The sequence below is a fragment of the Hyperolius riggenbachi genome, chromosome 5 (assembly GCF_040937935.1).
Source record: "Hyperolius riggenbachi isolate aHypRig1 chromosome 5, aHypRig1.pri, whole genome shotgun sequence".
Classification (NCBI taxonomy): Eukaryota; Metazoa; Chordata; class Amphibia; order Anura; family Hyperoliidae; genus Hyperolius; species Hyperolius riggenbachi.
This window is the reverse complement of record NC_090650.1, coordinates 210727182-210799270: the sequence shown is the minus strand read 5'-3', so window position 1 is coordinate 210799270 and position 72089 is coordinate 210727182. Positions and strand designations below refer to the sequence as shown.

Sequence of the window (72089 nt, the reverse complement as noted above, 5' to 3'; positions counted from 1 at the left end):
TGTAAATTACAAAATCCGTTATGTAATTTACATAATGCAAGTTATAATGCACCACAACCACATATGTTTCCTGTTACACAAGCGACATAGAGGCTGAAACAGGTAAAATGGGCACATGCTGCTCCTGGTAGTATGGCACCGTCATAGGCCGCAATGCATTCAATTGCTATTATTTTGGTGCAGGAGTGCACCATTGTAGTCAAACTCTGGCTGATTTAAGCGTCTTTACAGCCACTCAAGTGAATTGTGGCTTTATAGCTGCTGCTGGCTTTACAGCCCCTTGGGTAAATTGTGGCTTTACTGCTTCTATAATAAGTGCCTCCGCTGCCAGTCAGATACATTGCGCCTTTATAGCTGCTGTAATTAGTGGCTTTATAGCTGCCCAGGTAAGTTGCGGCTTTATAAAGGCTGTAATTACACACACACACACGCACGCACGCACGCACACACGCACGCACGCACATACGCACGCACACACACACACACACACACGCACGCACGCACGCACGCATGCACACACACACACACACACACACATGCACGCACACACACATACACACACACACACACACGCATGCACGCACGCACGCACACACGCACGCACGCACGCACACACACACACACACACACACACTGAACGCAGTCCTCAAATAAAAATATATAGGATATTATTAATTCACATAAATAATATGCCAAAATAATATTATATACTTTTACATTTTTACGGATCTGTCTAGCCTTCAAGGGAACCTAAAGTGAGAGGGATATGGGGGCTGCCATATTTATTTCATTTTAAACAATATCAGTTGTTCTGTCCTGCTGATCATTATGGCATCAGTAGTAGGGTCTGATAACACACCTGAAACAAATATGCAGCTAATCCAGTCAGACTAGTCAGAAACATCTGATTTGCCTGCTTGTTCGGGGTCTAAGGCTACAAGTATTAGAGGCAGAGGATCAGCAGGACAGCCAGGCAATCTGCATTGTTTAAATGGAAATAAATATGGCAGCCTCCATAGCTCTCTCACTTCAGGTGCCCTTACATGCTTGACAGGAATGGTTGAGGATAAATGGGCCAGAGAGCGCTCCCTCTGTAAGGCAGCACCAGCACCTGTAGAAGTACATATGAGGAGGGAAGAGGGGACACAGTGCAGCCTTTGACAAGAGAGGGATGTTCAGAGGGGCCCTCTGAACAAGCTTCAGCTTCTGTAAGGATGGGGTAGAGATCTGCAGGATGGAGGCGTGCTTACCAGCAAACAAAAGTAGGAGTTGGGATGACTCCCTGGGTGCGATCAGGCCAATCCAAAGTCAGGCAGCTCCACAGATCCACTGAAAAGAGTACAACAACAACTCTGAGAATCATAAAATACAATATGGCACTGTCCTATCCAGAACAGGTCTCACCATAACTGGTGCGGCTGCCAGATATGCCCAGCCAGTAATCGTAGTCCGTCTTGGGCGGCAGCGTGCACCTTGGAGCTGGACTGCCTGCTTGCCACTGTCATGCAGTTAGCGGTAGAGCGGCGTCCGTGTGTCATGATCGCCGCTGTTGGTTCTGAGTCACGCTGTTGCTAGGCAACGCAAAGGCATATAGAAGGAAGACAGCGAGGGGGCTTAGAAGTAAAATAAAGGGTGTTTATTGGGCAATATGACAATGTCATATTGCCCAACTGTATGACAGCGGCCATGGTCTTGTTTCCATGGATGATGTACAGCCTGTGAGAGTCAGAAATCCGGATTTTTATCCACTTACTGCCAATATATCCCCTGTTGAAAATTTTCAGGATTTGGTGGAAAAATAATTTGTTAAGTTGGCAGATGAAAAGCATGCTAAACATAGACTCCTCAATTTCAACAAAGGTGAATTTTTAGCCATTAGGAATATGCAAGTAAATGACAACTTTGTAGTACATAATGCAGATAAAGGAGGGGCAGTAGTGATCCTTAACAAGCTATATTATAAGGCTGAAGCCTTGAGACAAATTGAGGAGCCCGAAATGTACACACAATTGTCTGGGGACCCAACTAGAGAGTACCACGGACAGCTTTTCAGCTTACTGAGTTATGGTGAGAACCTGGGGGTCTTCGACTGCAAACTTGTGGAATATTTGTGTGTTAAAGGGAAGGTTCAGGGTGAGGCAAAAAAAAAAAATCAAAATCAAAATCCACTTACCTGGGGCTTCCTCCAGCCCGTGGCAGGCAGGATGTGCCCTCGGCACCGCTCTGCAGGCCTGTGCAGTACAGCCCGGAGGACGTCCGATGATGTCAGCACGCCCGCGTGAAATGCAGATTGGAGCGCAGAAGAAGCCCGACTAGGCAGCCAGCCTGGCCAGGTCGGGTCGGCCACCAGAGACCACCAGGAGCCTGCGGAGCGGCGCCGAGGGCACTTCCTGCCTGCCACGGGCTGGAGGAAGCCCCAGGTAAGTGGATTTAGATTTTTTTTTTTTTGCCTCACCCTGAACCTTCCCTTTAAGTGTCCTACCCTTCCGTTTTTTCAACACTTTCCTAAAATCCACAACCCAGGTACTCACCCAGAGAGCAAACACATTGTTGCCGGTATTGGCTCTCTGGGTGAGCGCCTAAGCGATTGGGTTGATTCCATGTTACAACTCTTAGTAAAAAGGTTGCCTGGCTATCTTAAGGATTCAAAACATATGTTGGCCAGCATGGAAGGGTTGTCATGGGAATACGACTGGAGTTGGCTCACAGTCGATAGTAAGTCTTTGTATTCCTGTATTCCACATCACTTGGCCTTGACGGCATTGCAATACCATCTAGAAACATATTCAGATTTTTCTTTCGATCTTCAGGTGTTTTTGTGCACTGCTGTAGAATATCTCCTGACCTGCAACTATTTCATTTTTGATGGCGTCTTTTACCTTTAGAGGTGTGGAGCCTCAATTGGAGCAAATTTTTGTTCTGTCCCTAGCCAACCTCTATATGGGGTGGTGGGAGGAGTTCCACATCTTTGGGGATGGGGGCGCCTTTCTGATCATATTGCATAGTACGGGAGATGTATTGATGATATATTGATCATCTGGTAGGGTGACTCAGCCCAGGTTAGCTCATTTATGGATTGTTTAAATAACAATAACGGCAATCTTAAATTTACTCATGTCTGGCAACAAAATTCCATTGACTATCTTGATTTAACCTTGGTGGGTAATGTGATTACAAAGTTGATTTGTATTAGAACATTTAGAATTAGAAAATCTTGTGCTGGTAACTCTAATTGTGGGCTAACAGCTGCCATCCCACTCATACCATCCAAGCAATTCCAGTAGGTGAGTTTATTAGGGTGCGGCAGAATTGTTCGGATGAAGCAATCCTGGAACAAGAGTTTTGCATAGTAGAGAAACGATTGCTAGAGAGGGAAAATCCCAGGTGGATTATTGAAGAGGGCAGGCGACGGGCGTGTTCCATCCCTAGAAACCGGCTATTGAGGAAACCTGCGTCTAAGTGCAATTCCAGTGAAAGTCCTGTTTTTGTCACCACCAGTAGCTCTGAATTTCATCAAGTCATGCACATTATCAAGAAATATTTACCTATTTTAGAAGGGGATAGTGATTTGCAGCCCTTTGTCTGGGATGGGGTGAGGTTTGCTAGCAGGCATGCCCCTACTCTAAGAAATACTTACCTAAACCTTTTAAAAAAAAGTTCCCATGCCAATATACTCGGAAAAGGGTCCATGCCAATATCCTCTATCTTGCGATCTTGTTACATTGATAGAAGATCTCCGCGCACACGACACCACACACCGACGCACAGCTTTGCTATACTATGTATACGATCTTACCAATTTTCAAAATGTCACTGCGCTCCTATGGTAACAAATAAAAGTTCACTTCACCTTTAAACAGTCAATGGTCAGAGATTACTGCGCTTCAATAACCCACAGCAGAGGTTAAAAACCCTGTAAATAATCATAAAAGAATGCACACAATGCCAAGTATTGCTAAAAGCAGGCTACAACTTGCACCCCGTGCTGCACTCCGCCCAGCAGAGTTAGAGGAATGTGATGACATCACTGACTGGCTATTTGTTTATATGCAGTGAGACACAAGACGCGCTGCTGGTGAGTGGGGCCACATAGGGGGAGTCTGAACTATACCCTTCCCGAGGTGGTGGCACTACCCCCAGAAGTGCAGCACGGGGTGCAAGTTGTAGATTGCTTTGAGCAATACTTGGCACTATGTGCATTCTTTTATGATTATTTACAGGGTTTTTAACCTCTGCTGTGGGTTATTGAAGTGCAGTAATCTCTGACCATATACTATGTACAGCAGAACTGCATCTCCATTCATATCCCTTTGCAGCTTTCTGTTCTCCTCCTCGCACACTGCACCTATCACCCCCACCTACACTGGCACCTTGGAGCACCCATAGCACCTATAAGGGTGCTCCGGGGAGCCAATGTAGGTAAGGGGGATATGTGCAGTGTGCGGGAAGAGAGCGGAAAGCCACGGAGGGAGACAGATGGAGATGCAGCTTTAGTATATTTCATATAACAGAGCCCAAAGCATCTTTTTAACAGACCAATAGCCTTGGAGCCAAATTCAAAGATACTTTGAGCTCTGCTATACATAGTATAGCAGAGCTGTGTGCAGTGAGCGGCAGTGTGTGGTGGCGTGTGCGCAGAGATCTTCAATCAGTGTAACAAGAAGAAGGTCGGAAGATAGAGAATATTGGTGTGGGACCTTCTTAAAGGTTCCCTTTCTTCAAGGAGACTCACAGATGCCACCATGAACACCCCCCCCCCCAGGGAGGCGGGAACCCCCCCCCCTCCTCCTGAGGCACTGGAGGTGGGGAAGAAAAACGTTAAACTCGATTTTACTAAAACTATAAGGTCTTTTTGATTTTTTCTTCCACTAGTTCCCACTGTTCCTCTTTTTTTTTGTTGATCAATCCCACTGTTCTTCTTAACATATCTGGCAAATTTGGCGTCACTAGCATGTATGGGGGCTTTGCTATTAACCTCTAAAATTGGCGAGTTTTTAATCACGAATACTGACTAGTGATCATGAGTAACTTGTGATCACGAGTCGGGTAACGAGTGCCATCACGAGTGCATTCGTGATCGACATGCTTTTAAACGTATTCTCAATCAATATTGTAGTATGTATATCCCATATGGAAACAAAATGTCTAGGAATAAAAAAGGCCTCTATGGATGAATAGAAAGGTTAGGGATAAAATGAAGAGGAAAAAGAATGCCTATAAGGTCCTAAAACAGGAGGGGACTGAGGCTGCACTAAGCAATTATAAGGAGTGCAATAAAAATTGTAAAAAAGAAATTAGGCTGGCAAAGATCGAAGCTGAAAATCAAATCGCTAGGGATATCAAATCTAACCCAAAAAAGTTTTACAAGTACATCAACTCTAAAAATAGAAAGGTTGACTGTATAGGAATCCTAAAGGATGAGGGTGGGAACTCAATGGTGGACGACCAAGGTAAGGCAGAGTTATTAAATGCTTTCTTTGCTTCTGTCTTCACAAAGGAAACAGCACTGTTGCAAATTACAGAGGCAGAAGAGTCTCAATCTTCTAACTGTAATATTAAATACTTAACGCAGGAAGAAGTAAAGGCAAGACTAAATAAATTAAAAATAGACAAGGCACCTGGCCCGGATGGCATGCATCCTCGGGTCCTAAGAGAATTAAGTTCAGTTATAGCTAAGCCCCTTTATCTTATCTTTTGTGACTCTCTTGCAACTAGCAGAGTCCCAGTGGATTGGCGTACAGCCCACGTTTTCCCATTATTTAAGAAGGCCAAAAAATCTGATCCAGGAAATTATAGACCTGTAAGCTTAACATCAGTTGTATGCAAACTATTTGAGGGGTTACTAAGAGATACTATACATGACTTCATAGTAGAAAATAATCTTATTTCTCAGCATCAACATGGGTTTACTAAAGACAGGTCCTGTTTGACTAACATGCTCAGCTTTTATGAGGTAGTGAATGCTAATATGGATATTGGGAATGCTGTAGATGTGATATACTTGGACTTTGCAAAGGCCTTCGACACTGTTCCCCACAGAAGTCTGGTGCAAAAGTTGAGGATGCAAGGACTGGGGAAGAGTTTGTGTGCATGGATAGGGAACTGGCTAATGGACAGAAAACAAAGAGTTGTGGTCAATGGATCGTACTCAAAATGGGAGACTGTTAGCAGTGGGGTCCCACAGGGGTCTGTACTGGGTCCAGTGCTCTTCAATTTATTTATTAATGACCTAGTAGATGCAGTAGTGAGCAATGTTGCTATTTTTGCAGATGATACAAAATTGTGCAGAATCATCAACTCTCAGGAAGATAGTGTCATATTGCAACAGGATCTGGATAGGATGGCTATATGGGCACATACATGGCAGATGAAATTCAATGTTGACAAATGTAAAGTCATGCATTTTGGTCGTACCAATGGTCTAGCACCATATAAAATAAATGGGATACAGTTGGGAACATCAAACTTGGAGAAGGACTTAGGAGTACTCATCGACAACAAGTTAAATAATCGTACTCAATGCCAAGCCGCTGCAGCTAAAGCGAACAAAATTTTGGGATGCATTAAAAGGGAAATAAAAACTCGAGATGCTAGCATAATATTGCCCCTGTTTAACTCTCTAGTAAGGCCACATTTGGAATATGGAATTCAGTTCTGGGCACCACATTACAAAAAAGATATTGCAGTTTTAGAGCAGGTGCAGAGACGAGCTACAAAATTGATACGTGGGATGGAAGGTCTCGCTTACCAAGAAAGGTTAGATAAACTGAGTTTATTTAGTCTAGAGAAAAGACGCCTTAGAGGAGATCTAATTAACATGTATAAATACATTAGAGGGCAATATAATAGCTTGGCGGATGAGCTTTTTGTCCCTAGGCCTTCTCAAAGGACTAGAGGACATGAGCTGTGCATGGAGGAAAAACGTTTTAGCCATTTATTTAGGAAAGGGTTCTTTACAGTAAGAGTGGTTAAGATGTGGAATGCATTGCCACAGGAAGTCGTTATGGCAAACTCTATACCTGCATTTAAAGGGGGCTTAGATGCTTTCCTTGCGTTGAAAGACATCCATGGCTACAATTACTAGGTTATGCCTAATGATGTTGATCCAGGGATTTTATCTGATTGCCATCTGGAGTCAGGAAGGAATTTTTCCCATTTGGGGCTAATTGGACCATGCCTGGTGGGGTTTTTTTCGCCTTCCTCTGGTTTAACAGGGGTATGTGGGGGACGGGCTGGAGTTGTACTTTGTACTGGTTGAACTCGATGGACGTATGTCTTTTTTCAGCCAAAATAACTATGTAACTATGTAACTATGTGATCGAGCGCCAATCACTAATGCTGATTTTGACCTCGTGATCACAAAAAAAATGGCTCCTAATCACGAGTTATTCGTGATCACAAGCTCGTGATGAGCACCACTGCTGGTTACAGGATAGTGCTCCATCTATTTCCTTTCCATCTCTTCTGTTTATACAAGCTTTGTGGTAAGTCATGTACATGCATATTTGTTAGATCTATTTGTTTATATATTTGCTTCAATTGTTTTTTTTTTAACAAATCAATTTATAGATTTTTTTAACAAGGCCAAGGGCCAACTCAAAAGAAGATAACAAGTTAGTGATAGATACAGTGAATGCAGTCAATCCAGTTAACATCTTGAATAGATAGTTATAGCATATTGATAAGTCAATTGGTAAATATACATTTAACACAGCCAGAAAAAAAAAATCCATTCAAATCAGTATAGAATACCAAATCTTGGGATGTTTTTCTAGTTGACTTCGGAAAGCTGTATTCTAGATAGTAAGTGAAGAGGAATAGAAGAGAAGAAGGAAAACAATTGAGTAAATTCTATAAAAAGGAAGATAAAGCCAAGAGAGAAAAAAAGAAAGGGAAGAAGAAGAGTGTCCGGATCGCCACCCCCACCCACCACTCGTAGTGCATATTATGGATTGCTCAAATGGGATTTAGGATATAGTTCCTTGTTGTTTTAAGATTAAAGAGAAACTCCAACCAAGAATTGAACTTTATCCCAATCAGTAGCTGATACCCCCTTTTACATGAGAAATAGAATGATTTTCACAAACAGACCATCAGGGGGCGCTGTGTGACTAATTTTGTGCTGAAACCCCTCCCACAAGAGGCTCTGAATACCGCGGTACTCTGGGCAAACTGCCACAATGTAACAATGTTCACAGACAGGAAATGGCTGTTTAAAGCTGTCTGTAACAGCCAGAGCAGCTAGAAACAGCTGCATAACTTGCCCACAGTAACAATGTCACCATGTAATACATGTCAGAATGTGAATCTGGGAGAGGAAAGATTTTACAATGAGCAAACACTGACTAAATCATTTATACATAATTATTGTAAAAATGAAGCACTTTTTTTATTAAATTATTTTCACTGGAGTTCCTCTTTAAGAGGGAGTCTCTGAAGTTAAGTCTGGATGATCAAGCCAAGGGGACCAAATTTTATCACATTTTGTTGGACAGTTTCTACTTAGATATATCATTTTATAAAGCATAAGTATTTTATTTACGTTTTTTTTCCAGTAATTAATCGATGGGCTCATATTGCCCTTCCAGACTCTAAGAATTTCTTTACGAGCATATAGGCAAAGTATCACAATTAAATACTGGGAGTTTTTTCAATTGTTAGTTGCTTCTTTATTTTTATCACAATAGGTTTTTAATTGTGTCAATGTATTGATTTGTATGAAGAGGTGGTGACTTAGGTGGGTGTGGTACCTTTTTTCTTTTTCCCTCCCATTTTGGGTGATTTGGTCCAAAACCCCCTAGTTTTGCCTTCCTCCCCTTTTTAAACCTCATGCTGTGAGCTGTAAAATTGCTAGGATTGAGGACCGGGACGGGTCCAAAACATGTAAGCTGTATGCTCATTTTACTGTGTTGGGATATGTCCTGATTAAAACTATTCTGATGAGACAGTGCCCTATATTCACTAAGCTTATCTCCTGTCTTTAATAATGTTTCTAGAGTTATCACCATGGTGATGAGGCATGTAGTATTCAGGAAACATTTTACCTCAGGCGAACCTAAAGTTAACTCTTCTGTCTATAAGTTAACTCTTCAATATTTAAAATAACTTCAGAATTCTAAAGTTAAAGACAGGCTGTTAATTAACTGCATGTGAAAATAACTACAGAGGGGGTAACTTAACTACAGAGGAGGTAACTTAACTACAGAGGAGGTAACTTAACTACAGAGAAAGTAACTTAAAGGAGTTGTCAGGCAAAAATTAAGAAAATAAGCTCTACTTACCGGGGGCTTCCTCCAGCCCCAAGTTCCCAGCACGTCCCTCGCCGCAGCTCTCCCCGCAGCCGTTCGTGGAGCTCCGACCCGGTCCCCGGCGATGATGTCAGAGCAACCTGGAGGTCGCTCTGTACTGTGCCTGCGCGATCAGCGCTGTCAATCACCGCCACGTGGGCCGGAGTGGACTGTGCAGGCGCAGAACTACTACCAGGTCACTCTGACGTCATCGCCGGGGACCGGGTCGGAGCACCGGCGAACGGCTGCAGGGAGAGCTGTGGCGAGGGACGTGCTGGGAGCTTGGGGCTGGAGGAAGCCCCCGGTATGTAGTGCTTATTTTCTTAATTTTTGCCTGACAACTCCGTTAAGGAATGAAGAAATAAGATAACTGTAACGATTGTGGAATTCTCTCTGTGATCAGCGCACAAGACGTGTGCTGACACTGCGGAAATCCTCCACAAGCGTATAATTTGCGAGAACCCAGCAAAAGGTGCAATGCACCTGTTGAGGAAAATTCCTGTCGGCAGGTGGAGCTGTGGAGTGCAGAGGAACAGCTTCTCTGCCCTGCCACACATGCCATTAGATCTTTAGAACAGTATTTACAAATCATCATTCGCCCAGCGGACAAGGGAGGAGCAGTGGTCATACTTGATAGGTATTATATCCAGGAAATTGAGAAACAATTATCTGATGTTAGAGTGTATTGCAGGTTGGATGGTAATCCGATTGTTTCCATCATGGGCAAAATTGATGTTTTAGTTAAACAAGCCCATGATAGTGGATTAATTGGTGATGATTTATCTAAGTTTCTTATCAATCGGTGCCCATCCACTCCATTGCTATACACTTTACCAAAAATACATAAGAATACTCTTTTTCCCCCAGGACGACCTATTGTTGCTGCTACTAATTCTGTTTTTTCTCCCTTAGCCTCTTTTCTTGATCGAATTCTCCAACCATTTGTTTGTAGCCTGCCATCATTTATTAAAGACACTGGGGCCTTTTTGGAAGAGATCGGTAAGTTTACTGATGTTGAAGATCATTGGTTGTTGGTGACCCTGGATGTTGAGAGCCTCTACACCTCCATCCCACACGATGGGGGTGTGGAGGCTGTCGAGTATTATTTGTTCACATCGTCTGATTTTGACGACTCTCAAAGGGCTTTCCTGCTGGCGCTCTTGAATATTATTTTGAGAGAAAATTATTTTCTTTTTGATGGGTCTTTTTATCTTCAATGCAGGGGAACAGCGATGGGGTCAAGTGTGGCCCCTGTCTATGCTAACCTTTTTATGGGTCTTTATGAAGAAGCCTTTGTCTATACCAATTCTTTTTTTCAGAAATATGCCAGATGTTGGCTTCGTTACATAGACGATGTTTTTTGTCTGTGGGCGGGGCCACACTCGGCCCTAGTTGATTTTGTCAGTTCCCTGCATTTGAAGTGTCCCTTCATTAAATTGACCATCAATTATCATCAGTTGATGATTTCTTATTTAGACACCATGGTTATCAAGGAAGATGGACACTTGGTGACCGATCTTTTTCGTAAAGAGACCGACAGGAATGCTATTTTACATTTCAGGAGTTTTCACCCGCAGCACATGATCCATAATATCCCTGGTGGACAGTTCCAACGGGTTGACAGAATTGTCAGCCAGGAGGGCAAACAAGACTTGAGGTTGTCCGAAATGGTGGTACGCTTTAAGCAAAGGGGATACCCTACCAAATTACTTCTTAACCAACTTGATAATAGACCAGGTGGGGGTAGGAGAAGGAGAGGCTCTGGTAGACAAGACAAACAAGATAGGGTTGCATTTGTTTCCACTTATAATGTAGTCAGTAGTCAAGTGGAACGTTGTATTAAACGACATTGGAATATTCTTAGGGATTCATTACCTTATATTAAGGAATTTAATCGCCCCCCTATGTTCTGTTACAAAAGAGCACCCTCCCTTAGGAGTAAATTGGTTCATTCTGATATCAGTATTAATAAACAAAGAAAAGCAATGTGGCATTTTTCCCTGTTTACAATGTCATATTTGTAATAGCCTCATTAAGGGTGATACCTTTTTTCACCCTATGAGTGGTAAACGATATGCCATACGAGATAGGTACACTTGTGATTCTCGTTGGGTGGTTTATATGCTTAAATGCCCATGTGGTAAGTGCTATGTTGGCCAAACGACACAGAGATTGAAAGATCGTTTGGCCTCGCACAAATCTACCATTCGCAAAAAGAATATGGATCAGGCCGTTTCAGAGCATTTTACTACCTTTGGACACAATGTTAGTCAGCTTAGGGTTTGTGTCATCGATGGGGTTAAACAGGATAATAAAGGGGGTGATAGATTGTCTAGATTGTTGAAGTTAGAATCTAAATGGATCAGAGAACTTGACACTGTGAATAGTGGGTTAAATAAAGAGTATGATTTGAGACTAGATTGGTGATACTGATAGACTCATAGATATTTATAGGCCTTATTAGCTTTCTTTTATTGGATATTTTTTATTATACTACCAATCATCTGATATACCATTGGTGGAAAGTGCTGAATTGATTTTTTTCATATATGGCATGATTTTTTCATATATGGCATTTTTATGTTTTTGGCATTTTTTCAGCATTTTCTTGGCATTTTTTTGGCATTTATTTGACATTTTTTCGGCTTTTTTTGACATTTTTTCTGCATTTTTTTGGCATTTTTCGGCATTTTTTCGGCATTTTGTGGTGTTTGGTTAATTTTACGCGTATTTTTAGTCGCAAAGATTGCGTATAGTTAGGACGCGTTCATGTGGCATTTTCTAGGCGATTGTTTTATTGATACGTAATTTTTTATACGTTTATGCGTCATTTTTTTGAGCGCTTGTCTCATGTGTATATACGTCCGGCATAGATGCGTATTTTTGATCGTCAGTAGTCTAGATAGAGGATATGCATTATTACGTCATCTATACGCGTATGCGGGTATGGCGTCGCGTCGTATTGATGCGTTTATGTGTCATTTCCATGCGGATTTTGATGTTTTGTTTTCTTTAATAAAATGTTACTTTTTGGATTTTTTCCTTTATTTTTTCTTTTTTCTGCTATTCAGCATATTCCACCATGGCGTTTTGGCTGATATCTTGCCAATACATCTTAGAGGCATGCCTGATTTTGATATTTTTTTATTCAGCCATTATTGACAGTTATTTTTTGAATGTTTGGATCTTGCTCAGATCCACCAATGGGGGAGTTGGAGGTGTGACTAGATATGTAAATAGGCTGTTTCCCATCAGGTCCTCTAATTAGTATATACTCAGTGATTGGTTGTTTCTCTGTATATATGTTGGTGTTTTTGTATGTTACTTCAGAACTAGGCAGCATGAAGATGGGCAGGAGCCCGAAACAGTGGACTGTCCTGCCTTAAAGTTCTTTTTAAATTTGTATGTTTTTTTCCAATAAAACAGACTAAGCTTTTCTGAAGGTGGTGCGGATCTTTCTCTTCATCTGCCACACACGCCAGACAGGAATTGCACGAAGGGAAGAAATGCAGGGCAAGATAGCCCTGAAAGAGAGAGATCAAAGCGATAGAGGGTATGTGTGTTCACCAAACTAGTCACCACCCTGCGACGATGAACAGACAACCATGAAGACAAAGTGAGAAGGCAATCGCCAGAGATGGCGATTGCTAACAGAGACACAAGACCGAATAAGCACAGATGAGGAATGTATGTATGTCCACCAATCTAGCCGCCAACCTGTGACGGCAGACACACAACAGAAGAAACCAAGTGAGAACGCAATCTCAAGAGAAGCGATTGTGGAAGAGAATAAGCACAGAGACAGATTGTATGTGTGTGCACCAAACTAGTCGCCAACCCGCGACGGTGCATACACAACAGCAGATATGAAGTAGGAACGCAATCGCGAGAGAGACGATTGCCAGAGGTGACACAAGGCTACAGCAAGGCAGAGCACGAGAGTAGCAAAGGCACAGCAAATCATACAATGAGAAGATACGGAAAATAACAAACGCTAGCTAAACGCGAACACCGCACTCATTCGCAACAGTGCACGCGTTTATGCGCGGTCTCCGCGTGATAAGCACAACAGAGACAAGCACGCCTAACTAACCACCGACAGACAAACATGAAACAGAGGACGCGAGCACTTGCTTAACGGTTACCTCACCGAGCCTCCAGCAAGCGTTCGTAGCCGACAAGACAGATACACGAAAACAGAAATAAGAGAGAGAGACGGATCCACAGCACTAGCGCAAGGCGAGTGCAATCCAGGCAAGACAGGTAGAGGAGATAGCTGGTAGCAACCGCTGCTCCGGCTATACTCCAAGAACAAAGATCAGAACGACTTCCTGTCGACCACCACAGGGACAGAACAATCGCAACAAACAAACAAAACAGATATGCAATCCTAACTGCACTAGGGGAACCTGCCTAGTGCAGTCCCAGGAATTACACTAAGCTAATCTTCAAACAAAGAGCAAGGCTGATACTCCAGGAGTGTTACACAGGACTGAATCCTTATGACCAGCCCAGGTCTGTGATATCACATGGTATATATAGAGCAAGCCTACAAAGGATATGGCTAGGCAATCTGCATGACAAACATATGCAAATTCCTCAGCAGCAAGCTGCACAACTGTCAAAAGGTCTCTCTTCCAGAGACCTGCAGAATGCAGACCTGAACTGTGGTCAAAAGGCTGCCTGCCTGTGCAGGCAGCCGAGCGGATCCTCACAATAACTCTCCCACTGTGTGGTGGCAAGTTATCTCTTGCCTTATTATCTCCAGCATGATCTTAGTGAATTGAGGCCATTGGCCTCAATTCACTAAGCTTATCTCCTGTCTTTAATAACGTTTCTAGAGTTATCACCATGGTGATAAGGCATGTAGTATTCAGGAAACATTTTACCTCAGGCAAACCTAAAGTTAACTGTTCAGTCCTTAAAATAACTCCAGAATTCTAAAGTTAAAGACAGGCTGTTAATTAACTGGGTGTGAAAATAACAACAGAGGAGGTAACTTAACTACAGAGGAGGTAACTTAACTACAGAGGAGATCACTTAAGGAATGAAGAGATAAGATAACTCTCTCACTGTGTCGCGGCAAGTTTTCTCTTGCCTTATTATCTCCAGCATGATCTTAGAGAATTGAGGCCAATGTGTGGACCTTCTTGTCTACATTTGTCCTATTTGGGCCAGGCTGCCCTTGTTCCAGCACTGTCTCACCTGTGGAATGTAGCAGTATTACCCTATATTTTTGTACTTCAACATGAAAGACCATAGACTTTCATGTTACCATTCACAATACCGCTGTGCATTTCTATGCATTATGATGTAACGTTATCGCACGACGTACACATTTCCCGATCCTTCTACTGTGTACGTCTGCTTTAGCGCACCACTACGTGCATTCCATGTGATAGCAACGCATGCACAAAATTGCATTCTTGCTTGCATTGTGTAGTGTGAATGAGCCTTAATTAAATTCAGCCTAGCTTCTTACATTGCAGAAAAGGTTTTTACCTCCCTGAATATTTGTGTCTGCCTGACCTGTATATCTTCAGAGAATGTTAGCAAGTAGCAAGTGATACAGGGCAGCATGTGATCTGGTATTCTATATGGATGAATGGACACATCTACAGAAATGTGTGCGTATCTCAGGGGAGGCCTTCATCCTTGCTGATAAGCTAACGGGAAAATCAGGATGCTAAGCATGCAAAGGATTCTGGGATGGCTCAAGCAATGTATTTCGTGTGAAAATGTATAGCTCAAAACAATATAGGGAAATTAAGTTTAAAATAAAATACTTCCTATGCTAATTCTGCATCACACATAACTAACACCACCACTACACAGAATAAAGTGGCTGCAGGGCCTTTATCATTGCCTGTAGCAAGCTGTTCATTTGCAAACATAGTTGTTTTTCTGCTATTAGCAGATATGGAGTTTCTCTAAGGGTTCACTAGAATCATGTTACAATCAACCTTTGACAAATGTTTCAAAAGTGCACTTATTAAAGTAGTCATAATATTGTATTTAGCAAGGAGACATAAGGAATGCAAAACAATAGGCATGAACTTGGAAGAAAAAGATCAAAGTGACATGTTGTAGACTTCGCTCTTCTCTGCTCAATTTAGTCTGTCTTACCATAAGATCTAATTGACTACTCATGTAGCAAGCAAGTGTCAAATTGTTCTTCTTTAAGCTTAAAAACACTATACTTTGTCAAACCTGAAAAATGGGCACATTGCAGACATCCTGTATTATGGCAATATTTTCTTGCAAAATTCGAACACAATCAGGTTATGCACACTTTGACGGTGTGAGGAGTTAGAGTAACAGTGTAACAATACCATACAGGTAGAGCTAAACAAGCAGTTTGTATTTGATTTGTTTTGACAGCAAAAGTGGATTATTTTGGATACAATCTGTGATGCACTCAAAGTTTAAAAAACAATTATTATTATTATTATTATTATTATTATTATTATTAATAATACTACTACTACTACTACTATTACTACTACTACTACTACTACTACTACTACTACTACTACTACTACTTATGTAATACAGGAACATTCACCATAGTGAAGTTTGATTTTTGAGCAAATTTTCTAAAGTACATTTGTAAAGGGGTATGGCTTGAAAGGAAAACTTGTGCAGTGAACTAAACTTAATTAACAATGTATAATATACAGAGGTGTAACTAGAGGGGAGCAGTCCCTGTGATAGCAGGGGGGCCCAGAGCTGTGGGGGGCCACAAGTACTAACCTTCTCTATCTCCGATACAGGGCACTATACTTCAGATCAGGTGTTTTTGTAGTTTCACTTGTTATGGGTGTGAAGATCATAATGTCCACACTTGTTTTATCACCCTTGTGAGATGGACCCCAAGGCAGTGAAGGGCACCAAGGGAAGGCAAGGGATGGGGTGTGAACATTGCGGGGGTCCCATCAAAGTTTTGCTGAGGGGCCCCATGAATTGTAGTTACGTCACTGACAATATATGCTTTATTAGATAATTATTAAAGTATACATAAGGCAAACCTAAAAGAGAAAAGTTTTACTCACCTGGGGCTTCTTCCAACCCCTAGAAGTCTATCAGGTCCCATGCCAAAGTTCTGCTGTTCCCCAGTCTGCTGCTGTCCTCTCCATTAGATTGCAACCCACGGCTGGATCGTGGTCTTCTGCGTATGCGTGTGCACACTGCGCGCTTCTTTCTGTGCTTGTGCAGCTCACAAAGACTTAAAAAGCAGAAGTGAGAGCACAATTACGAGAGGCACATGTACGTGCAGAAGACCCAGTCATGGATCACAATCTTACGGAGGGGACAGCGGCAGATTTGGGAACAGCAGAACTTCAGCAAATCAGCATGAGGACCTGATAGATTGCTAGGGGCTGGAAGAAGCCCCAGGTGAGTAAAACGTTCCTGTTTCAGGTTTGCCTCCTTTAAGCCCAAGACAATTGTATCAACAGACCTACACAGGACATTCCTGGAATCCTATAGACTGTATTTAAGCTTTAAATGTTGACTGTCTGAGATACATGACAGCAATACATTTTTAATTTTTATTCAGCTCCCATACAGTCAAATCTTGATCTATTCAGAAGAATCAGAATCAGAAACAGGCTTTATTCACCAAGCACAACTGAGTCGTGCCCAGAATTGGGGTTGGCACAGAAAAACAGCTGAGGTGGGAAGACAATAATCATTAAGACAATTGATGAAAGTAAGCAACAATAAACAACAAAACCAAACAAGAAACCAAAAAGAAAAAAACAAAACAACCATAAATAAGTAGTGATTGTCAGTACAATAATAAAGCAGCTTTAATAGTATGATACTGAAGACTGGAGCACTAAATACAGCAGCTGATTCAGTCCACTGTTCTATCAGGAGCATTCGCCCCAAACAAAATCCCCATTACCCCACTGCCACTTTACCTCCTGATGACCTCCTCCTCCATAAAGATGCATCCCCATTCTACACTGCCTGACATATCGGTAATTCAAGCCGCAGATGTAAGCAGAGTAAACAGATGTAAACAGAGATGTCACTTCCTGTACACGGAAGTGCTGTTACAGTGTAAATATCTGCCTTCACTGCAGTTTACCGCTGATCTGCGGTTTGAATTATGCCAACGGGCAATGGAGAACAGGGCCAGCAGAAGATAAAGCAGTGGTGGGGGAATCAGCAGTTTACCACTGATCTTCGGATTGAATTACCGGTATGTCGAGCAGTGTAGAATTGGGATGTGTCTTTATGGAGGAGGGGGTCATCAGGAGGTAAAGTGTCAGTGGTGAAAGGGGGAGGGGCAGATGGACGGGACCTCCGCAGCCACTAAGGCTTATTTTATGAGTAGGGCTTATATTTCGAGCATGCTTGAAATATGTGATAGGTCTTACTTTAAGGGGATGTCCTACTTTCGGGGGAAACACGGTGGAAGCTCTGCTTGATACAGTTGTGTTTGTTTTGTTTCTAATCTTTCCTAAATGACTTAATATTGTCCCCTGTCCACATTGCCAACCTCAGCCAACACTCATAAAATAAAAAATAGAATAGAATAGAAAATCTTTATTAGAAAATCTTTATTGTCATTGTAACAACCGAAATTGTACAACGAAATTCTTAAGTCTAATTTTCCAGCAAAAACACACTCTGGAAAGAGCACCAAGCCGCTGCGTCCATACGCGCCGCCAACTCTGCCTTGACTGCTCTACCTTAGCTCAATAACCAACTCTGACTTGCGTACTGTTTGCCTTGATCTTATTTGCATAACCAACTCTACTTTGTCTGCTGCCTGTCCTGACCTCAATCTGTGTAATCAACTCACTTATTATTTTTATTCCCAATGGGGCAATCCTAAGAGCCACAACCTGGGAGCCACTAGATGCAAATTAGTTCACTGCCCACTGGTGGTTGCTGCCCATTGATCCTGGTAGGGCACTCTGGTGAAGAGCTAGGACTTCTTAGATTGTGCACATGGAAGAACCCACATCTTACTAATACCATCAACAGAAGCTGACTACAGTGTCCAACTGGAAACTACTTGTTGGAGGGGGGTGGAGTGTTTGTGTGTGTGTGTGTGTGGGGGGGTCATGTAATAGTGCATGTAAATCCATGATGCATGTGTAATCTCTCATGGATATGTGTACCCATTTAGATCATTATGGTCTTAGCTGGGGACATGTGTATATGCTACAGATGACCTTATGTTTACTGTTTTGGCATTTTATATTTACTTATTACTTATTGCCCATGTTGTAAAGGACTAAAATAAAGGATATGTTTATGTGGTTTCAAGATTGTGATGCTCCATCACTTTCATTTTAAGGTTGTGCAGTGGTGATATTTTTGTGCATGTGAAGCACCAATAAGGTATGTATTCATTCTCCTCTTATGATTACAAATAGCTGGGAATGCTGTGTGCTGCCTCTGCTAGTTCTATTACTGTATACTATTTTATCTGATAACTGATTGGGAATTTTAATAAATTTATTGTTTTGGGAATTTAGACAATAACCTCCGCTAAGTTAGAAAAGTTATCTAACTGGAACAGACTTGTATCAGCAATAGATGATATCACCAGATTTAGTTGTTTAAACTGCTAATATTTGCAAGAATGTATTGTCCTCACAAAGATAGCTCTTTCACCTTCCAACTATGAGATTCACATATTAAATTAACCTATTTTGAATTACTATCCTTGCTGCTACTTTACAAAAGTCAAGATCTGGAGTGCTGAATAGTTTTATGCACACAAATCTGACTTCATGAGTATAAATATTAAACAAGAAATTCCATAGTATTTTCTATTTTGTATGTACCATATTTTAAACTTAAATTTCAAGTAATTGATTAGGTAACCTCTAAGTGGAATGGGTAAGGAAGGGTAGAGCCATAGAAGTGCTCAACAGAGAAGCATTTACTACAAAGATGTTTAGGAACAATGTATCTCTGGTCCTCTGGAGTTTTCACTGGGAATACAATGTGACAAAGACAGTGTTCTGTAAAAATAAAACATATTTAGAAAGCAGGTTAAGCAAAGTCCACTCTACCTGGATAGTGGCTGGAAAGTGTAATGGTTAAGGGCTCTGCCTCTGACACAGGAGACCTGGGTTCAAATCTCGGCTCTGCCTGTTCAGTAAGCCAGCACCTATTTCAGTAAGGAGTTTCTTCAGAGCCGGATTAAGGCCAAATGGGGCCCTAAGCAAAGTAGCCAATTTGGGCCCCCTCCCTCAACAAACCTTTATAAATTGTACTAAAAATGTATTTTATTTAAAAAAGAGCGAGGTGAATTGGAGAAGAACGAAGGATGGCACCAGGGCACAGGAAGTGGGGTAAGACTCCCAACACACACATAAGGAGTCCAAGGGGAAGCCGGGGCTGGATGACCATGCTGGTGGGGCAGTGGCATATCTAGGGAAAAGGTTGCCTGTGGCGAGCACTAAAGTTGTGCCCCTTTTGGGAATGGAGGGTGAGGTGGTGCGTGCCTACCTAATTTCACATTTTTGCTGAGCAAAAAGTAAAAAAAAAAAGCACACCCAATCTCTTTATAGACAGACACACCACTACAAGTGACAAACAAGTCACAGTGACAGACACACCACACACCACAGCACTACAAGTGACAGACACACACCACTACAAGTCACACACACACAGCACTACAAGTCACAGACACACACACAGCACTACAAGTCACAGACTCCCCCCACACACAGCACTGCAAGTCACACACACACGCCACTGCAAGTCACAGACACAAACCACAAGTGACAGACACACACCACACACAGCACTGCAAGTGACAGACACACACCACTACACGTCACAGACACACACCACACACAGCACTACAAGTCACAGATTCCCCCACACACACACACAGCACTACAAGTGACAGACACACCACACACACGCAGCAAGTCACACACACACCACAGCACTATTTATTTATTTATTGTATTTATAAAGCGCCAACATATTACACTGGACAATAAATACAAGTGAAAGACACACCACACACACAGCAAGTCACACACACACCACAGCACTACAAGTCACACACACACACACACACACACACACCACAGCACTACAAGTCACACACACACACACCACAGCACTACAAGTCACACACACACACCACAGCACTACAAGTCACACACACACACCACAGCACTACAAGTCACACACACAATACAGCACTACAAGTGACACAAACACACCACACACCACAGCACTACAAGTCACACACACACACACACACACACACACACACACACACACACACACACACACACACACACACACACACACACACACACACACACACACACACACACACACCACAGCACTACAAGTGACACACACACCACAGCACTACAAGTGACACACACACCACACACACAGCACTACAAGTCACACACACACACAGCACTACAAGTCACACACACACACACCACAGCACTACAAGTGACACACACACCACACACACAGCACTACAAGTGACACACACACCACACACACAGCACTACAAGTCACACACACACACAGCACTACAAGTCACACACACACACAGCACTGCAAGTCACAGATCCCCCCCCCACAGTACTGCAAGTCACAGACACACACCACACACACAGCACTGCAAGTCACACACTCACAACACAGCACTACAAGTCACACACACACCACACACACAGCACTACAAGTCACACACACCACACAAACAGCACTGCAAGTCACACACACACACACACACACACACACACACACACACACACACACACACACACACACACACACACACACACACACACACACACACACACCAGCTCTACAAGTGACAAGCACACCACGCACACAGCACTGCAAGTCACAGTCACACACTCACACACACAGTACTACAAGTCACACACCACACAAACAGCACTGCAAGTCACACACACACACAGCACTACAAGTCACAGATTCCTCCCCCACGCACACAGCACTGCAAGTCACAGACACACACAGCACTGCAAGTCACACACTCACACCACAGCACTACAAGTCACACACACCACACAAGCAACACTACAAGTCACAGACGCACACAGCACTACAAGTCACACACACACACCACAGCACTACAAGTGACAGACACACCACACACACAGCACTGAAAGTCACAGTCACACACTCACACACACAGCACTACAAGTCACACACCACACAAACAGCACTGCAAGTCACACACACACAGCACTACAAGTCACAGATTCCTCCCCCACGCACACAGCACTGCAAGTCGCAGACACACACCACACACACAGCACTGCAAGTCACACACTCACACCACAGCACTACAAGTCACACACACACACCACACAAACAGCACTACAAGTCACACACACCACACAAACAGCACTACAAGTCACAAACACAGTACACAAGCAGCACTACAAGTCACAGACACACACACACACACACACACCACACAAGCAGCACTACAAGTCACAGACACACACACACAGCACTACAAGTCACACGCACGCACGCACACACACACACACACACAGCACTGAAAGTCCCAGACACACACAGCACTGCAAGTCACAGATGACAGATCCCCCCCAAACACACACCATACACAGCACTACAAGTGACACACACACACACACACACCACACACAGCACTACAAGTCACAGACTCCCCAACACAAGCTATGTAAACCTAAGCTTGTGTGGAGGAGTCTGTGAATAGTAATAATGCTGGGTGCCTGCATTCTCTCTGCCTACACTTCTCCATTGTCATATACAAGTTTGAGATCTCACCTATAGTGTTGTCCGGATCATGAACGATTCGGATCTTTGATCCGAATCTATTTTATGAGTCGATCATCCGAATCATCAAAATGAGTGATTCGGATTGCAAAAGGGGCGGGGCCAGGAGCGACACGCCCCCTCTCAGCAGGCAGCGGGGTCTTGGAAGCAGAGCAGAGATGGATCGCTCTGTTGGAAGGGAGGCAGCCTTGCAGGGAGACAGGTAGATGAGAGAGAGGGGACATCGGTGCCACTGCCAGATATGTGTAGAGCACACATACTGGCTATAATGTGCTGCACATTATAGGCTGTCTGTTCCGTAGTGCTGCACAGTGATCACATTGGAAGCTTTTGGCTCAGCACAGCTCAGTAACTTTGCAGACAGTGTGATTGAAAGGCAATATAATCCTCCTGCACTCGGCACTAAACAGCTGCACTTATCTTCTGGGAATGCTTTCTTTCACTGTGCGACCTTTTCTTTCAAAGTGTACAGATGAACATATAGGTGAAATATATGTAAAGCATATGACTTCAGCATGTGGGTATTACGTGCAAGCATTTCTGCTCTCTGCTCGTCCCTCCTCCCTTCTCTGTCCACTCCCTGCCCTCTGTCCATCTTCTCCCCTTCTCTGTGTGTCCACTCCCTCCCCTTCTCCTGTCCACAGACCTGTCCTGCTGTTCATTTCACCCCCGAATGCTTCCGGTAGTAAAATGATCCGAGATTCGGATCAAAGATCCGGATCTCTTCAATGATCCGATTCGAATCATCCGGATCATTGAAAAGATCCGAACTTCCCATTTCTACTCACCTAGCCCAGGATCTGTTTCCTCTTGTGCTGTGCAGTGGGCGGGATCAGGGAGGCTGCAGCTGGGGGCAGCGAAGAGACACAGGCTTTGCACAGCTCACTGGGGAAGAGAAGGAGGATTCTGGGCGGGGCTGCTGCAGTCTGACTCTGCTACACTTGTCCTACTTCTTGGTGCCGATGGAGTCAGAGAGAGAGGGGGCAGAACTCCAGTGCCGATAACTTGCTGGTGACAGGCTCCTGTGACAGCCGAAAGTATGGACAAGTGGCACCCTAATAGCAGTGTAGAGAGTTAGGTGCCTGGGGCCCTTTAGACTAACTCGGGCCCCAAGCTAATGCTTGCAGTGCCTGGTTGAAAATCCGGCCCTGAGTTTCTTGGGCAAGTCTCCTTAACACTGCTACTGCCTACTGAGTGCGCTCTAGTGGCTGCCTCGCAAGCGCTTTGAGTCCGACAGGAGAAAGGCGCTATACAAATACTGTCATTATTACTGTCATTATTACCTCCTCTGAAGCAGGGTCAGTGCAGGAGCCTGGTAACTAAATCCTAGACACAATGCAAATCAAAGAAGATGGGTCCTGACTCCTGCACAATGACCAATGTGGAATGTAAACCTTTATTGATTCAGGTAAAAGCCAGTATACCAAGCTGCCAACTTGATGTACTGGTTTTTTATCTTAATCAATAAAGTTTTACATTCCACATTGTTCTTTGAATTCCATATTTAGAAAGCCCACAACCAGCTGGAATGGGTATCCACCCTGAAAGCTTAAAAGATGTATACCCATCAGGCAGGATTAAGAGGCATTGCTGGGATGATACCAGTTTTGTGGAAATGGCTGAGAAGATGTTCAGCTGTTTTTAACCGAGAAACGGCTCAGGATAGAGTACAGTTGACCAACAGAGAGCTCCACTTCTGAGGTGAGTGTAAGAGGGCTGGAAGAGGTAAGGAAAGCATTCTGAAACTTATGTAACAAGGTTTGTAATATGACTATACATACTCTGTAAAGTGTTTGTGGAAGATATCAGCCCTATATAAATACTAAATAATACCGTATATTCCGGCGTATAAGACGACCGGGCGTATAAGACGACCCCCCAACTTTTCCAGTTAAAATATAGAGTTTGGGATATACTCGCCGTATAAGACTACCCCTCTTCCAACGCACACCAAATAAAAATAAAAATAAAAAAAACATGTACTGGTGCCGTGTATGAACATACTGGTGCTGTACTGTATGCGTTACCCAGTATATAACAGTATATAGTCAATTGACTTGTTGCATTGGTCAACTCTCTTTAAAGAGACACTGAAGCGAAAAAAAATATATGATATAATGAATTGGTTGTGTACTATGAATAATTACTAGAAGATTAGCAGCAAAGAAAATATTCTCATATTTTTATTTTCAGGTATATAGTGTTTTTTCTAACATTGCATCACTCTATAATATGTGCAGATTACACAACACTCAGCATTCAAAATGAGTCTTTCAGAGCAGTCTGTGAAGTAATGAACTCTCCTCTAGCAGAGGAAAAGTAAACAGTTCAATTACAGTTGAGATAATAAAAGTCAGATAACAGCCCTCTCCACGACTAAGTTAGTCGGAGAGCTTAATAGCTTTTTTGCATAGAAATATCAACTGGAGTTTCTCAACTCTCCCTGTACTGGAAACCATTAGACTGATGTATCTAATCTTAATGTTTTTTTTCTTAGCTGTACTTCACATACAAATCATAATATCATCATTTTTTTTTCACTTCAGTGTCTCTTTAAGTAGACTGGTCAGCTCTCCTTGCCTACCTGTTTATCAGAGCGGTATGGAAGAATAGATTGCGCTCCCTCAGCAGGGAGATCTGAGAGGCGGTAACAGGATAGGGCGTATCACCCGGCAGCAATGACACCCGGCGTATAAGACGACCCCCAACTTTTCAGAAGATTTTCAAGGGTTAAAAAGTAGTCTTATACGCAGGAATATACAGTAATAAAAATGCTTGAAGAAAATTACATTAAATTGATTTCTCTCACTATCTAAAGCTGCTGAACTTTCTTCTGATTTCATATTAGTAATTCAACTTTGATAGTGACTCTTACAGCAATAAGTAATAAATGGATGCTATTCCCAATATCCCATGTTTCTTCATTGTCGACTACATTTGCCAAAATCAATCTTAACCCATTCAGGTTCCGTCGTTTTCACGTGAGAAATGTTCACCTCCCATTCATTAGCCTATAACTTTATCACTACTTATCACAATGCACTGATCTATATCTTGTTTTTTCCGCCACCAATTAGGCTTTCTTTGGGGGGTACATTTTGCTAAGAGCCACTTTACTGTAAATGCATTTTAACAGGAAGAATAAGAAAAAAATGGAAAAATTCATTATTTCTCAGTTTTCAGCCATTATAGTTTTAAAATAATACATGCCTCCATAATTAAAACTCACGTATTGTATTTGTCCATATGTCCCGGTTATTACACCGTTAAAATGATGTCCCTATCACAATGTATGGCGACAATATTTTATTTGGAAATAAAGGTGCATTTTTTCCATTTAGCTTCTATCACTATTTACAAGTTTAAAATAAAAAAAATATAGAAATATTTCATCTTTACATTGATATTTAAAAAGTTTAGACCCTTAGGTAAATATTTACATGTTTTTTTTTTTTTTTATTGTAATGGTTTTTTTTTTTATACTAAACATTTTATTTGGGTACTTTTGGGAGGGTGGGAGGTAAACAATAGATTTATAATGTAAATTTTTTTTTTCAGGTGTAGTATTACTTTTTGGCCACAATATGGCGGCCATGAGTTTGTTTACATGACGTCACTCTAAGCGTACCACGCGCTTAGAGTGACGCATCGGGAAGGAGACGGCCAGAAAAAGCTCAGCTTCCGAGAGAAGCTGTCGCTTTTTCAGCGGGGGAGAGGAATCAGTGATCGGGCTCCATAGCCCGATACATTGATTTCTTGGCTACCGAATCCGCGGCCAGGAGTGCGTGTGCACGCGCACGATCGGCCGCGGGGGTGCGCGGTAGCGCGCATGGTTCCTGGACGTAGAAACTACGTCCAGGAACCAAAATAGGTTAAAGTGCATTTTAAACGAAATCCACATGAGTCACCCTCTGCCAAACAGTTTACCCAAAAGCCGTGCAACAGATAGGGGCTATTCATATTGCTCAAATGATGCACTGTGACGTTGCTTAGCACAACCAGAATATTTATATGATCTATGTTTTGGCATGACTCCCATTAGATCAGTCATGAATGCCTGTATACACTGCAACTGCTCCTTTACTTTAGTTAATACTTTCCTTACTTCTTACTCATCTTCACATGAGTTGGCTTATGTGGTGCTTGCGACTAGAAGCATCCCCACCCTGAGCTTATGGTAATCCTTATCATGTGCATAGTTATTCTTCATATGAAGTTTTAGGCCACATGTCCTGCTGACTATACAAACGTGATGTGAGAGCATGAGCCAACACTGGTCCCATTGAGAAAGTCATGTAAACTACAAGTACAGTAAGTTAACCTTAGTGGCTACTGTGAATAGGGTACAGTTAAGGTCTCTATATTTTTTGTGGTTTGAAGAGGCTTAAAGTATACAGAATGATCTGGACACTGTTCTTGCTGGCCCCCTAAAAACTGAACTTTTCTAGCTGTAGTACCAATCTCCCTGCTACAATACTGAATTAGACAGGCATTGTGATTAAGCCTCTAAAGCTCCATACACATGCCAGATTTCTGCTGCTCAAAATGATTCCCTAAGGGCCTGTTTCCACTACACGCAGATTTGATGCAGATTGGATGCAGAATGGATGCAGAAAAACTGACTCCAATGAATGCCTATGGGCCTGTTTCCACTAAACGCGATTTTTCTGATGCAGATTTTCCCATAGGCATTCATTGGAGTCTATAAGGGCCTGTTTCCACTACACACAGATTTGATGCAGATTGGATGCAGAATGGATGCTGAAAAACTGACTCCAATGAATGCCTACGGGAAAATCTGCATCAGAAAAATCGCGTTTAGTGGAAACAGGCCCATAGGCATTCATTAGAGTCAGTTTTTCTGCATCCATTCTGCATCCAATCTGCATCAAATCTGCGTGTAGTGGAAACAGGCCCTTAATTATTATGATGGTGCTTACAGGCAAAATATTATTATCACTGTGGACAACTCTGTTCTACCTAGTCAAATAACTAAATCATGATTTAGCAGTGGTACTGCGGCAATGGGCGCTATCCTATAGTATATCCAAGAGCTATTTAGCTTGGAAGGTTCGCGGGGCTTCCCATCAGTAATGGGTGCTTTCAATGAACCTGTACTGAGTAAAAATATTTAAAATAAACACATGAGGTAACTTCAAATGAAAATTACACAGTTACCTTGCCATCAGTTCCTCTCAGAAACTCACCATTTTCTTCTGACAATAATCCCATCCAGTTCTGACAATATTTTGTCAGATCTGAAATATATCAGTTGCTGTCAGTAAAATATCAGTTGCTGTCAGTTATAGCTGAGAGGAAAACTGATGTACCAGGCAATGTCCATGTTTCCCTATGGCTCAAGTGGGCGATGTTACAGTTTAACTGTGTGCTGACCAGAAAGCTGTTATGGGGTAATGGCTATTTTCAAAATGGAGGACGGAAAATTCCCTTGATCATAGTGAACAAATAGGACGCAGGAATGGAGAAAGACACTAAGGAGTAGACTACATGGAAGGTAAGTATGACTTGTGTATGCCTATTTTGACTTTTATTTTCAGTACAGGTTTTCTTTAACTAAAGTACAGCCAAATAACAGCAATAGCTGACAGTTAGGAGATAGCGGTGGACACTTGGCTATAGTATAGCAGGGCGCTAGGGGGTTAATAGTTAGTGTTAGTTATAGGAAGGGGGGATGTGAGTGTTTGGCATAGGTAGGCTAATGTGGGGATGAGCTTAGGTTGGAGAAGTTGATAGTACAATATCAGTTACATTACTGAATTTTTACTATTTGCAACTTCCTGCTCCCATATTAGCAGGTGCCCATTAAATGTACATTTTTCAGCATACAAACTTTGATACCACATTTTTAATTGTCAAATATTAAACTCATGTTCCAAAAGGACTGACTATTTACCCTTAGTTCTTATGGGCAAGACCAGACAATTCAAGTGCACTTGTTTAATCAGTTTCTTACTGCTGCCCCTTTTCTCCAGACTCATGTGGTGAAGAAAAGGATGCAGTCTTTGAGAGACAGCAGCTGGGTTGACATTGCAGGCATCCTAAGTGGTGATCCTTTCCTACTTTATTTCGGTAATTAGCTTAGAATCACACCCAGCTTGTTTCTGGTTGTTAGGACTGCTTAATGTATTTATAGGCAGGGGGGCTCTTTAAATGTCTCTGTAGATGAACGTCTTTTCTCATGGAAAAGAAACTCTGCTTAGGGTCAGTCATTCCTTAGGTGCCTCTAATGTTAAGCAACGGCTTCAAATAGAGACCTAATTTCCAATACAAAAAGATTGTTAATTGCATGTATAACCTTTGCTCTGAACAGAACATTTCAAGATGGTTCATTTCATCACAACTGCCAACTCTTACATATAAAAAGATTAAAAACTCATAGCAATACAGGGGAAAATAGTATCTAATATATCAGATCTATAATCACACGTTACTACTAACCCTAGAAGAGTGCAACACCTTGTTTCCTAGTGTAGTCACTGCTAATGGAAATGTGCTGAATCTAGTGTTATACCCACTGTAGCCATTCCTGAGATGTCCCAATGTTCCTGTGCACTGGGATGATTGTAATTCCCTCAATCAAATTGAACTGAATGGCTTCTATGGTAGAGGTGGTTTCTATGATGATTGCATCTGTCAACATACTATTGTTCCCCACCTGAGCCAAACGTACGGATGTGCTAGCAAATCACCACATCTATTATTCTACTAAAAGAAAAAAAAAGAAATAAAGAAAGAAAGAAAAAAGACTTGTTAAAAAAGATTTTCCCGTATATAAATCTGTTACAAATTCAATGCAGGAAATAGCAATTCCTAAACGGAGTTCAATAATAAAACATGCCCATCTGCGTAACAGGTTGTATTAATCTTTTTATAGCCTATCCTTGTTCTCTCTTAATATTGCTAAATAGTGTTTTTCCATTGAAAAGTTGACGTGGCATCCAATTACTGGGTCTGCAGATAAGATGGTGCATAGTGCTGGCTATTTTAATGTCATAAAGATCAAAAGGAAGAAAAAAAAACATAAAGGCTTGGATTAAACTACAATGAAACAGGAACAAGACCTATTTTTAGCACTTTATTCTCAATCTGTATATTTTATTCAGAGTTCTTTTTTAGGCCAGCAAAAAGCAGCATTGTGCTCAGCATCTGCACATAAATAAAGGAAGGGATAATATTTGATTTAAAAAATACAAGTAAACGATAAGTGCCAATATTGAGACCATGTGAAGGCAAAGGAACAAAGCATACTTTCATTGCTAATCATGTTAACATCAAAGTTTTAAAAGTACATTTGCCTATTCAGAGGAAATGCCATCACACTTCTGACGATCACATCTGCCACTAATATCATCCGGCATGTGGTCAGCTCTCTGTTCTTACTTTTATCTCTCAACCAAAATTTCATGTCATGATTTTAACATTTGATGTTGAATTCAGGTCACTACAAAATAAGTACAACCTTTCTTTCTGTTCCACTTTCATGAAACATCCATGGTCTGTGTTGGAACACCAGAGTTTATGGAGGAAGTCTGGATAATATTAATTCTATATAAAAAACGACCAGCGATTGAAAAGTCACTTATGTAAATAATAATACATCTATAAGAGGCTAACAGTGTTTTTTTTAAGAGTAAAGTGCATTAAAAAGAGTTCAAATGATTTAAAGGTGACATCATCATTTATTTTACCTGCCCCTAAGTGATGTTACCTAGAAGAAATGTAGCATTAAATCACAGTGTCTGACACATTACACGGTATACACAGAAACCAAAATAGCTGTAGGAAAGGGCTCATTCTGATATTTGATAGAGAACAGCGGACAGTAAAATGTGAAATTGAAGAAAGGTGCTATCACACTATGTAACTATTACTGAAAACTATTAAAGTTGAAATAAACTTTCCAAATCAAATAGCTCCTTAGGTAGTTAGTCCAGGATTAGAAAAGGCTATAAAAATACATTTTACTTGCATGCTTGGTGGCATAAATTATTCTGCTATAGGACTCACATTATAAGGAATGCAGCTTTAAAGAAAAGCATTATTTTACGGTAAGTCACCATTTTGTTGTCGATCCTGCATATCCTCCTTTAGATTGTAAGCTCGCAAGGGCAGGGCTCTCTCGCCCTTTTGAGTCTTGGAATTTGTTATTCATTTCATAGCTTGCACTCAGTTATACATTTTATTCATCAGGTTACATCTGTCTTTGTAACCAACAGTACTGTATTTTGTACCAGTGTCCATATTTGATGTATAGCATTGTCTGTTACATGATGTATATCATTGTCTGTGTCATTTTGTATATCGTTGTCTGTATTATTATGTACCCCTTGCTTGTTTTCTTACTTTCTACAGCGCCACTGTATATGTTGGCGCGTTATGAATCAATATTAATAATAATAATATGAATCACAACTATATTCTAAAAAATTTGGTCTGCGCTCCACAACACAGGTTACTGATATTTAAAAAGAGAAATTATTTCACCAGTTACATAGGGGATAAGCTGGCTCCAAAGGAACACATATATTCTCCAATGATATCCCAATCCACATAAAAGCCGCGATCACAATCTACGTATCCTGCTTGTCCACAGATAGGAGGTATAGGATTACCCTGTAAAAGAGACTCTACATAGCGCAATACTGCATAATTAAAACACCCGGTGATCAATCCAGGGATAATGTGTAGGGCCTCCACCAGAAACACTGAACACTTTAGGGGGTACTACGCCCCCGTAGTGAGTACACTTACCGTGTTCCTTCTTGTTATAATACGTATCAGCCCTCCAATAACACCTGGGCACGGAGCTCCTTAAAACTAGTGTTGGGCGAACAGTGTTCGCCACTGTTCGGGTTCTGCAGAACATCACCCTGTTCGGGTGATGTTCGAGTTCGGCCGAACACCTGATGGTGTTCGGCCTTTTAAGTTCGGGTTCGCCCCGAACTACTAAATGGCCGCGAACAGGGCCGAACAGGGCCCCTGTTCGGCCGAACAGGGCCCTGTTCGGCCGAATACTGCCCCCCTATGGGGTCGCAGGCATAAGGGGGGAGCATGCCCCAATCGCGGGGGGGGGGGTCGGAAATTCCCCCCACCCCCTCCGCTAGCGCTCCCCCCTCTGCCCGCTACCCCATACAAAAGTTTAATGAAGTAAAACAGTACCGGTCTGGTGGTAGTGGGTGGCTGGCAGTGGGCGGCACTGTTTAGTGAGTGACTGAGGAGGAGGAGTCCGGAGAGTGACGCGTTGAGGGAGGCCGGGCAGCGGGCGGTTCAGCAGTAGTACCGTACTACTACCGCGATCGGGGCATGCTCCCCCCTTATGCCTGCGACCCCATAGGGCCCCCAAAAGCGGGATGTTCGGGGAGTTCGGGGTTCGGCCCGAACATGCCGAACATCGCGGCCATGTTCGGCGAACTTTCCCGAACCCGAACATCCAGGTGTTCGCCCAACACTACTTAAAACCAAAAAGTCCTTAAAGACAGAAAGCAGGACTCGCATAGCATAAAACCTTTACAAATGTATTGCCACAAGTTGCATATATACACTTTGTACCGGATAAAAAAGATCAAGCGCTTATCTGAGTATGACAGCCTCTGCCGCGGTCGGATCCCACTGCACGCCTCAGTCCCTGCTTCACCAACTTCCTGGATGCATCTCACGTAACTCCAAACTCCGCCCTACGCGTTTCGTCTAATGACTCATCAGGGGCTGGAGTTACGTTGCCTAAGACGCTTTATGACGTCACCATGATGTAGTGACCACCCCACCTCATACATATTCATTCTCCATAGCGTAAGTGTAGCAGGCAACGGGATATTGCAGGACCGGCATGGGGATGCCGTTGCCTGCTACACTTACGCTATGGGGAATTAATATGTAAAGGTTTTAAGCTATGCGAGTCACGCTTTCTGTCTTTAAGGACTTTTTGGTTTTAAGGAGCTCCGTGCCCAGGTGTTATTGGAGGGCTGATACGTATTATAACAAGAAGGAACACGGTGAGTGTACTCACTACGGGGTGTAGTACCCCCTAAAGTGTTCAGTGTTTCTGGTGGAGGCCCTACACATTATCCCTGGATTGATCACCGGGTGTTTTAATTATGCAGTATTGCGCTATGTAGAGTCTCTTTTACAGAGTAATCCTATACCTCCTATCTGTGGACAAGCAGGATATGTGGATTGGGATCGCGGCTTTTATGTGGATTGGTATATTCTCAAAAGTGCTTTGTAAAAGCACAGATGCTGCTTCTGATCCTTATCCATCCATATAAAAAATCACGTAGATCACTTTTCATTCCCTCTTATCTGATGGCATATGCTGTCTTCTCTCCACTTGTACAGCATGAATCATCAGAAGGGAGGGGTGAGGAGTGATCGCATGGCAGTCAGTGAGTTCAGTTTTGACTCAGGCCTCCAATTGTTAGAACTTCAGAATGTTTCATATGGCTGGATAACGCACAAGAAAATATGTTTATGGCAAGAAGTAGAATCCATGTTTTTATTAAACACTTTCAGACTTTGGGCCTGATTCACAAAGCGGTGCAAGCTGTTTAGCACGAGTGTGCTAAACAGTTAGCACGTGAAGTCCATTTGCGGACTTTTGCGCGTGAAAAAGTCTGCGATCACACAAATCGCGGCACCCGTGCTAAGCAGTTTGCACCGCTTTGTGAATCAGGCCCTACAACAGTGGATTTATATGCTGATCCACTACTGAGACATCCTAAAGGGAATCCTAGAGTGGCATATGGAGGCTGACATATTTATTTCCTTTTAAACAATGCACATTGCCTGGCTGTCCTGCTGATCCTCTGCTTCTAATACTTCAAGCCATATTTCATGAATAAGCATGCAGCTAATCCAAGCAGATTTCAGCCACAAACATCTGAGCTGCATGCTTGTTTAGGGTTTATGGCTAAAAGTATTAGAGGCAGAGGATCAGCAGGACAGACAGGCACTGTGCATTGTTTAAAAGGAAATAAATATGTCAGCCTCCATATGTCTCTCACCTTTAGTTCCTTGTAAGGCCAAAGTCCAGGCAAGTAAGAAGGACATTTTTGTATACCTTGATAGATCCGTAATATGTTGCAACACATTTGATTAGAAAATAAATAAATACACGTACTCATTAAGTATTCACCTGGTCCAGTGGCATAGCTAGAAACGATGGGGCCCCATAGCAAAATTTGTATGGGGTCTTTAGATTTAGGCATTCTTGAGCAATGCCACCTGCCCCTACCCCATGGATATCAGTTGAATGGGCAATTCACATTTCCATGCAAGGTACACTATGTATGGTCCATGAGCACTGAGACAAAGTCAGAGGGTGGAGCAACAAAGCAAAGTTAATAGTGAACACATCAAGTACCATCTGGCCCCCCCTCCTCTCCAGGGACCCATAGCAGTTGCTATGGCTACTATGGCTATTGTTACGCCCCTGACCTGGTCACATGATCACAGTCTCCTCTGCTTTTCATTGACAGGATGCCATCTAAAGTTGTCCATACACTTTTAGACTGCTACCATTCCTCTCTGATAACAATCAACTTCTATCACACACAGCACATCAATTTTCAATACTGAAAATTAATCTACCTGCAGCATTGCACTGCTCAATGCAGTGTAACACTATGGCGTATCCAATTAATATTGCTCCAATGCCCCCCTCGCCAATCAACACAGATTTTCCTTCCCGACCACTCAACACTTGTGATCCATTTTTGGTCAAAACTGCTCAAAATTTGATCAGTGGCACATTATGGGGAAATGAATTGCCAGCAGATAAATCAAATTAGCAGGCAAATCAATGAGAGTATGTGTACCTTAAGGCAAACCTGTAAAGAGAAAAAATGTAAAGGGTAGATACTCACCTCAGTACAGGGATGCCTCTGGATAGCCCTGAGGCCATCGGTGTCATCCTTGACCTCACCACTGCTGGCTGGTAGAGGGATCTGGAGGCTTCCATATTTATTTCTTTTTAAAGAAGGACAATTGCCTGGCACTGGCAGCACAGGCATAACATTAGCCCCCGTCACCCCCACAATCATGGGTAAGTTTGATGGCTAAGGGGGTCCACCCCATGAGCAAATGCAGAGTTAAATGCAGAACAGTGGATAATCATACATTACCCACTTCCTTCAAGTCAGGTCTTCACTCTCTTCTTCAGTGTAACTATGCGGTGGCCAACCTATCACCATGCATGTCACATGATATGCAGAGAAAAGACAGACTGCATGGCACAGAGCTGCACTGAAGAGTATTGAGGATATCCTGTCTAGCTAGCTGCCACCAGAAGCAGGTAAAGTATAAAACCTCATACACACATACATTGCATGTTGCCAAGCAGGGATCAGAATATGATCCCTCGGGTGACATTACAGAACTTAGGCTGTATGTAGGGTGGTTGGGGGGGGAGGGGGGGGGGCTGATGGAGCACTGCATGAGGGACATCATGTGGTAGTGTATGAGGTTTAAAGCTCCGCTGCAGCTGTTGCTCTGCCTAACCTACCCGAACACTACTATCGCTCCTAATCTATGCTTAGCTCTATTGTTAACAACTAAATAATCAATACTCAACTTTTGTCTTTTTCTGCTTCAGCAGTGAGCACTAAATCTATCCACTCCTGATAAAACCACAAACTGATGACCTCCAATCTATAACACAGGCTGACGTTGATGAGGCAATTGCTTTGCTCTTTTAAAGATCACAACACCATTTTTTTCCATAATAAAATAAACAAAAAAATAATTACAATGAAACACTGGATGGGGATACACTTTCATAGTTGCTATGTAGAAAGGAATTTGCAAATGCAAAAGTTAATGAGCAATGACATTGACCCATCATTTTATTAAAGTTATGTGTGAAAAGCTTGAAAATGTCTTTAGCTTAGCTTCTCAGTAAGCGGTTATCAAACATTCCACTGTTTTGTTGTCATAGTGATGGTCCCAAAAATGTATTTAGCATTTGTTTCAGGCTATAATATCTGCAAACAAATGCTTGCAATGCTTACTAACTTATAGTAGTCTAAAGGACAGCTTTACTATCCTCTATCACATATAGAAATACATACTTATTGCTATGCACAACAACTTCATCATCATTATCACAAATATTGAAATATGACTTCTCTACATAGGGGACTGTGTTGACCCAAGAAGTAGTAACAGTGACATATGTTTCCCCATTGCATACTTATACTAAATTTGGTGTCCCTTATTCTATCTTCTCTACTTCCCTGCTAAACACTTTGTTTCTCAAAGTGGTCCCTGACAAAGTGGCGTCAGATTCAGAAGTTCCTCTTCTTTAATACCTTGCTGGGTTACCTCTAATATAAAGATGAACAAACTGCTGCAGTATTCCTTGCAAACACATATCTATGGTAAACGTATTCTTCTTATGGTATATTGCAGGCATGTGCAGAGGGGGGTGCTCTGGGTGCCCAGGCACCCCCTTTTTAAAATGTTCAAAAAAGGCCCCTCCGGCCGCGAAAAATAAGCTCTGCCTCCAACCGCGATAAGCTCCGCCCACCTGTGGGAAGCTCCGCCCCTGCTGTGTGGGAGCAAGTAAAATGGTGCCTCCCTAGCTGAACCCACTATGACCTCTTCCTCCCCCAGTAGCCACACTGACCTCTCCCTCCACCTAGCAACCACAGTGACCTCTCCCTCCACCTAGCATCCACAGTGACCTCTCCCTCCCCCATCACCCACAGTGACGTTTTCATCCACCTAGTACCCACAGTGACCTCTCCATCCACCTAGCACCAAAAGTGACCTCTCCTAACACCCAGCATCCACAATGAATTCTCCCTCCTCCAGTAATCACACTGACTTCTCCCAGCACCCACAGTGACCTCCCCTTCCTCCAGCACCCATACTGACCTTTACCTTCCACAGCACCCACAGTGACCTACCCTTCCTCCAGCACCCACACTGATCTCTCCTTCCCTCAGCAACCACACTGACCTCTACCTCCCCTAGCAGCAACTATGCCATTCACAGCAGCACCCGCAGTGACCTCCCCTTCCTGTAGCACCCATACTAACCTCTACCTTCCACAGCACCCACAGTTACTTCTCCCCCCCAGCATCCACAGTTACTTCTCCCCCCCAGCACCCACAGTGACCTACCTTTCCCCCAGCACCCACACTGATCTCTACCTCCCCCAGCAACCACATTGACCTCTACCTACCCTAGCAGCAACTATGCCATTCATATCAGTATCCACAGTGATCTCCCACCCCCTGCGCCCACAACAATCCCACCAATATTCAGCACCCACATTACACTCAACCATTAACCCCCACTATAACAAGCACCCAGTACTTGCACCAAGCACCCTGCACCCAATACTCACATCTGGCCTCCATATGGCACTTAGTACTTGCATCAAACAGCCACATGACACTTACTACCTGCTCCCCTTCACCGAGTACTCACACCTGCGAGGCACAGTACTTGCACCCAGCCCTGACATGGCACCCACTACTCACACCTGCACCCAGCCTCCACATGGCATCCACTATCTGCACCCACATAACTAGTACTAGCACCAGAAATACCTGCACTCAGAACCCACATGACACACAATGCTCACCCATAGCTGGCACCCAGTGCAGGCAAGGTACCAAGTATTTGCACCTATGTGATACCCAGTACCTGCATCTAACACCCACATATTTCATCTGCAGTAGTTCCAGTTGCACTAAGCCTCCACTTGGTGCCCAGCACAAACACCAAGCCCTCACATGACATCCAGTACCTGCACCCAGAACTCACAAGGGACTGAGTACCTGCAATCAACACCTACATGATGCTTGATACCCACCTATACAGGCAGAATCCACGTGACATCCGGTGCCAGCACCCAGAACCCACATGCACCTAGCATCTGCATTTATCACCCACATGACAACAAATACCCCATTAGCTAGCACCCATCACCCATATGACACCATGTACTTACTCCCAGTACCCACTTGGCACTCAGTATTTGTACCTAGGACCCACATTACACCCTATACCCCCCATAATCAACACCCACATGGCACAGTACTCACACGGCACCAAGTTACCAAGCCATTATATGCAGTTTACCAAGCCATTATATGCACTTAGTACCAGTCCATGGCTAGCACCCAAATAGCACCCAATACCCACCCTTGGTCCAAACCCATATGAGACTCAGTACTCACACATGGCACTCCCTACTCACTCATGTCCAGCACTCACATGGCTCCCTGTACCAATTAGCACTCACATGGCACCCACTATTGTTTATTACCATCTGCTACTTATTCAGCACCCAATACTGCTTAGCACCCACTGCAAATAAGCACCCAATACAAACTGGACCTTGGTACCCACAGCAGCTTGACACAGACTGTATTTTGGCACCTCAGCACCACTGAAACTTAGCATAAACTGGACCTTTGTATCTTACCACCCCCTGCACCTGTGCACCCACTGCACCTTAGCACTTACTGCAGTTTTGCACCTACTAATGCTTAACAACCACTGCATATTTGCCTGAAAAGAAGCTTGGGTGCTGATCAAGAGGGACAGAGGTTCCCAGTAATGAAAGGTGAGTCCGTGCCTACCTGAGGCTCCACTGTGCCCACTCTAATAGTGGGAACCTATCACTGCTGATTTGAGGGTGGTGGCGCCAAAAGATTTGGTTGGAAGGAGACACAAAAGTCTGCCTGATACTGCTATAAAGGTGTGTGTGTGTGTGTGTGTGTGTGTGTGTGTGTGTGTGTGTGTGTGTGTGTGTGTGTGTGTGTGTGTGTGTGTGTGTGTGTGTGTGTGTGTGTGTGTGTGGGGGTGGTTAGCACTTTAGCATGATTGATCGATTACGGCCACTTTTTCAAATTTGAGCACCCCCCTTCCCCCTTGCGGATCCTCTGCACGGCCCTGCATCCAATTATTGGCATAACATTTATTTTTAAAGAATTGGACATTTGAACACATCTATTGTGCATTGCATTTGCAAGTTACGGATTTGCATATATCTTACGGACACATTATTCTTTATAATCAGGAGATTTATTTTTTTTCTCAGTAATATATTTTTCACAGTGAATTTTACTTGATCTTTTTCTGGGATCCCATACATTTTAACCATTTTTTGCCCTATCAACTCACTGTAGTGAGATTGCATGTGTATTTGCATGTGTTTGTATGCTTGGAGGTAATTTGTGGTTTTAAAGGGGACTGGTGCTAATATTATTATTAGTTTAAAGAGAATCTGTATTGTTAAAATCGCACAAAAGTAAACATACCAGTGCGTTAGGGGACATCTCCTATTCCCCTCTGTCACAATTTCGCCGCTCCCCGCCGCATTAAAAGTAGTCAAAAACAGTTTTAAAAAGTTTATTTATAAGCAAACAAAATGGCCACCAAAACCGGAAGTAGGTTGATGTACAGTATGTCCACACATAGAAAATACATCCATACACAAGGAGGCTGTATACCGCCTTCCTTTTGAATCTCGAGAGATCATTTGTGTGTTTACATTCTTCCCCCTGCAGCTATCTTCCACTGAAGAGTGACAGGCTGATTGTTTCTTCCTGCAGACAACTCTGTGTCTTTAATTCCTCAGTATGTGACAGCCCAGCCAGCTCAGAGGACGATTTATCCAGCTTGTAAAAGGCAAGCTCTCTTCTCTCACTGATAAGAGAACTGAGAGGCTGGCTAATGTAAATAACACACACGAGAGTGTGCATAGAGGGGCCTGGAGGTGGGGCGTGCATAACAGATCAACAACACTGAAGAGTTGGCAGCCTTCCAGACACAGGGCGACAAATCAGACAGGGGAAAGATAAGTTGATTTATTACAGAGACGGTGATAGTAGAAAGTGCTGCAGTAAGCCAGAGCACATTAGAATAGGTTTAGGAACTTGTAGGATAGTAGAAAAAAGGATGACATTTTTGTTACAGAGTCTTTTTAAGGTCTGTGATTTTTGCTATAGATTGCAAGCAATAAAAGTGGTATTACTTTTAATTTTAGCGCTGTGGACATTTATTTACTAGTTTTTTTCAGGTATTGGAGGATTGCCTAGTCCACGTAGATGCTGACCGATACAATTCAGGCGCAGTGTCTTATATTATATAGGAATAGAGCTTGTACTTTACAGACTGTCTGTAAAATACAAGCTTTTGTCTCCAGCAATGCTTAGCTACTAAGATAAGGAATTACACACACAGTGTTTTTCTCCCTCCTGACTCCCCCCCTCTCCTTGCTTGTAGAGTCAGGAGATACAGGCTGGGGGCTGTAATGATTTGTCTGTGATCTGATCACACTGGAGCAGCTTGCTTAGCAAGTAGGGTTGCTCGTTGGATTCCGCGGAATGGAGATTTCCGCGATTCCGGTCGGAAATTGGCAATTCCGTTCCAGTAAGCCGGACCGGAACATGTATAGCGGTAATCGGTAAATAGCGGAATTTCTATGCGGAATTCTGTCAGAATTTAATCAGAAGAGTGTAAAAGCTGCATTTACTGTTAGGCAACATTTTTAAGCCAATCAGAAGGATCGGAAGGGATAGACTCATCACAGAAGCTTAAAACATGCTAATTTCTGCATTAAAAATGGAATTTCTGCACCAATTAGAGTCTTAACAAAAAACAACCAATCCTACGTTAGCAACCAGCTCCTAGCTACCTATCATCAGCTATCCCACCCATTTTGTATATAAGAGAGGTGTGACAGTCATGAAGCTTGTGGTTTTCATTCTGGTGTGTTGGAGAGAGGAGAGACAGACCTATATTAGTTGTTCCAACATAAAACAATAGTCTTTTTAAAGACTGTATAAAAAACAAAAGTCTTTTTAAAGACTGTGAGAGAGAATTCGACTGAGTTTGAGCTATTAGTAGTAGTAGCTAGGTGTATTTGTGAGAGAGCGACAGTAGATTGTTAGTTTGAGTGATAGATTGTTATGTAATGTAGTAGTATTTGCTGTGTGGAGAGGGTTAGAGAGAGCCAGCCAGGCCGCAGGCTTAGTGTTTGACAGAGTGAGAGAGTTAAGTGATTGATTAGTTGAGTGTAGTGCAAGTTTTTTTTTTCTAAGTTCATTTTTGTAGTTTTTTTGTTTTTTGTTTTCTTTATTTTGTTTTTGATTTATTTTCTTTATTTCGCCCCCTTATTTTCTTATCTGTTTTTTAGTTCAAGTTAGGTGTATTTATTTTACTAAGGTTCTGTCGCTCATACCCCTTCCCCAATAAACTTTTTTTGGCCCCAAAACAATGGAGCGAGAGCAGCAGCAATTTACTGCCACTCCTAAAAGAAAATGGAGTGATGGTGGTGTTGGTGGATCACGTCAAGTACGTGATCAGGTTGAGGGTGGCAGCAGCAGCAAGACGCATTCCATGATCAGAGATGTCTTCCCTGTGTTCGCACGCAGGAATATTTTGACAGAGCAGCAGGCGAACAGAGTTGTTGATTATTTCGATAAGGAACCCTCTACCCAGTGTGAGGAACTTGAAGCTAGTTGCAGCAGCACCAGTAGTGGCCAGGTTCCTCATGACCAGAACCCGACCGCAGCTGCTTATCTTGACGAGGTTGCTTTCTCCCAGTACTCTCCTCCAGAATTACAGCACACTTATGTCGATGAGAGAGATGTGCAGAAGGATTGGGATGAGGCATTGGAGGAGACCATGGGACCAAGCTCCCAAGAAGTGGTGGGTTCTGTGGTGACAGAAATGGCCCGTGTTTTCTTTATCCAGTAATCCATCACAACTGGGAGCTTGTATCACCACCAATCAACATCACCACCAGTTAACTACAGAGGTGTTTAGTGGCCAAGTGGAGGGTCCAGAAGAGTCACTTATGGGTCCCAGAGCTTTTGTTGAACTGGATGATGTTTTGGATGATGAGGTGGCTGATCCACCGTGGTTGCCATCTGGTGGGTTAGGCACTAGCAGGCGTGAGCAGCATGGAGAAACAGAGCAGACGGTTGGCCAGCAGCCTGCAAGTACTTTCCCATCTGTCAGTACCCACCAGTCCAATGCTCAGCATCGACGTGCTAGAACAGGTCGCACCACTGCTCCACGTGCATGCACGTCCCCATCATGGAATTATTTTACTGTTCTGGAAGAGGATGAATCCAGGGCAGTCTGTTCTGTGTGCCGTAAATCGGTGAGCAGAGGCAAATCGGGCACCGGGTTTGGCACTTCAGGGCTGATAAGCCATCTGCGCAACCACCACAGACGGGAGTTTGACTATGTAAAGAATTACAATAAGATGGTGGAGGAAAAGCAGCAGCAACAGGCCCATCCTCTTCTTTTTCTAGTCGTCCTGTCCCTATCCAACCAGCTCAGTCCCATTTTACTTCAAATCCCTCTGCATGCCAGGCTGGAAGAGGGATCCAGACCTCGGCAAGTACCTCATCATCACCCTTGTTGGTTTTCTCTGAATCACCAGTGTTTCAGCGTCAGGCCTCTGTGCCAGAAATGTTGCAGAGGAAGCGGATGCTCCCTGCAACTGATCCATTTGTTGTCAAAAATAATGCGCTCCTGGCAAGGTTGTTGGGCCAACAGCTGCTGCCCAACCAGTTTGTGGACTGTGCCCCCTTCCACAGACTGATGAACAGTGTTGCTCCACAATGGTGGATCCCCAGCCACCATTATTTTGCCAGGAATGCCATCCCTGCCCTTCACCAGCACATTGTGGAGTGTGTCGGCCTGTCTATGGATCACGCTGTCGGTGGCAAGGTGCACTTCACTATGGATAGCTGGAGCAGCAAGCATGAGCAGGGAAAGTATCTAACTTTTGCCGCCCATTGGGTCACCCTCCATGGTGCTGCTGAGGAGAGTGCAAGATCTGGGTAGAGATGGCCCGAACGGTTCGCTGGCGAACGGTTCACGGCGAACTTCCATGGTTCGCAACCACTATATGAGTGTCTCGGGGGGGGGGGGGGGGGCACACCCAAGATAATAAGGTCATTGCTTCATTGTGGACAGACCAAGTTTGATCAGTTTGACAGTCACTGTTCTGTCATTCAGCTACCTCAGCCCGGCGACCATATGGGCTTGAAAACCACCACTGCCTGCACTCTGGCCATGGTGCGCACCAGTCCAGCATGGCCGTCACTACACAAACAGCTGTTTGCGGTGCGTTACACACAGAGCAGGGACAAGGTCCTCCAGCACCCAAGGCTGAGACACCAAAGTGCGCCCCTCCATCCTTCCCACCTCAGCCGTCACACACTGATTGCTATTAGACTAAGGCGCCCCAGGGCCCCCAACCTCCCCAACACCTTAATATCTAGTTATCTGGCTTGCAGTCACTGCTATGTATCCCCTTTTCTTATTTCTTTCTGCTTCATACACAATTAGGAATGACAGCTGAATGAATTGTGCGCCCCCTCCTACACTGCGCCCTGAGGCTGGAGCCTCTCCAGCCTATGCCTCGGCCCGGCCCTGGTTACACAGTGAGTTTGGTGTATCAGTGTGTAGCAGTACTCTAATTACACTCCCCGATTGATGTATACACATGCAAGATGTTTTACAGCACTTTAGGCCTGCAATTTAGCATTCAATGTGATTTCGGCCCTTAAAACGCTGCTTTGCAGCCCCCCTCCTGTTTCGCGGGAGGTTCACGAACCCGGTTCGCGAACCAAAAATCGAAGGTTCGGGCCATCTCTAGATCTGGGGCATCTCAGCTAGTGGTGCCGCCATGTGGGTTGAAGGGGAGGCCTGTTCTACTTCCCTCTGCTACCTGTTCTGTCCAAGACCAGTGCGCCGTTGCTGAGCCTCCCAGCAAGTAGTCCCACTCCTACACTGATCTGCTGCACCATCGATGCCAAGCAGTGCTGAAAGAAAGGTTTCAGCCCACATCCATCGCTCCACAACCGCCACCACGGCCTTGAAACTGCTGCAGCGCCGCCATGGCCTGCCGCAGCACAGGCTTATTTCTGATTGTCCGACGTGGTGGAATTCCACCCTCCACATGCTGGAGAGGTTGTGGGAGCAGCGAATGGTGGTCAGGCTATACCTGTCTTAGACATCTTCCTCCAGAACAGGGCCACTGGACTACATTACTGGGGACCAGTGGCAGCTGATTGGACAGGTGTGTAAAGTCTTGGAGCTGTTTGAACAGGCAACAAAATTGGTCAGTGAGGAGCACTGCAGCATATCAGAAGTTCTCCCTATTGTCTTCATGCTGGTCTGGACAAGGAGTGCTCGGACAGGGGGAAGAAGCCCTACTGAACAGTGGTCAGTCAAGTGGGGGAGTGAGTGAGCATGCTCAAGTCCTGAATGAGGAGGCAGAGCTTATGGAAACGGAAGAGCCCATTGTCCGGGGGTGGGAAGAAGATTCTGATGTGGAGCTGGAGCATGATGACAGTTCTGACAGCCAGGAAGAGGTGATTAATGGCAGACATCTCTTCCCTATGGCTGCGTATATACTCCAGTGCCTCCATAAGGACCCCCGGATTAAAACTTTAAAATCAAGGCTCAACATGTGGTTGGCCATCATCTTAGATCCCCGGTGCAAGGGGAAAATGCGGCAGTTTATACCCCCCTCCCAACCAGGATGAGCCACATCTGGGATGCCCTTCTTCGTTGGGTAAAAGATACGTTTCCTGAACCTGTATCCCGGGCCCAAGCTACCAAGCCTCATCATTCTTAGCAATGGCCTGGTGGTCCCACTCCCAGCAGCAGCACCAATAGCCAATCTGTGAACCTGCTGAGTATGGTGAAGGAATTTTATCAGCCAATGCCAGATACTCCTTGTAGCAACAGCACCACCAGTGGGCAAAGTAGTCACTGCCAGCGGCTGGCCCGTATGGTGAATGATTACTTGGGGTCGGTCAGTGCTCCAGACAATATGGAGAGTAATGATGACCCCATGGAGTATTGGACAAAACAACTGGATACCTGGCCTGAACTCGCTCAGTATGCACTGGAGGTTCTTGCATACCCCGCCGCCAGTGTTCTTTCTGAGCGAGTATTTAGTGCTGCAGGTGGGGTGGTCACCGATGAATGGACCCGTCTGTCCACAGACAATGTGGACATACTAACGTTCATTAAAATGAACGAGTCATGGATCAGTGATAATTACAAGGCCCCTCTCACTGATTCATGATGAAGATTAGACAGACTAAATTAAAATGTTGCTGTTTTTCAAGCCTCAAATGGTCTCCCTCTCAAACTCTGCTGCCTATCACTATCATTGCATATTTTTGCTTTTTAAGATCATAATAATGCAGTTTTGTTCTATACTAACCCTATGCTCTTGGCCTACAACTTCTTCTGCTGCTCCAAAAAAAAAATTATAATGACTGCTGTGAAACCACCTCTAGGTCCCATGGCCTACAACAACTCCTGCTGCTCCCAAAAAAAATTAGAATGACTGCTGTGAAACCACCTCTAGGTCCCATGGCCTACGACAACTCCTGCTGTTCCAAACAAAAATTGTAATGACTGCCGTGGAACCACCTCTAGGACCCATGGCCTACAACAACTCCTGCTGCTCTAAACAAAAATTGTAATGACTGCCGTGGAATGACTGCCGAGGTACCACAGAGAAGCCCCCAAGTATAGGTAGTCAGACGTTCCCTGTATTATTAGCCAGATGTACACATTTAAAGGGGTTCTGTGGGGTTACTGACTTACCTGGGGCTTCTAACGGCCCCCTGCAGCTGTCATGTGCCCACGCCGTCCTCTACGATCCTCCATTCCCAGCCACCATCACCGTTCAATTATTCGTCTAACTAGAGGAATACAACTGCGCATGCACCACTACGGCTGCATGCATCCTAGCTCCTGCTTACATCTTTGGGAGCTTACTGCGCAGGCATAGTACGAGAAAACTTCGCACTGCGCCTGCGCAGTAAGCTCCCAGAGACAAAGGCCTCAATTCACTAAGATTATCTCCTGTCTTTAATAACTCTTCTAGAGTTGTTACCATGGTGATAAGGCATGTAGTATTCAGGAAACATTTTTCCTCAGACAAGCCTAAAGTTAACTCTTCTGTCTTTAAGTTAACTCTCCAATCCTTAACCTCTTGACGACCAGCTAACGCCGATCGGCGTAAACTGGTCGTCTGCGGGTTACCATGGAAACGGCCGCTCGATCGAGCGGCCTTTCCATGTCAATTCACGGAGGGTGTCTCCGTGAACAGCCGGAGAGCCGCCGATCGCGGCTCGCCGGCAAAATGTAAACACGCGGGGAAGAAATCCCCGCTGTTTACATCATACGGCGCTGCTGCGCAGCAGCGTCGTAAGGCAGATTGGCGATCCCCGGCCTCTGATTGGCCAGGGATCGCCGGCATCTGATAGGCGGAAGCCTATCCTTCAATGCGCAGGACGGAACTCCGTCCTGCGCATTACAGAAAGAGGGAGGGAGGGAGGTAAGGAGGCAGAGGGCGGAAATGGCTGCGGAGGGGGGCTTTGAGGAGCCCCCCCCCCCCGCAAAACGCAGATGGCCGGCGGCGATCAGACCCCCCCGGCAGGACATCCCCCTAGTGGGGGAAAAAAGGGAGGAAGTCTGATCGCCCTGGCATAATACTGATCTGTGCTGCGGGCTGGAGAGCCCACGCAGCACAGATCAGCCAATACAGCCCTGGTCGGCAAGTGGTTAAAATAACTCCAGAGTTAAAGACAGGCTGTTAATTAACTGCGTGTGAAAATAACTACAGAGGAGGTAAATTAACTACAGAGGAGGTAAATTAACTACAGAGGAGGTAACTTAAGGAATGAAGAGATAAGATAACTCTCTCACTGTGTGGAGGTAAGTTTCCTCTTGCCTTATTATCTCCAGCATGATCTTAGTGAACTGAGGCCATTCTGTGAGCTAGGACACATGCGGCAGCAGCCACGCAGGCGCAGTTGTATTCGTCTAGTTAGAAGAATAATTGAACGGTGATGGCGGCAGGGAACGGAGGGATCGTAGAGGACTGCACAGGCACATGACAGCTGCAGGGGGCTGGTAGAAGCCCCAGGTAGTCAGTTTTTGTTTTACAAAAACCCCACAGAACCCCTTTAATATAATATTGAATGCAGACAGATATGTGCACAAAACTGAAAACTGACAGACTGCGGAGAGCAACATTTTTCTTGTAGTGGTCTAGTGGAAGCACACTTTATCACTTTATGTGTGACACACTGGAACTGCTGCTCCTCCAGCTCCATCCTGCGCTTCTCCCCACTTTTCCCCTCTGTGTAGGTAATGCCAGAGACATGTTTCAGGGTGGAGCAGATTTCCACACATGCATTTAACGTGCCACACTGAACAGTAGTTTGGTACATGCGCAATAAGCCTCCTGGCCATGTTGAAGGTAAAAAGGACAGCTTCCTCTGTATGGGTCAGGTAGATGCATGGAAATCTGCTCCATAAATAAAGATGTATCTCCCACTGCCTGCAGAGGAGGTGAAAGTGGGGAGCATTAGTAAATAAGCATGGTATGGTACCACAGGGCCAGAAGTTCCAGCATGTGGCACATATTGTGAGACATATAACAGTTGGAAGAACTAAAGGCAAAAAATATTAAAAAGGATGTTAAAATGGATTATATCAGCTGCATGACAAGTGATATAGCAAGCTTCACCTACAGGATAAATGGGGCTCTCCAGTCTGTCATATGTGTTACATATAATGCAACATGCAAAGGCAGGGAATCCCCGACTTCCGAACGCCCGCCGATACGAACTGCTGACCCGCCGCCATCGGGGATACCCTGCCTGTGTCCCCGCTGGGCCTGGCTCCCTGCTGTGCGTTTATCCGGCCCCCCGCTTATGTCTCCTGGCCCCTCCGCTTATGTCTCCGGGTCCCCCATGCAGTGTCAGTGGCAGTAGCTTACCTCCTCCATCTTGCCCGCGGCGATTGAAGACATCCGGCTTCCCTGTGCGGCTTCCTCTAGTGCTGGCTTCTAATGACGCGTCATCAATGATGCGTCATTAGAAGATTAGCAGAGCTGCCAGGCAACTGGTATTGTTTAAAAGGAAATACATATTGCGAGCTCCATATCACTCCGCCCTCAGGTTCACTTTAAGGAAGCAGACAGAAAAATTAACCACTTCAGCCTACAGTGTTGTTCACCTTATGCATCTGAGCAACTTTCACCTTCCATTCATTCCCCAATAACTACTTATCACAGTTAATTGATCTATATCTTGTTTTTTCCACCACTAATTAGGCTTTCTTTGGGTGGTACATTTTGCTAAGAATTATTTTTTTCTGAATCCATTTTAACAAGATTAAGAAAGAAATGGAAAAAAATCATTATTTCTCAGTTTTTGGCCATTATAGTTTGAAATTAATACATGCTACCGTAATTAAAACTCATGTATTTTATTTGCCCATTTGTCCCGGTTATTACACCATTTAAATTATGTCCCTATCAAAATGTATGGCACCAATATTTTATTTGGAAATAAAGGTGCATTTTTTTAAATTTGCGGTCATCACTATTTACGAGCTCATAATTTAAAAAAAAAGTTCAGACCCTTAGGTAACTATTTTTTTTTATTGTAATTTTTTTAATTTATTTTTTTCTTAAAAAATGTATTTGAGTAATTTTTGGTGTGGGAGGTAAACAGCTAATTTTAAATGTAATATAATGTAATTATTTAATTAAAAAATGTATGTGGGTGTAGTTTACTATTATACATTATATTATACAGACAAAAAGTCATGGAAGTGAACAATCTCGCTTCCAGGAACTATAAAAAGGACAGGAAATGTTTTATTTTGCAGAAAGACGGCGGCCTCTGATAAGAGACCATCAGTTTTTCTGCTGAGAGCTTAGATCGATGAATGGGAACTATATTCCCATTCATTGATATGGGGGCTAACGGCAGGCGGCGGGAGCGGTAGCTACAGCAGCACAGTCTATCTGGATGGATATATCCATCCAGATAGACTTTAGTGGTTAAAGGACCACTATCACAAAAAAAATGTAAATTTAAAATGAATGTAAACATCTAAAAATAAGAAGTATCTTTCTTTCAGAGTAAAATAAACAATACATTACTTTTCTCCTATGTTGCTGTCACTTACAGTAGGTAGTAGAAATCTGACAGAACCGACAACATTTGAACTAGTCCATCTCTTCATGGGGGATACTCAGCAAGGCTTTTATTCTTTATAAAGACACCCCCTGAAAAGGATTTCTAAATTGATGCTGGCCAGCCTCCCTGTTTACTGCAAACATTTTTGGCAGTTGGACAGAACAACTGCCAATTACTAAGTGCTTTTGATGCTAAACAAAACTCTGAGAATCCCCCACAAGGAGATAGGCTAGTCCAAAACCTGTCAGTTCTGTCAGATTTCTACTTCCTACTATAAGTGACAGCAATATATCAGAGAAGAAATTTATAGCTCCTTTTACTCTGGAAGAAATGTACTTCTTATTTGTATGTGTTTACATGTATTTAAATGTTATGATTTTCGTGATAGTGGTCCTTTAATGTGAAGGAGGAGCTTGGTGCATCAACCCCCATATCACTATGATACTCTTCACTAAACAATAACAGTAAAAAACTGTCTGTGAATATTCAGTTTGCCTGTTTGCAGCCCCTTGTGTAATATGGAGACACTTGCAAAGTGTCTTTAAACACATTTAAAAATGTATACAAAATTAATGTAAAGTGAATTTTCTACATACTTGCAAATAAATTATAGGACACAACATATACTTACACATGTTCTGCTGTTGCATCAATGGGCACTACTACCTGAAAAATTGGACTACATCCAAAAAAACTGTTGTTTGGTGCTACAATAATTTTTGGGGGTCAATTAATATCATTGGTATTAAAAAAAAACCTGAAATCAGAACTTCCTCTCTGCTCTGAAAGATAAGCAACAGCATAATATCCTTTAAAGATAAACATTTCTTTATTACAGCTGATTACAGCTGATATCTCAGCGCTTCCTGTTCAGTAAGCCAGCACCTATTCAGTAGGAGACCTTTGGCAAGTCTCCCTAACACTGTTACTGCCTATAGAGCGCGCCCTAGTGGCTGCAGCTCTGGCGCTTTGAGTCCGCCAGGAGAAAAGCGCGATATAAGTGTTCTGTGTTTGTTTGTTTTGTTTGATACAAATCCTGAAATAAATCTGCAGTGTGTCTTCTTCCTACTTTTCATGAGAGGGATATGGAGGCTTTCATCTTTATTTCCTTTTAAGCAATACCAGTTGCCTGGATGTCCTGTGGACCCTCCGCATCTAATATGTTTAGCCATAGACCCTGAACACGCATATGCACAGTCACATTAGGTGTTTATGACATTATTCACCCTTTTTGTACAATTAGTATATATATATATATATATATATATATATATATATATATATATATATATATATATATATAAAATTACTTGTCATATAAAACTTTAAAATCACAGAGTGCAGAAAGAGCTGTGTGAGGCGGGTGTCCTTGCTTATCCCCCCCCCCCACCCCCACTCTCAGAGTCCTGAAAATTGCTTGCAGCAAATATTGTGCTGCAAGTGGGGTGCAGCTAGCCCTTGTCAATACCTCTACACAGCAATTAAAATACAAATTTGTAGCAATTGGACAGAGCTCAGAGCTCTGTCCTGAGCATGATATGTGGTGGGATTCTGTGTGGTGGGGGTTGTATGTTATGTATAGCACTGTACTTAGTTCCTCACAAAATCTTTAATTAGATGAAACATGTCGAGCACTATGTTGTCACTGTATACAGTATATATTATCCACTTCCCTTTGTAATTGTATGAATCTCATATATCAGTACATTTAGCATTTGGACTGGGTGGAATAACTGGTGGCGAGCCTGGTGTATAAGCACACTCCACTACTGTGCAAGCTGCATGGTATAGTGAGTTGAAACGCTCTTACTGACTTCAAACACCATTGTCATTGTCTTTAGACCAATACATCCCCCAAACTATCCAATTGCTACAAATTTGCATTTTAATTGCTGTGTAGAGGTATTGACAAGGGCTAGCTACACCCCACTTGCAGTACAATATTTGCTGCAAGCAATTTTCAGGACTGAGAGTGTGCGTGGTGGGGGGAGAAAGGACACCCGCTTCACACAGCCCCTTCTGCACTCTGTGAATTTAAAGTTTTATATGACAAATAAATATATATATGTGTGTGTGTGTGTGTGTATTTGGTAGACATACACCTAGCATACTAATTGTACAAATAGGGTGAATAGAGTCATAACTGACTCACATGTTGCAGAGTCAATTTCCCTGTACTTACTCGGCATTGTTGCAATTTCTGACATTATTGTCAGATCTGACAAGATTAGCTGCATGCTTGTTTTCTGGTATAATTAAGACTCTACTGCAGCCTAATAGATAAGATGGGCTGCCAGGCAACTGGTATTGCTTAAAAAGAAGTAAATATGGTAGCCTCCATATCCCTTTTACTTCAGTTGTCCTTTAAATGTGGGCATCCTCTACACCATACAGCACCTAATAAGCATACTCATTCTGATCCAGCAACTCCGAAGACTAGAAGAAATAGAACACAAAAGCTAGAAAAACTGATTTTTTTAAAAGCAATAATCAATAGCACCTTCCATATTTCTCTCATTTTAGGTTTCCTCACAAATGTGAAAGTTTCTAACCACTGACGCAGAAGAGATTTTCTACAATGCATAAATGTGTGCCTTAATACAAATCACTGATATAGTCTATGCCGTGTGTAGCAATATAAACCACATTACAGTAAAGATCACTTAGCAGGGCTGTGAAACTGGATGGTTACAAATTTCAAAACAGATGGGAAGAAAAGTGAACCCCCACAGTTTGCCAGATGTTGTAATTATTGTCAGACAGTTTGGCATATCGCTACAAATAATTTCACTCCAACGTGACTATCCAGTATTCATGATCAGAACAGCTACAGAAAAGCAACGTCTTGAAGTGACGACTGTCGCTCATATGTTTCTAGTTTGCTGTCAAAATGAATTTTAACAACTACTTCAGATATTAAAAATAAGCAAGAAAGAAGGAACCTTTTGAATCAGAGTTTGAGGAGGGCAAATTAAAGTAAGCTTACAAGCCTTTGTATAGTCAATGCTCCTAAGTTATTGTTTAGGCTTGATCTGTGCTGTAAAATGCAATAAATTATTTTGGGAAGAGATACTTTTGTTGAGGTATTTTATATAGTGGGAGGATGATGGAGGTTTAGTTATTGTGCCTCTGATATCGTGTTTGCAAGACAAACAATAATGAGAGACAGGGATTTTTCTTTGTGGATTTCAATAGTTGAAAACCACACATTCCCCACAATAAAGAGATATTAAGTATCATGATAGAATTCTATCTGTGTTCATTTTGATGTTGATTGAAGCATTTTAGTTTGAGGCAAAAAGGGAACAAGGCAAGTGAAGTGGAGGTATCTGCTTACCTATGCCAACCGTCATGGCTACTGTTGTCATAAATCATATCACTGGCTGTATCGTATCTGGAATGTTGTCATAGGCCTGTTGGAGAGAAACGTAGCTGTGAGGGTTCTTTTTGTTATTTATAGCCTTTTTCTTAGTAGTCTTTACAGACATTATGGCGACACATTTGTGTGCATGCAAAACGGAAACTGGAAATGCTCCTGGCAATTTTGTTTTTGGTTGGATTGCTATTCAGATATTTGTACATAAGTCAGCAATGACTGAACCTTTTGTTGGATGATGGAACACATATTCTGTGGAAGAGGTAACCATAAACATGTAGTATACAATGAGATTGCCATATTTATTTCTTTTATGGGTTTATTTAGTGCCGAAATCTCTTTACGGACTACATTATCATGTCACTAACTGTACCTCAGAGGAGCTCACAATCTAATACCTGCCACAGTTCTAGTTTACTGTTCCTTTTACTTTCTACAGCCCATTAGCTCAGCAATAATTTTTGATATGTGTGTGTACCCGGGGGCGAACCCATGCTAACACAGGGAAAATACTGTAAAAACTCCATGTAGGATAAGTTATACTCCAACAATTACACCTTTTAAACTGTTTTTAGATATGTCATATAGCCTAGGTTCTCAAAACATGGTATTCCAGGGGGTACCTTAACTGGCCAAAGCCAATATTTTACAACTATTTTTGAGACTTAAAAAAATGATAAGGTACAATTAATAAACAGCTACATGTTATAAAAACATTGAGAAACACTGTCATATACTACAGGACACTTCCTAATGTTCTCTTTTTTTGTTAATGATGACTTGAGTTTTACCACTCTCCTATTTATAACATCAGAATTCCAGGCTCACAAAGAATGATTTCTGCTTGTTTTTCATACCTTTCTGACATCTGTGGTTTTTCACCCTTTTGCATGTATCTTTGCATACTTGCAGGGCACTGCAGCCAGCTTTACGTTTGAGAAAGTCATCTCCCATAAACTGTATGAGGGATTTACTGGCTACTAGCATGTAACATGGAAGTCTTCTGAATCTGGTATTGAACTGATGCAGAAGAAGGACTGAGGCTGCAAGGTTAAGGCAGGAAACACACTTGTCTTTCAATTTTCTGCGCGCGTTTTTCTGCGTACTTTTTCTGCACACCAAGTGTGTTTCTATGCAGAAAAACGCGCACGTTTTTTCACAGCAGTTGATGTAATTGATAGAGAAAACTGACAAAATGTGCAGTCATCATGCAGAATGTCAGGGTTTTTTTTCTGCGTGCGAAAAAACATATTGAGTGTATACTAGCCCATTGATTAACATGAGTTCTCAGTTTTTCTTTTGCTATCAAACATCTTTATTGAAAGTGAAGATAAACAGTACATACTTGTTAGAGCTTCACTACAGTCATAACAATGGGGAATTGAAGTGAAGAGTGAATATCAATTGAATGAGTTCTCAGTTTTTCTGTGCAGAAAATGCGCACGAAAACAGTCGAGTGTGTTCCCTGCCTAAAAGATTCCTAACAAAGCGGACGTGAACTCAGAACTTCCTCTCTGCTCCAAAAGAGCATAATAACCTTTAAACATTGATTCATGGAAGCAGACATATTGTTAACATCCTATGCTTTCAAATGAGCTTATCTGCCATCTCTGCCATGGCAGTCAGGTGACACGGGGAGAGCTCAAATTACAACTTGTGATTAGACACAAATGAGGGGGAATTAAACAGGCTAAACTCTCTAAATACATACAGGGTGCATTTCTCTATTTTTCCTTCTGTCCTGTGCAAGAGTTCAGGTCCACTTTAAAGAGGAAATGTGGTTGATTTCCTTTAACAGGCTTAAAGTGGTCTGAAACTCAGCATTTCTTCTTTGCTCTAAAAGATGATTTTCAGCAATAAACCTACTATCACAAAAAAAATTGTAGCAGAAAAACATTCAAACAGTTAAACACAGCACTTCATTCTGCAGTGGAAAGCTCCTTCAGCTTGTTATCTGCATCCGAAGAGTGTATAACATTATCTTTTGTTTATAGTCCTCTTTTGCTACAAATAGTTATAGCCAGCCATGGGAATGAAACAGAACTGTACTGAGCTGACAAGCAGAGACAGATGAGACATTTTCACTAGATAGCTGCTGTATTTATATATTAAAGTCTATGAATAAAATGCAATGTCAGCTTTCAGTGCAGATAAACTGTTCTTTGGGACCTTGTAAGTTGTAAACAGACAATATTACTTATGCACAAAAGCAAATATTGTAACTGAATGGGTAATAAAAAGTAGGAAAACACATTATTAAATGTTATGTCAAAGTTTTATTTCACTTTAATTCCTGTTGCTTTATGATATTGAGTATGTTTTTCAAAACTTTCAAGTTTTCACAGGGTAATAGGTCTTAACAGTAATACTTCTAACTGTAAAGTAACTAGTAAGGAAGTTTGTTCTCCTGCTCAAGGTAGAACTTAACCCCCCTGGCGGTTTGCAAAAAATCCGCCAGGGGGCAGCAAATCTTTTTTTTTAATTTTTTTTTTTTTTTTTCATGTAGCGAGACAAAGTCTCGCTACATGATAGCCGCTGCTCAGCGGCATCCCCCCAGCCCCTCCGATCGCCTCCGGCGATCGGAGATCAGGAGATCCTGTTCAAAGAACGGGATCTCCTGGAGGGCTTCCCCCGTCGCCATGGCGACGGGCGGGATGACGTCACCGACGTCATCGACGTCGTGACGTCAGAGGGGACTCCGATCTGCCCCATAGCGCTGCCTGGCACTGATTGGCCAGGCAGCGCACGGGGTCTGGGGGGGGGGGTGGCCGCGGCGAGAGGAATTGCGGCGGATCGGCGGGTAGCGGCGGCGATCAGATGCTACACGCAGCTAGCAAAGTGCTAGCTGCGTGTAGCAAAAAAAAAATTATGCAAATCGGCCCAGCGGGGCCTGAGCGGTGCCTCCCGGCGGCATAGCCCGTGCTCAGCACGGGCTTACCGCCAGGGAGGTTAAGAAACAATAAGGTTTGCATTTGAGAGGATAAAGAATCAGAACTATGGGAGCTGGTAGAACATATAAGTGGTACCAAGAACAGGGATTTATCTAAGTGGCAACAAAGAGTATACAGGGAAGATGTCACACACTAATGGCCCATACTCACGGGCTACAAAAGTGGCCTGTCGCCAGCACACGCAAGCGTGTGCGCGACAGGCCGGCAACAGCTCGTCGCCAGGTCCCTCCGCGTACACACGCGGAAGAGGGACCAGCGGTGCGACGGAAGCTGTCGCCGACGTTCCTCCCCCCTCGCTGGAAGCGCTGTCTATTTGCAATTATGTTGCTGTCGCTAGTCCGCATACTCACGCGGACTAGCGACAGTTGCGGCGGAGTTACAGCGGCAACTGTCGCCAGGCGACATCAGCGACGAGCGACAGTTCGGGGTGCGCGCCCGTTCAACGCCTCATACTCACAGGCAACCTGTCGCCGCAACACGCGCGCGCCGCGTGTTGCGGCGACATTTGTAGCCCGTGAGTATGGGCCATAAGACACTGAGCACAGCAATGTGACAGGTAACGCAGCAACGCTTCTCATTTAGACCATCAGATTCTCCTCTTTTTTGTTCTAATGTTGTTATCAGCAAAAATGTAATCATTCTTTGATTGATTTACTAACTGATAGCTAAACTGGTTGCCATTATTATTACTGAAGGAGGTAGAGTTCATGAAAAACAAATCATTTTAAGTTTGGAAAAAAAAACAGCTTTAATGATTTATGAAGTATATAACAAGCAACATTCAATAAGCCTAAAATGCATTGCAATAACTGATCAGACTCCTGGGATGCTTTTATTAAATGCATCATGATGCTCTTTTTAAACGTTATGGTGGACAGGGACTTTGTTCCAAGCCAGTCATAAGTGTGATGGTAATATACTTTTACTTTCACACTTTAATTGTGTTGGATTATTGGAGGAGTGATATTTGTTCTTCATTTTCTGACACATACATTTTTCTTCATTGAGTGAACCAGAATTGTATTTTCCTTACTTCTTTAGACAAAAGGAAACTATAACCAAACGACCATTTGTTCTCATTTTCTTCTCCCCTGAGGAAAAGCTCATGGTCATTTGTGCTTGTTGTATGGTAAAAAAAGACAGATACGAACAATAAAAAATCAATAACTATTACTACTATCACAGCTGTAACAACTGTTGAACTTGAGTCACAATGCTTTTCAGATTGTCAATACTGCATGTGTTAAATATACCCCATTTTTAATGCCCTAGTTCAGGCCCATTTTTTTAAATGCATTTACTAAATCATTGTTTTAATATGACTGTGCAAGTCGCACCGTCCGCGTACAAAATAGCCTGATAACCGTACTTTGGTCTTAGGCTTGATTCATTAAAGCATGCTAACACAGTTGGCATGCCTAAAAAGCTTTGCACCTGCAAACTAGGGTACAAAGTAGTTTGCACGGCAAAACTGTTACTGATCGCACGCTATTTGGTGTGCGTGAAATGTCGCACTGGTGCGCGTGAAACGTCGCACCATCCACGTGCAAAGTATGCTTATCAGGCTATTTTGCACACGGATGGTGCAACGCTTCGCAAGCACTGGTGCGAAGTTTTGCGCGCATTGCGCACCGCTAAACTTTGTGCGCGCAAATTTTTGCGAGCATATTAGCATGTGCAAAGGCACTTTGCACATGCTAAGGGGCTTTTCACTGGCGTGCTAACACTTAGCATGCTTTAGTGAATCAAGCTCATTAGGTTTCTATGGTTGTCCCCAGACTCAGTCAAATAGGTGAGTCAGCTATTTGGCCAGAGAGAGTGTTTAGCAGCTTTTACTTTTGATTAAACAAATTCATTAAAATTTCCTGTTCATCCAAAATGATCAGGCACAGCTCTTTACAGAAATTGCTTTATTGGATCTTCATGGAAAAATATATAAAAAGCTGCGTTGCCACTATACAGCTTTTTGTGTATTTTTTCTATAAAGATCCAATAAAGCAGTTTCTGTGAAAGAGCTGTGCCGGATCATTTTGGAAGAACTGGATGGTGAACCCAGGTGGTACACAAGTGGATCCGCAGAACTTTTTTGGCGATTAAAATTTCCTGTGCTTCTGCGTGGCGTGGCGGTCCACGAAACATGATAAATCCTGAGGATAGGTTTGAGAACACACTGCTACTGTAAATGAACACATCTGATGTCAATGTGAAAAAATCATGCTGGATATGTATAATAATATGGGCAAAATAATTTGTAATAAAAGGATGCCACATCATTAGATGGAAATTAAATCTATCAACATTCAGAGGACCAAATTCAAAGACACTCCAAAAAGAAAAGTAAAAAATTATGTGACAGGCTGGTGCATTTTGATGCTTCCCTATATTGGGGCATGCTCCTAAAGAGATGACATAAGATGTCCTGCAGGATCACCTCCTAGGTGTGGACTAGGTCATTACTGAGTTTTTGGACAGTCTTAGTGGCCACTTGGGGGCTCACTTGCACTCCCCCTCTTGGTGTCACATGGGGAATTGGGGTCCCGGGAGGTGGCAGAGCCCGGGGCCCACATCTGCCATGTTCACCACTGTTTGCATTATTGTGTACCATAAGGAACCCAGGATACACTGCACCAGCATAGGGTTTAACACTGGGTCCAAGGATTTTATACTGATGCCTATTTTCTAACCTGTAGAGGTCTGTGCATCCTTGAGATACCTCCCATCACCAAACCGGTCAGGCAGAATAATGTTGTTGGCAACATAACATTTTCCATGACTTCAACAGACCCTTTCATATTGTTACTTATGCTCAGGGTGAATCTGCACTCATCTGTGAAAAGCACAGGGCAACAGAGGAAGACCTGCCATTTCTGGTATTAAAAAAGAAACAAGGAGGAGCGCTCCGTAGTGCATTAAAGTTATTTGATCTTAGACACGCAAAGTATTAAAAACACTCACTAGAAGACATTAAAAAACTAGCATATCATGGGCTGAAGACCCAATCAGACAACCATGGGTGGCAACCTGCTCCTCCTCTGTGGCCTGCAGTGGATGGATGTCCCAGGTGGTGGTGGACAGTAGGAGCCTTCCATCTGGTGACTGTGTGCAGTGACTTCACGACGCATTTTGGCGCATCCACGCCTTTGGCAAGTGACTTGACAAAGGTGTGGATGCGCCGAAATGCGTTGTAAAGTCACTGCACGCGGTTTTATTTTTCCACTACCACAGTCATCCTTTCAGCCAGGATTGAGGAGCCGCTAGTGGTTGCATTCCATACCCTTCTACGCCTTGTTTGATTAGCGCAAGATTGCAGATCACTCATTTCTGGTATTCCATGGCAAATGAAAATCAAGCTCTACGAGGCCATGCAGTGAGCACAGGGCCCACTGGAGGACATCAGACCCTCATTCCACGCTTATGAAGTCAATTCCAGCAAACCTTCTGGATATAGTACATATTTATACACCATCCTTGAGTAATTGGACTCCCTGTGCGACCTCTGCAGGGTCCGGCTAACCCCTCATACTGCTGATTGTAACAATGACTATAGCCAAATGCAAAAGTAATGAATATGCAATCAGAAAAGATTAGGAGGGAAAAATGCCAGGGCCTACCCCTGTTAAAGCACTTTGCATTTGGTGGTTGTCTCACCGTTGCTCCTCTGGTCTCCTCTCCTCTGCACCTGTTGTTAATTTAATTGACACTAAAGCAGTTGAAACTGATTAATAACTGACTTACCATTTTTTTTATAACATAACAGTAAAATAACAGTTTGTCAATAAAATCAGTCTCTTACTGACCCAAATTTCATCATGTTTCCTTTGTCAGGGAAGTATTAATTGCACATTTAAGCACCTTTTAAATACTCTCTACACTATATACTTGCTTTTAGCTCCACCCACGACATAGAATAATACATCAGGAATACAAATATCAGTACCAACACCCTGGGCCGGTATTAGGTTTCACAGCGCCCTGAGTGAAACCAGATTTTGGTGTCCCCCATTCATATTTGTTGCGCACATGCACGCAAACACACAAACACAGCTAAATATGCAATTCACCTTTTCTCCTGAGATAACTCCTAGGAGATCATTTTTAGCTTCGCTTTAAAATACGGTAACTTTTCAGCATTTTACAATTGAAAAATTACCTAAAAGTTGGTGAAAAATTGCTAAAAAAAAAAATATTGTTTTTTCTTGCTTGCTGGTAGTTTAAAATGCATTTTATGACAATGTTGTGAAAATATCCCCTAGGAGAAAAGTCAGGAAAAAAACTCAGAAAAAGGGGATTTCATATGGGCTCACTTTTGTTTTAGCAAGAATAAACCATTAAGGGTCCCATACACTGAGGCGATTAGCGGCTGATCGATCGATATCCATTGATCGCTCGCAAATCGATTGACCGGCCAATCGATTTGCGGCTGATTTTGATCGATTTCAATCGATCGGACATGCTGGAAAATCTAGGTCGATCTGTTGAGATTGCTTATCATTTTGCATTCAACCTAATGGAAATCTGATGGCAAAAAAATGCCATCAGATCGATTTTCAATGTATTTCATACTGAAATCTATTGGAAATCTGTTCCTAGTAAAAATTGTTCCTAAACACATCAGATATATCAGAAATCTATCTGATGATCTATCTGCTGCTAATCTAACAAGTGTATGGCCACCTTAACACAGCAAAAAAACAGTCTTACATGATTATGGAAACATGCTGTAAAGTCATTGTAACAGTTAACAAAACTCTGATTTGGAATTTGAATAAAAATGATAGAGTTTCAAAATGAAATGGTAAGTTAACCATAGGATCCGTTTATGCTTCATATTGCAGCTAGGTTCAGGAATCAACTAACTGAGCACAGGAAGATCATCATTAATCCCCCCCTTCAGTGCATATAGTCAGATTCCCCCCCCCACCACCTTTAGTGTATTTAGGCAGACCCCTCCTTTAGTGTATATAGGCAGACCCCCCTCCCCCCCTTAAGGGTATATAGGCAGACCCCCCTCCCCCCTTTAGTGTATATAGGCAGACCCCCGCTTTAGTGTATATAGACAGACCCCCCTCCCCCCCCTTTAGTGTATTTAGGCAGATCCCCCTTTAATGCATATAGTCAGTCCCCCCCTTTAGTGTATATAGGCAGACCCCCCCCTCCAGTGTATATAGGCAGACCCCCTTTAGTGTATATAGGCAGACCCCCCTCCAGTGTATATAGGAAGATCCCCTTTAATGTATATAGTCAGATCCCCCCACCTTTAGTGTAAATAGGCATATTCCCCCCCCCCTTTTAGTATATATAGGCAGTTCGCTCCCCCCTTTAGTGTACATAGGCAGATCCCCCCTTTAGTATGTATAGGTAGATTTCCCATTTAGTGTATATAGTCAGAATCCCTTTAGTGTATATAGGCAATTCCTCCCCTTTAGTAAATATAGTCAGACCCCCCTCCCCCGTCTTTAGTGTAAACAGACAGATCCCCCTTTAGTATGCATAGGTATATCCCCCTCTAGTGTATATAGCCCCCCACACACACCCACACACACACACTTCACCAACCGGGAGGCGGTTGGGGAACCTTACTTTTCTGATTGTCTGCTGTGTAGCTGGGGCCAGGAGTCAGGAGTGACAAGTCTCTGATTTGAAGTGCGCAGCTCTGGAGCTGCCTGCATCCCCCATAGAAGCAGCCATCTAATCAGACATCGCTGTGAGCGAGGGGTTGCACTGCTGGCACACACAGCTCACATGCACTCTGCAAGAGGCAGCAGCAGGTTCCTGGGGTCCTCACCCCCATAGCCACCGGCGGTAACAGGGGGGCCGAGGCAGAGCTACCATTCGCAGCAGCCACAGACAGACCCGGAGCCCGCAGCCAGGTAGAAATGCGGCTATTGCCAGTCCAGACAAGGTAGATGAATGCACATGCGCCCCACTGGAAGCCGGCACCCTGAGCGAACGCTCCAGTCACTCAGGCCAAAGGCCGGCCATGCCAACATCCATAATAATTATTATATTTAGCAAAAACATAAGCATTGTATCAATTCCATACAAATATAAGTAGTCATCTTTAATGAAACATATTATATCAATCTCTCTATTCCAGTTACAGGAGTGTAAAGTTGCTGGTTTATCTATAAAACATACAATGTATGTCTAGTGAACTTTTCCCTAAGTGGTGGAGGTGGACAGAAGCAGGCAGACTTGACAATGAAAATGCCTTCAGAGAGTGAGGTGAAAGCCATTTTGTGACCAACATTTGGGAACTTTAGTAAAATAAATTCTCTGCTGGCTTCAATCTGTATGTTATTTTTACATAAGAAATCTTTTTTTTTTTTTTTTGTTAGCACTGTAGGGACTTTGGATTATTAGATTGTAAGCCCCCTTGTGGGACAGGGAGTCTTGTTAAGTGTTCTATGACATACTGAAAGAAGAAAAATGTTATAAAGCACCCGTGCAATGTCAGAAATTTCAATTCAAACTGCATTTCTTGGGATATGTAATCAAAGTAAGCACTATAAAATGTTAAGTGGGCTCAACAAAAAAAATGCTTTTTTGTGGAGTAAGAATTAAAACTTTTGATCATATAGAATCGTTGTGTTTGTCCTGGGGAGGTAAGTCCACCCTCACCCACCATCCTATTTTGTTTTAGATGTATGATATTTTATACTGTTGGTGCCTCTGTTACTTCTGTACGCTACTGTGATCCACCTGGTGGATGGGTGTGCACACCCTTGTTTCCTTCTATGGAGAGCGACTTCTTAACCTGAGTGGGGACAGGTCTGATATCCCTTCATGTGCATATAGTGGTTGCCTGAACTTTGGCAACCCACACTTGTGAGTATATTTCAATTTGCTGCTACAATTTATCCATCATCATCAATAATACACTATCGGGGGCTCTCAATTTTGTTTTTCTTGTTTTCCATAGCAATGTAGAATATTTGTTTCAGAGAATTCCAAAGCCAATGGCCTCCCAGGATTTTCTGGGAGGAGAATTCTGCATTGCTAAAAAAAGCCTAGATTAAGTATCCCTGGAAGGACAGGGTTACATGCCAATATATAGCAATATACAGATATAGGAAGTGCGTTTGATGCTGAAACCAAATAATGAACCCCAAAATGGGTATCCTGAATAATTTACTGCATGTCACTACATATGTCACCCCATCTTGATTAGTAATTTTTCTGGTTGCTTGAAGTATTCTCCTAACATTTGTGAAGCTTTGGCATCCCCTTCCTCCTAACCCAGGACACATGCTTGAACAGAAACTTGGCTGGAATATTGTTATGGAAGTAACACTATGTTCTACATTATCAAGAGCCTCGCTGCTAAAGAATCTATAAACCTAGTGATGACTTACAATGAATACTTTAATTTTATAATCCCTTATTTGCACCTACTCATTAAAACAACTTAGAGTGTCTCTTCTGTGACCTCAATAATTTTACATTTAACCTCTCCTTATCTTCCTCTCCCTCTCCTAGCCAAGGAGCCAGGTCTCTAAATAATCATAACTTTCCATATATCTCCACATTACTTGAGCATATTGTTAACAGAAGACTAACAGAATCTATTAACTACAGACTACTACTCAATGCACTTCAGTCTGTTTTTGACCCACATACTAAAACGAAAAATGAAACTGTTTTCATAATGACCTCCACAGAGCCAAGACACAGGTCAACTTCTCTCTCCAGCATCCATTTATTTGCGGTTGTACTGTTGCTCACACTCCACTGTACTGTATTGACATCAGTGATACTTCTCTATCTTGGTCTGATTCCTATTTTTGCAAATCTCTCTTAGGGTGCCCATACATGGTACAATTTTTCATTCTTTTCGATTAGATAATTTAGTTCGATTATTCCGTTAGATCGAATATAAAGATTTTTCCAGCACGCCCAATCTGATTTTTCTCGAAAAAACAGGATAATCGTTAGAATTTTTTGATCGAAAAAAAAAATATTTTCAACTTTCATTCGATTCGATCATTTAGATCGAATAAACAGGATAACCAAACGTTTTTATTGTACCATGTATGGCCACCATAAGTGGTAATGGTTCCTTTCTCAGTACCCTACCACCACCAATCAGTGTTCCTCAATGCTCAGTCCTGTTATCTGTACTGTTCTCTCTTTACACTCCCTCCATTGGAAAAAATACAGTACAACCCTCTTCAGTCTAGAACAACATTTGTATGCAGATGATGATAAACAAATTCACCTGCCTGTCCACTCGACTTCTTGCCTTCTGTCTTGATTACAGTTTCACGTGCATGCCTGCAATCTCATCATAAATGGCTGATAGGTACCTTATTCTACGACTATTTGAAACTGTCTCACACCCTTCCCCCGCACACAGCAAAATTTCCCAAACATCTGAATAATACCATGCCATGCAGGCAGGCTATTTTAATGTCAATTCTGTAGCAACACTGTAATAAGGACATGCATATTATAAGTTTTTTTTTTTTACTGCATTACAGTGCATGTGAGGGTGTGGAATGTTATAGTAATGTCTAATGGAGATACTTTTATATGACACACAGTGGTGACTGAATAGTCAAACTAGCTTTAAATACTAGACAAACTAGCTTTAAATGCATGCTCTATATACCGACTTTAGAAGAAAAATATTTTTTTTGTAACAAAATATATATATTTGTTTTAGAAAATTAAATATACTATCTTTGTTCGTAATGTTATGGTTGTGACATCACTCGGGGGGGAGGCAACAGGCTTTTGTAACATCAAGGTGACTTCTAGTTCTAGTTTTGTATAAGATTACTTCTAATGGGATTGTAATTTTTTATGACCTACAGCGCAAGAGGGTTCTATGGTTGGCTTAGTGGGATGGTCACTTGTAAGTACTAATTTCTTGCTTGTGAGTGACACATTTTGTTTACTTTGCTACAATTTACTACACTAGACTGGTTCTCAATGTGTTGCATTTTTGTTTTTGAGGTTCCTCAGGACAAAAATATATATTTAACTTACAACTCAATACTTTGAATTTTGATACTATATTATTTTTTTAAACCTGTATTATTGTTTAACAAAGTTGCCAAACAACCAGTGCCCACCATGTATACATCAATGATATTTTCAAGGATGCTTAATGAAAAAATAGGAACAATCTACTTTTCCAAAATAACTGAGCAACACATATTAAAGTCGTATTTCAAGGTAAACAGTGGACATTTACAAAATTTGAATGTATGGGTTTTAATTTGAAATTTTTATTAGAGGGATTAACTCATGGCTGGAACTATGACTTGTTATTTTTACTTCCATCAATACCGATAACCACTTATGAAAATCAATCAGATGCAGATATTCTGGGTTTGCATGTAAATTGCATGCAGCTTGGAACTTAGCCAAACAAATACCCCAGATGCTGTATATTATATGCAGGCTGCATGCAATTTGCACAGAATCCTCATCAGCCACCACTATTAACCACATGAGGGCAGGTGTTTTCCAAATTTGTTGATTGGAAGGCAGTTTAAGTTCATCAGTGCTTGTTTGCTGTGCATCACCACATAAAAACCACATTCCTTATTGGTTTCTTATATATTAACTGTAGCAATAGCTACTGAGATGAAAGGCATCATATATTTCTATATCATTGGTTTAGCTCTAGGTGAACATAATCAAATATGTATGAACAACAATGTAAACTAAAAAGCCTTGTAGATAGAACAAAAAAACCGTTATATTCAATATCAAAATTTCCACAGTGTCAAAAGAACACTATCTTTAGGGTCCTTTTTAGCAGTCTTAGACAATGTATCTGACAGATGCATAGTGAGACACTAATTATAGTGGTCTGTAAAACATAAGCGTTAAGTGTGTAGGTTTGCCCTGGTCTGCCAGTAATCTAAACTAAAATATGTGGCAAAATATCACATCTGTTATTTTTGACCTCACGGGAAAAAAGATGAGAATCTGAAATATGTTTGACAGCAATAAACCGAATAAAATCTCAAATAACTACTGTTCAAGAGTAAAGAGATGAGACTAAACGCAATTCTCACTTTTCATCCTGTGCATTCTGTAGCACCTATTTGAAGGCTTCTTCTGTATCTCTACCTCTTATTCTGTCTGAACTCAAAATCTTTTGTTAAATTATTTAGAAAGATACAGGCTGCCAATCAGAACAGGATTAAAGGTGTACTTGACTTCTTTCTTGTGTCTTCCACTGACCCACCACTATCAATTTCCTCTTACAAAACAAGAACCTAAAAGGTGTATTTCAAATACTACACTACTGTGAAGATTCAGAAATTATTTTTTGTTATTTTATAGAAAGCATTGTTTCCATTGTCTTGTTTCATGGTTATGCTTCTCTCAAATCTCTCTTTTTTGTAGTGCACACTATTTTACTTCAAATATAAATATTTTTTTCTAGAAGTAGTTTTGAACTCATGTTATAAAAGCAATAAACAGAAAACTAACAAATCTGATGAACAAAACAATCCTTATGTATGGGGTTGCCAACTTGTGTGCTCTGGACCTCTTTGGCAATAAAGTAAAGCCAGTGATGGCCATGACCATGTGTTGTAGGTACAAACAATTCTGATAACTACTAGCAGTAGTAGTTATGAACATGAACTATGATGTGAAGATACCTACAATTTATATTAGTGACAGAATCATGTCATACATACAGCTAATAATACATTTTTTTTAATTTTTATATTGAAGATATAGGTGACAAAAATGAACTTGCATTTTTTATTTCCTTTATTGTACAGGGGAGGAGGTTTGAAATTGCTTACCTCTTTTATTTTCATTTAAAAACTATGATTTTATATTTACCATGAACAAAGCTAATGCAAACGAATGCTTTCCTCATATTTTAAATAGAGATGGTCAAAAATGCCAATTTCTGATTCCACAGGAATTCCGATTTCCGCCAATGCCAATTACTGATTTTCCGATTTCTGAGTTCGGATTTCTGATTTCCGAGTAGTGTTTTTTTGGTCATTTTTTGCATTCTCTGATTGTCCAAATACTTCAGAGTTGACTCAACATTCCCTTATTTGTCCAATGCTTCCAAGTTCTGTGATTGGGCTAAAATTACTGAGTTGTGGTAATGCAGTATTTTCACAGAAATCCGACTTCCGAGTTCTATTTTACGATTTTCGAGTAATAGTTTTTTTGGGGTTTTTTTGCATTCTCTGATTGGCCAAATACTTCTAAGTTGAATCTGCATTCTCTTATTGGTCCATTACTTGCGAGTAATTTCTGATTGGAAATGCGGAGATTTGAATTCCGCAAAATCTGAATGAACATCCCTAATTTTATATACAAGTGAATCATGAGATAACATGATCTTGGTAAAAACCTGAATGTGTGAGTTAAAGGCAGTAAAAAAAAACTTTTGTTCATTTGGATCCTAATACAATACATGCTCCATCTGTGGCCTGTAATGGGGAAGAGTTAAGTTGATATAGGGGATGTAGAAACATTTATAATACCATTTGGGGCTAAGCCAAGTGTGGGCTTTAAGTGGACCTACCATCCCCATTAATAACATTGCCTTCCACCACTCCAGTGTCTTCTTTACCACCAGACACCACACTACCTTCTACCTCAGCTGTAGAAGAAAAAAAAAGAAAAGAAAAATGATCCTAAGTATTTCCTTGCCCATATTCCATGCAAGAATTGTATGACAGTTGGCTTTGTATCTTCTCCCTATAGACTGGTGGACACCTCTTCCTTCCAACATTAGCCTGTGCTAGCACCCAATAGTGTGCTTCAAAAACTACTCTCACATAGAACACATCAAAAGTAATAATTAATGTAGGATTGTCACACTGTTGAATCCACCCAACCAGGTCAAGAGCAAAGGAAAGGCAACATGCTTCACTACAAGGAGGTCAACAGGACTTCTGTAGGGCTAGGTTTGACCAGAGCTTTCAGAATAAGCTTTAGAGGTTCATAGATTCCTCTCTGTAAGTGTAGTATTGGGGGGGGGGGGGCTTAGAATAACAAATGTATCTGCCTTTACACAGCTGACTTTTATCAAGATGAACCAGGTGTGGAACTAGAACATCAGCACCCCATTGCAGATTTTACTGATGAAGGTGCAAACAGGTGCAAGGCATGGCAATTTCCTAGTACAAAACATCAATTAAAAAGGCACCTGCCTCTGCTCTGTGGCATGCCTTTTTGTCTGTGAAGAGGACCCCTCCAAGGACCTTCTTTCTTTAATCTGAAGCATGTATACATTTTATATAGAACTATTCAAGGATCTTCTGCTCCTATTAAAAGGAGGACTGCTTTAAGAGTCTTCTGCCACTGATCTGCAACCTGCATACTTTTTGACAAAGATGACCACTCTAAAGGGCCTTCTGTCACTACCCTGAGACCTGCATTTGTCAAATAGGAAATTTCAAAGACCTTTTTCTTTAAACATGAACATGTTTTTTTAGACCACTTCAACAGTCCTCTGCCTCTGTTCCCTGACCTGCCTAAAGGGCTCTTTCACACCAAAAATTGTGAAACGCAATTGCAAACTTCAAACGCAAATTCAAATGTATTTTGCATTTTGCTTTTTGTGATATTCACTATGTTAGCCTCAATCAAAATGCAGAAAAATGCATCAGAACTACGATTGCCTTTTTAGAAAATGGGAAACACTTCAGAATAAATGCATTACCACAATTCCAATTTTAACATTACTGTATTTACGTTTGGAAAATGGAAAACCTTTTAAAAAACAAAATAGAATGCAGCCAAGAGCCTTCTGTTTTTACTCAAAAGTCTAAATTGTTTTTAATTTTGTTTTGTGTTGTTTTTAAATGAGCCTCCCCCCTCCCCCAGCCTTTTTTTTTCAATAACTATAAATATAATCTTTTTATACTTTATAAGTGAGGGCACAGTAAAGGAGGACACTATAATTGGGTGTATTCTCAAGGAAATTCTAGCTTTGGCTTTTTTAAAGTTAGTGAATCAACCCCAATGTGTTTGCTTTGCTTTTTTGCAATAGTTTTGTTGCAATTGTAGTAGATCTTTCACTTGATGCCACAAAAAAACAGTTCAGTGGCTGATTAACTTATGTGATTTGTCAAGTTATTTTGTCATGCTCCCTACCTGATTAGGAGTACTATAACAAAGTCTGTACGTGTACAAATATGAATAGGAGCGTGGTCAGACCACATAAGGGGCAAAGGTGTGATTATTTAATAGTGTTTTGTTTATGAGAAAGAAATTGATTCTGGACTGAGAATCATATTGTAAGGATTCCTCCTGTGGCATGTTCTGTCCATTGCGGTGGAGCTGCAATCGGACAGTTCTGGTTTGTCAGCCTGCATTCGGTTGTGCATTCGCAATGAATCACATTGTCATTTGCAATTGCTCTGCAATTCTGGGCAGCTCAGGATGCTGTCATTATTCCACCAATGGCTTACTACAGCTGAGCTGCAGCCAGATAGCCCTAGATTTCCTGCATGCATGTTACTGCATGCATTTGTTATGATAGTCTTTCAGCAATCAAATGGTAATCAAGCCAGCTCAGGATTGAATGATTACCATTCAGCTGTGTGGAGATTTGCATGCTTGCATCCATTGGCTGATGCCAGCATAAAAGTCTGCCTCCCCTTTTAGACCTTGCCCATCATAGCGTTCAGCTCTCTGAGTTGTCGTTGGGTCTATGCTGTGAAAGTTGTTATTGTAAATGTATAATGCCTTGGTCTGTATTGTCATGTCTGCTGGATATTTGCTGACCTGCGGGGGCTCAGTGAAATCCTTCTGATTTTCATCGTTAGATTCTGCCAGCACCACGTTGGTGACTGGTAGTATTCCTTCTAGCCTTGTTCTTGAGGATGAACTATAGCAGCGGTTGACATTAGTTCGCTCCTACCTGTTAGTCTTGTCTATCTCAGTGTGAATGTTGCCATCGCTGAAACAACGACTAGATTGGCTGAGCATTCCATTTGTCTGTCTGTTGTCTGTGTTGTTAATCACCATTACTTGTGCTTAGCTAGTTCTTGATAAATATATATGCAGACTTGCTAATATATATTTATCCATTAGTTGAGTCGTTTGTTATTTTCTTTATTCGAGTTATGGAGATTTCTCAGTTACTGTGTTAGCTAGTTAGTTTACCACGTTTCGTTAGGTTGCGCTTATCGTGACCACCCGTGCTTAGCTAGCATAGTTGTGTTGCTATTAGTTACGTTCTGTCCTGTGCACGTTTCGGTAGGTTGCGCTTATCGTGACCACCTGTGCTTAGATAGCATAGTTGTGTTGCTATTAGTTACGTTCTTTCCTGTAGCCTTGCCTGTGTGGATGCTTGCTGGTGACTTTCGTTAGCCTGCTTGCTCTGCTTTTGTGGACGTGACTGTGAGCTGCGGTTGCTACTAGTTACGCTCCAATCTGCAGTCCTGTCTTGTATCTGTCTGAATGCTTGCTATCGCAAGAGCAGCGCAACATCGCACTGCGCTGCCATTGCGTCTTATTTGTAGCGATATCGGAAGTCCAGAGCTGCAGTTGTTCTGGGCAGCCTGTGTAGCCTCTTCCATTATCCAGCTCTTAGTCTTGTTGTGCTGAGTGGTTAGAAAGTATGACCCCCCAGCATTACACATATATCATATAATGGAAAGTGTAATCACTCTTGTTGCCATGAAAAATATAATTGGGTGAAAGGGACTGGGTGCAAGAGAGCTGAATGTTATCAGCTATTTTTGTTTATGAATATCACTGTTTTATGTTTCATTCTAGCGGGCATATCCTATTGCAGAACTCTCCAGCGCATCGCCTAATCCAATTTAACTTAACAGCGCCCCATCCTGTGCATGATGTAAGTGCCCAGCGAGTTCTTTACACGACATCCAATGCTGTCATTTTCATGCTTCCTGTCAGACATTAGAGATGGCCCGAACGTTTTGCACGCGATCCGATTCGCGCAAACTTCTGTGGTTCGCGTTCACAAACTATATGCGAGCTTGACACCCCCCCCCCCCCATACTACATCATTAGGGTCAACTTTGAGCCTATACATCACAGTCAGCAGACACAGGGTAGCCAATCAGGCTACACTCCCTCCTGGAGCCCCCCCCCCCCCCCTATAAAACGCAGGCAGTGTCAGCCTTTTCACTCACTCGTGTGGCTGCAGTAATTAGAGAAGGGAGAGACCCTGCTGACATAGGGAAAACTTAGTTAGGCTCTTGTGTTAGGCTTGTTAGCTTGCTCCTTGCTGATACTTATTGCTAAAAAGCACTCCTCATCCTCAACAGCTCTTTTGAGAGCTAATGTTGTCCTTGTAATCTATTTTTTTTTGTGTGTGTGTCCCACAGTCACTTGTGTTGCATATACAGCCCTGTCAGTCAGTCGCTGCTGCTGGACCTTGGCCCCGTGGTAATTCCTACTTTGTCACTTCCAGGCCCAGCACATTCAGTGACTACTTGTGTGTGTGACAGCTGCACGTTTGTAATACCAATCACTGCATACCTACCTGTGCAGTAGACGAGTTGCTGAAAGAAGCAGGGGGAGCTCGTCATCAGAAACAGCTGGTGGCAGTGTCCGGCGCCATGTATCGCCACCTATGTACAGCCAGCCAACATGCCCTTCAACGTCTGCTGCTGATGCCACCATAGTGCCCACACACCTGGGCTCAGCGGTGTGCAAATTCTTTTGCGTGTCTGCCTTAGATCAGAGCAATGCCATCTGTTCTCTCTGCCACCAAAAATTGAGCTGTGGAAAGGCCAACAGCCACATAGGGACAACTACCTTACGAAGGCACATGAAGAAAAGGCACAAACTGCAATGGGAAGACCACCTGAGGAAAAGCAGCACACAAAAGCAAAGCCACCCTCCTTCTCCTCTTCCTCCTTCAGGTGCATCATCTTCAGCCACTTTCTCCCTTGCACCTTCACAATCACAGCCACCCTCCTCCACTCCGCCTCTCACCTTGAGCAGTTCCTGCTCCTCTGCACACAGCAGCAGCCAGGTGTCCGTGAGGAAAATCTTTGAGCGGAAGAAGCCAATGTCTTCCAGTCACCCCCTTGCCCAGCATCTGACAGCTGGCTTGGTGGAACTGTTAGCTCGCCAGCTGTTCCCATACCAGCGGGTGGACTCTGAGGCCTTCCGAAAATTTGTGGCCATTGGGACATCGCAGTGGAAGATACCAGGCCGCAATTATTTCTCAAAAAAGGCGATGCACAAACTGTACCATGAAGTTGAAAGGCAAGTGGTGTCATCTCTGGCACACAGCGTTGGGTCAAGGGTCCATTTGACCACGGACGCCTGGTCTGCCAAGCACGGTCAGGGCAGGTACATTACTTACACAGCCCATTGGGTCAACCTGGTGACCGCTGGCAAGCAGGGAGTACGTGTCTGTGCAGCGGACCTAGTTGTGGCACCTCCATGGCTTGCTGGCAGGCCTCCTGCCACCTCCTCTCCTTCTCCTCCTACTCCACTACATCTTGTTCGCTGTCATCCTCCTCCTCCTCCTTGGCTGAGTGGCAGTTCAACTCTACTGGTGCGGCGATCTCCTCTCTAGCTACACAGCCCCAGCTCCCCAGAGCCTATTCTGCATGCCAGGTACAAGAGTGTCATGTCATCTCAGACATGTCTTGCCTCAAAGTGGAGAGTCACACTGGAGCAGCTCTCCTGGCTGCTTTGAACAAACAGGTGGATCAGTGGCTGACCCCGCACCAACTGGAGATCGGCAACGTGGTGTGTGACAACGGCAGAAATCTCTTTTCGGCTTTGAATTTGGGAAAGTTGACACATGTACCCTGCATGGCACATGTGCTGAATCTAATAAATCAGAGATTTGTGTCTAAGTACCCAGGCTTATAGGACGTCCTAAAGCAGTCCAGGAAGGTGTGTGGGCATTTCAGGCTGTCTTACACAGCCATGGCATGCCTTGCCGATATTCAGGGGAGGAACAACTTGCCAGTGAGACGCTTGATTTGCGATAGCCTGACTCACTGGAATTCAACGCTCCTGATGTTTGACTGCCTGCTACAACAGGAGAAAGCTGTCAAACAGTATCTCTACAACTACAGTCAAAGGGCATGCTCTGGGGAGATAAGGATGTTCTGGCTGAAGTACTGGACACTCATGCGAAATGCCTGCAGGCTCATGCGGCTGTTTGAGGAGGTGGCAAACCTGGTGAGTCGCAGTGAAGGCGCCATCAGCGACATGATCCCATATGCTTTCTTCCTAGAGCGTGCCGTGCGTAGAGTGGTGCATCAAGCTGTGGAGGAGCATGAAGAGGAACAGGAGGAAGAGTTGTGGTATCAATTCTCAGCAGAAGCAGATGATTCCTCAACACCTGCGGCAGCACAGAGGGGGGAGGAGGAGGAAGAGTTGTGTGGGGAAGAGGAGTCAGACGATGAGGAAGGTGGGTTTTTTTGGAGGAGGAGGTGGAAGAACAACCACAGCAGGTGTCGCAGGGGGCTTGTGCTGCTCAACCTTCCCGTGGTTTTGTTCGTGGCTGGGGGGAGGAGGAGAACTTACCTGATGTCACTGAGGAAGAGCAAGAGGAGATGGATAGTACGTCTGCATCCAAATTTGTGCAGATGGTATCTTTCATGCTGTCCAGCCTGTTGAGGGACCCCCGTATAAAAAAAAACTCAAGGTGAATGAGCTGTACTGGGTGGCCACGCTACTAGACCCTCGGTATAAGCACAAA

The 72089-nt window shown here is 42.8% G+C and overlaps 2 long non-coding RNA genes across 2 annotated transcripts; one reads left to right on the top strand and one right to left on the bottom strand.

Moving 5' to 3' along the window:
- The first annotated feature begins 27372 nt into the window (after nt 1-27372).
- On the top strand, nt 27373-34860 carry LOC137517567 (uncharacterized). The gene is made up of 2 exons (XR_011020571.1): nt 27373-27615; nt 34711-34860. It is a non-coding gene; the product is annotated as an uncharacterized lncRNA (long non-coding RNA).
- Nucleotides 28044-58146, bottom strand: LOC137517566 (uncharacterized). Its single transcript, XR_011020570.1, has 3 exons — nt 58057-58146; nt 51456-51531; nt 28044-28375 (listed from the first exon to the last, which is right to left on the bottom strand). It is a non-coding gene; the product is annotated as an uncharacterized lncRNA (long non-coding RNA).
- Nucleotides 58147-72089: the final 13943 nt, after the last annotated feature.